The 71,799-nt window shown below is 24.7% G+C and overlaps 2 protein-coding genes, 1 long non-coding RNA gene and 3 other non-coding genes across 8 annotated transcripts; 3 read left to right on the top strand and 3 right to left on the bottom strand.

Moving 5' to 3' along the window:
• Positions 1-1,627: 1,627 nt before the first annotated feature.
• LOC122850742 lies at positions 1,628-1,734 on the bottom strand. The gene has a single exon (XR_006373650.1). It is a non-coding gene; the product is annotated as a U6 spliceosomal RNA (small nuclear RNA).
• Positions 1,735-15,089: 13,355 nt separating this feature from the next.
• On the bottom strand, positions 15,090-15,196 carry LOC122850743. Its single transcript, XR_006373651.1, has one exon. It is a non-coding gene; the product is annotated as a U6 spliceosomal RNA (small nuclear RNA).
• A 5,257-nt stretch (positions 15,197-20,453) lies between these two features.
• Positions 20,454-20,560, bottom strand: LOC122850744. Its single transcript, XR_006373652.1, has one exon. It is a non-coding gene; the product is annotated as a U6 spliceosomal RNA (small nuclear RNA).
• Positions 20,561-22,085: 1,525 nt separating this feature from the next.
• LOC122848996 lies at positions 22,086-23,116 on the top strand. Its single transcript, XR_006373492.1, has 3 exons — positions 22,086-22,173; positions 22,266-22,444; positions 22,534-23,116. It is a non-coding gene; the product is annotated as an uncharacterized LOC122848996 (long non-coding RNA).
• Positions 23,117-25,194: 2,078 nt separating this feature from the next.
• On the top strand, positions 25,195-32,895 carry LOC122848995 (putative uncharacterized protein DDB_G0282133). 2 transcript variants are annotated; one of them, XM_044147498.1, is made up of 6 exons: positions 25,195-25,655; positions 25,942-26,054; positions 26,136-26,452; positions 26,514-30,194; positions 30,594-31,295; positions 31,878-32,895. In XM_044147498.1, the coding sequence occupies exons 1-6, from the start codon at positions 25,422-25,424 to the stop codon at positions 32,096-32,098; spliced, it is 5,268 nt and encodes a 1,755-aa protein (XP_044003433.1). In that variant the 5' UTR covers positions 25,195-25,421; the 3' UTR covers positions 32,099-32,895. The 2 variants fall into 2 exon arrangements, with proteins under 2 accessions (XP_044003433.1, XP_044003434.1); XM_044147499.1 differs by having other exon boundaries at positions 30,594-31,262; positions 31,878-32,178.
• Positions 32,896-58,500: 25,605 nt separating this feature from the next.
• LOC122848997 (E3 ubiquitin-protein ligase MARCHF2-like) lies at positions 58,501-59,820 on the top strand. Of its 2 annotated transcripts, none has more exons than XM_044147500.1 (5): positions 58,501-58,749; positions 58,842-59,019; positions 59,086-59,260; positions 59,342-59,544; positions 59,612-59,815. In XM_044147500.1, the coding sequence occupies exons 1-5, from the start codon at positions 58,644-58,646 to the stop codon at positions 59,766-59,768; spliced, it is 819 nt and encodes a 272-aa protein (XP_044003435.1). In that variant the 5' UTR covers positions 58,501-58,643; the 3' UTR covers positions 59,769-59,815. The 2 variants fall into 2 exon arrangements, with proteins under 2 accessions (XP_044003435.1, XP_044003436.1); XM_044147501.1 differs by having other exon boundaries at positions 58,513-58,749; positions 59,342-59,532; positions 59,612-59,820.
• The last annotated feature ends 11,979 nt before the right edge of the window (positions 59,821-71,799 follow it).

Raw genomic sequence — 71,799 nt, forward strand, 5'->3', positions numbered from 1 at the left:
GTATTTTTTTTCCAAGAAGTAAATCATTGCCTTTGAAACATCAAATACAACAAATATCAGTTGAGGAAAATATAATTGGCGTAACTTAAGTCTTTACAATTTTCATTGATACATAAGGCTTGTAAATATCTTGTGACTCTGGCGTCAGTGCCCTACTGTGCAGTGTCTTACTGTGCAGGAATATAACAGTTCTTTTTTTTCAATATGATTCGATACGGTAAGAGGAAAAAAAAAAAAAAAAAAAAAAATATTTAAAATTTTCAGAGTCTCGCGAGACTAGCGAGACTTTCAGACGATACTCTCGGTCTCGGTCTCGGTCTCGCGTCTCGCGTCTCGCGAGACGACGCATGCGAGACCGAGACTAGTCTCGGTACCGCATGAAGCCCTAAACCTAATTTACATATCAAACCATAACTCAAATATAATAAAAATTTTAATTATTTCAGATTTAATTCATTTTTGTTTCTTTTATTTTAGTTTATGTACCATTGTATCAAAACATGTTTTTTTATAAAAGTAATTCAATGTTTGTGAATATAGGACGATATGAAAAAAGATAGGTCATGAAACAACACATACCTGGTGGAAATATTTCTCCGACTTTCTTTAACTGTTCTCCAAGTTTCTCCGTCTTTTCTCCAACTTTTTCCACCTTCTTACAAAAATAATCCATGGTTGGAGAAAAAAGGGAGAAATTTACTCCAATTTTTCTCCAACTTTTTTCCGCTAAGCCTCCGACTTTTTTCGGACCTTTTTCCAACTTTTTTCCGCCATTTCTCTAACCTTCTTCTAAAGTTTGTTGCACTATTTCCCAAATCTTCTTTTACCTAATATTTCTTCCAAAATTCTCCCGCGATTCTCCAACCCTCTCCCACCTCTCGAATAAAAATATTTCTCCTTAATTTCTCCACCATTTTCCCGGATTTCTCTTAAATCAGCCCACGCGAAAAATTAACAGAGTTTTCAAAAAATACATCACAATGCTCTCCGTTATGTAACAATTAATAATAAGTCATTTTTTTTTTTTTTGAAAATTGAAAAAGTAGGAGAAAGCGTGGCGAAAAGTTGGAAAAAGTCTGATAAAAAATACGCAAATATTATAACTATCACTTCTAATAAATTTCAATGAAAATTAATTTTATTCATTAACCTTCAAGTAATCTCAAATCATTCAGTAATCTAAAATTAATTAATGAAAACAAAACTGATAAAAATTGTTGAAAAATAATATTTTAAATCAAAGATAAACTTTGTTTCTGATAATATCAATGATTATTTGCATTATTAATTTCAATGAATCTTTCTTTGATCTTCTTTATCTTTTTTTTAAATTTAATTACCGAATTGATGAAAACCTTAGTTTCCTTATTGTTTACTAGAAAGATTATAGAAAAATCAATTCATTGGACACTATCAAATAAAATTTTGTGCAATTTATCATAGATTTATTTATTGATATTTATTTAACATGCAATATGCTCACCAAAAGAAATCATCCCACGAAACAAATCTAATTTTTTATTTGTTTTTTTTTTCATTCATTTATGAATTTGTTAATTATTGTTTGTTTGTGCAGGTGTAAACTGAATATTATTAAACCAAAAAATTTATGATAGATAATAACAAAAAAAATGTGGAACGCTTCACGATTTTGCGTGTCATCCTTGCGCAGGGGCCATGCTAATCTTCTCTGTATCGTTCCAATTTTAGTATATGTACTGCCGAAGCAAGTACGAAAGTGGACACTCTCGAATCGTATATATACAAACCAAACAATGTGTGACCACATGCGAGAAATATTAACACTTCACTTATTAATCAATATCTCAAATTGTAATTAACTAAATTTAATGATTTTTTCATCCTTTACAAAAATAATTTAACGTCGAATTATTGCATACAAAAAATTATTGCAAAAATTTCAACAATAATTTTTCATTTTCTACCAGCCCTGGTAACGCCTGATAAGAAGTGAATTAATTATTTATAATGATAATTGTTAAATAATTTATGATATTTATTTTACTTTTTTATGTTTAATTTATCGGTTTTTTTAAGTAGATTTTTTTTAAGGATAATGATGATTTAGAAAATCAACAACCATTGAATTTTCAAGGATTTATTGAACAAAATAGAATTGATTATTAAATGGAACTTGATACAATATAACAGCAATTAAAAGAACGTATTTGTAAACGTATTATTAAGTTTGATCATGAGCAACGAAAATTTCAGAATGAAGTGAGCACTATTGTTATTAAATATTGTTGTAATTTATATTATTCTTTCGTTAATTTTTTTTCTATTATTTCGTTGCATTTCAGTTGAATGTAGAAGTACGTGAGATGAGTCTACGGCACACCGTCGAGCGTGAACAAGTTGAAGAACAGAATTTATTTGTGTCAAAGAGCAAAAACTGAAGGAACCATTAAGTTCAGGACGTCAAAAAATTAAAAAAAAAAATAATTAATGATAATTTAACTTGTTGAAATTTTTGAATGGCAATTTGATATTCATTCAGCATGTAATATTCTCACGAAAAAAAATTATTCCAACAAACAAATCTTATTCTTTATTTTTATTTTTATTTTTTTCATTCATTTATGAAACTGGAGCTGGTTCATCATCGTTTAGGTGTACGGGTGTAAACTGTAAATGAGTTGTTCAGTGTATACGCAATAATAATAACATCTTGATAATACATGTTGATTAATCATTACACAAAGATTTTGATCGAAAAAGAAAATTATTCTTCTGGTTAAAGAGTAATTCAAGATAATCTTCAATCAATAATAATGAAAGACAATTTATAATGTCATTTTACTTGAAAAATATATTTTTAAAAACATTTACTGAAACAACTAATTAAATAATATAAATTATTCTAAATTAATCAGTAAATTTATCAATTTTTATATATTAATTTTTTTTTATAAAATAAAAATTTGATTGTAATATTTATAACAATAACTATGATAATTTAATGTGTAAAAAAAATAAGATTTTTTATCAGGTTTTAAAATAAGTTATTTCATTTTTTTTAAATAAATTGTGAATGTTGTGTATTATATTTTATAAATTTAAATAATCAAATTTAAAAAAAATGTATTTCTGTGAATATTAAAAATATAAATTTTAATAATAATCACCCATGTATGGGTATGTGCTATCACAGCTTTCTAAAATGATATAATGATAACGAAAATCAGTTAAAAAAAAATCGTTATCGATATTTACGTGGTAATTTTTTTTCTTTTTTTTCTTTTTTTTTAATTGGTTACTGTTTGGTCATTCACTAATCACCTATTGGAAAAACCAAGTCTTATCAATCACACATACACAATAGAATTTAAGCTAATGCATCAACCTCAACAGGTCTTTTCAATGGAAGACAGCTGAGTGAAACGACCACCTCAAACAATCCTGGACACTGGTAACTTGGAAAAAAAAAAATTTATTAATTCTTAGTTTTTAAAACTTTTCAATTTTATTTTACTGTATTCATTTATTTTTTATTTCAAAGATTGATTTTTCAAATAAGAATTTAAAAATGTATCAACCGATTCAAACAGTTGAAAAACATAAATCATGTTGGATAATTTTATCTACTATACTTGGATCAGCAGCAGTGGCATCAATAGTTACGTGGCTATTGATGAAGTATGGGCAATCATCAGTACCATTTACCACAACAGCAAATTCAACTTTTGATGCAAAAAAAGATTATATTCTGGATTTTGGATTCGTTAATAGTGACAGTAATTTATGCTCAACAATGGGACGGTAATTTTTTTTTTTAATTCTATTTTATTACTGACTATTTTTAATTTATTAAACTAAGTAAAAAAAATTAATTAATTATATATTAATTTCAGTTGGATTATAAAAAAAAATGGATCAGCTGTTGATTCAGCAATAACGACAATGATTTGTAATGGTATAATGAAGCCATCAGCAATGGGTATTGGTGGTGGATTTTTGATGACAATTTACGATCGTAAAAATAAACAGGCATATTTTTTAAATGCGAAAGATAAAGCACCACTTGATGCTGGTGAGAATTTATCTCAAATTGAATCACTTGCTATTGGAGTACCAGGTGAAGTTGCTGGCTATTGGGAGGCTCATCAAAAATATGGTAAACTTACTTGGTCGGATTTGTTTGAGCCCAATATCAAATTGTGTAAAATTCAAGTAAAAAATCATCTACAAACTCGTCCTCAACTTTGTGAAACAATAAAAATGATTGCTGAAAAAGGTGCTAATGAATTTTACAATGGTACACTTGGTGAAATGTTGATCGAAGATTTAACGAAGTTAGGAAGTTTAATGACAATTGAAGATTTGAACAATTATCGTGTTGAATGGATTGATGTGAGTTTAAAAATAAATTTAATTAATTAATTATTTTTTAATATTATCATATATTAACATTTATCATGTTTTAATATTGTTTTTTTTTTTTTTTTTTTTTTTTTTTAGTTAATGAAAAATGGAACACCAAAAAATTTTGCAAGAAATATCAAAGACAAAATAGATGATGAAATAACTTGGAATGAACCAGGTATTTATGGAAGTGCCGAAGGACTTCTAAATGATCATGCAACATCACATATATCAGTAGTAGCCCCAAATGGTGATGCTGTTTTTGTAACTAGTAGTCTTAATAGTCCGTAAGTCAATTAATTATGGATGATTTTAATATTTATTTAATTTGTATCGATGATAATTTATTATACATTATTTTTTATTTTTTTATTACAGATCCGAAAGTCATTACATAAGCTATCAAACAGGAATTATCTTGAACTGTGCTACGGATAAAGTTAGCAATGAATTTCCATCTCAAGAAAGTGATGACAATAATGAATTGAAAAAACAGCTGCCAATCGTAGCAACAATACCGCTGATGGAAATAGAATCAAATGTTACAATTAATACAATCAATGATAACAATGATAACATTGATAGTATTGATAGTAGCGAATTGAATAGAACAGCAATGTATCTAAAAGCTCGAGGTGAGTGCCAAAATTAATTTGATCCTCGTGATCTTTTGCCAGGTGCATTCTTTCGCTTGCGGGTATCTCCACTTTAAATAATCATCCCTTAATTGTTTACCTTTCTTTTTTCGACTTTTAGTTTTATGAAACTAAATCGAACTTAACCAGGCTTACAAATTGCGACGCATCATTGCCACTTGGCCTCACTGTTCATGTCAAATATTAATACATTTTATACACTTTAATTAACAATATCTCTAAATCGGGATGGGACAAGAATCTGATTTTTTTTCTAAATTATCTAATCAATATCAATTTTAACATATTAATTTTTTATCAAATTGGTATACCCGTTTTTTTTTGCTAAAACCGGAAATATAAAAAATTAAAAAGAAATCCCTATACATGCAATGTTTCAACTGCTCGAAAAATTTACCTGCTTAGAACTAATTATCTTGAAAACTATAGATTGAACATAATTATACAAAATTAGGGTCATTAGATGCAGAGGAATTTCAAGATTTATATACCTAAAAATTAGAGAATTGGTAAGAAAACTAATCGGTGGAGGTACTCCCTTAACCCCCTTAACAAATCAACCACTGATTCGATTTTATGATGTATCAATTTTTTTTTTACAATCTTTATTATTTGTCAAAAAGCTATGAAAGCTTTATTTATTTATTTTTTTTTTGTAATGGAACAATTCGGAATATGTGTTAAGTGAATAGAGTAAATTGTCCATCAAGTGTTGGTTAAATCAGTATCGTTTATGGTCTGGATAGAATGGTCCACTGCAGTTTAAATACTCATATCATATGAGTCATATATGTAATGCATGTATGCTATAGCTCAAAGTGTTCTAAATTCTCTCCAAATACATTTCTTTAATTTTTAAACTACCTTATTCATTTTATCATCATTATATTAAAGTTTCATAAATAAATTTAATATAATGAATAATTGTAATATTATAAATTATTATATTACAATTCATTATTAAATAACGAATAAAAATTATAATTTCGGAGTTAACGCGTTCTCCCACCGAAGTTTTAAAAATTTTCGATTGCAGCCGTTACTTATTTTTTTTACTATTTACATTTTTTTAATATTGTCATTCATATTTTCATAAATTAAAAATTCCTTGGACAATATTCATAAAAAAATATCATAAAGAGTTTACTTGATAATTTTGCTTTGAAAAACTTGGTTAATTTTTTTTAAAAAAGACAAAAAATTTTTTTTAATTTATTTTATTACTTAATGTCTCTTTTTTATATTGTTTATATGTTTTTTCAATTTACAAAATTATATTAGAATGGTATGAATGTCGTTTACACAATTTTCAAGTGATATAAATGTATGTTTAGTCAGCCGGTGAATTATCTGACTGTTATAGAATATTGTAGCACATTTTGCAAATAGCACACACACATAAACTGCTACGTATAATATTTTTTTTATCTTCTTCTTTGGACTGGTAGTATTAGATTCTGATTTTGCAGCAATTTTGTGGTTAATTTGAACGGAAAAGGCATGACTCACTAATGAATGATCAACATTATTGATGACTTAATTGATTGAATTTAACTGAGAAACCAATTTGCAATTAATGAAATCATAAAAATCAAATGTTATGCCAAAATATGAGTTAATTTATTTTTTTTTTTGTTGCCATTGAAGCATTATTTGAAATAAATATATGGAAATTTATATTTCAACAGATAGGTATTTTATGATAGGTATAAATTTCTCACCAACTCCACTGACCATCTATTCCGCAATTTAAAAATCGTTTTTTTTTCGGTTCCGAATCTCACCAACTCCACTGACCATCTATTCAGCAATTTAAAAATCGTGATAGGTTTTGTTAATTGCAGTTAAATAAACCAGCTTTAGGAATTTTCTGATTCTTACTTATCATAATTATATTGATCGCTTTTACATTTGAATAATTATTTACCGCGGTAATGATTCTTATGTTTATTTTTTTCTTAGACAAAAAGTCCTATTTAACAGAATTTTTTTTTCACAGTGTATATAACAATTATTTAAATGGTTATTACAATGTGATCTCTGAGGAACAGATGTTACTAAATATATCAATAAACAAAACGTAATACAATATTTTATGACAATAAAGTCAAAATAATAAATGAATTATATATTTATATAATAAATTAATTAACATCTTAAATTTTGTCATGCAATATTTTATCGATATTCTCAAGTCTTTTCTTTAAGAAAAAAACAATATATACCTTGCAATATTCTTATCATTTTTATGCATACACAAATAAATAATAGAAAAAAATAAAAACGAATTTTAATAACCTGCCTCAATGTTGTTCAACGACTTCAAAATTTTTCGTAATAATTACGAAAAATTAAAAAACATATTCTGAATCGATTTTATACTGTGTAATGTGGATACATGAGAGAAATAATTTGTATCCACATTCCACAGTATAAAATCGATTCAGAATATGTTTTTTCTTTTCCTATTATAAAAAGGACACTTGACCGCTTTTTATTCGTGATTTGATTGGTCGAAAATTTTTAGCATTTGTTTATAACTAATACTTTATTATTTTCTCTCTCATACTAACACGTTGCTACGTGTTGTTATGTGGTTGCTACGTTTGCTTATTTTTGGCAATTAATTAATTTGAGTTGTGTCGTTTCTAGATCAAAAGTCATATTACAGCTTTTTACTAATTTCTATATATTCATATTTAATAAAAATAGTATTGTTATATGAATACAACTAATTTATATTATATTAAATTAATATTCAAATAAAAAAAAAGTTAGTGTGGTTATTATACGTTACGGTTACTACGTTTATCAAGAACGTCATCATATTTATCAATATTACTTAATTGAAATAATATATAGATTTGAATATTGTATAAAATATAAATATTTATATAAATAAGTAAACATAAATAGAAAAAGTTAGCGTGCGGTTACTACGTGTGATTGCTAATTATATTTTTTTATCAAAGATAATAATACAATTGACTTTATAAAAAGCTGTAATATGACTTCAATACTTTGATTGAGCAACGATGCCACTAAAATGATTTAATGATTGTTTATAATTTGATCAAATGATATTTTTGTTCATCACAATAATTATAATATTGATTATAAACTTGAAATAAATATAGTAATTCATGGAAATGAAAAATAAGAAAAGTACTTCACGTAATTAATAAAAATTACAATTATGATAAAGAAAATAGTATTAATAATCATATACATAATATTATATACAACGACGCGCCGGAGGCGCGGGGTAACCCTTGTATTATAAAATATAAACTTGTGTCATAATTATTATTTTAATTTTTTCATTTTATGCAAAAGAAAAAATTGCATTAAGTCAATAATGAAATAATTGAATGTTGTATGTATTTTTATTATATAGAAAAAAATTTTTTATTTATTTTTTTCAATATTGCGAATCAATAAGTTATACATATTAACTGTTGAAATATATGATTTAAAATTTTAAAAAGTCAATTGATAACATGAGTGAATTTAAACTGTTCCATTTAACAGTCAAATATTTATAAGAAGCACACAAAATGTACTGTAGTCATGAGTAGGCACTTGGGGTTTTTTTTTTTTTATTGGCTAAAGTTCTTAGACCACACAAACGATATATAAATATATATCAACGAGTTTGAAAATCTCATTTCTCTCATTTTATATATTTTTTTTCATTTATATATAAAACAGTCTTTACTCAACTTTTATCTATGAGTTTAACGATTACAAGTGTGTAATTGCCCATGATATTTTACATTTAAGCTGAACATTGAGAAAAATAAAAAAAAGATAGAAAATATATATCGTCTAGAAACTTTAGTTGAATGTCCATAAAGACAATTTTACTCAAGTCTAATCGACAAAACTTTAAATAGGATTTTTTTAATTCTCATATATGTATATATTTATGGCAACGACTGATATCTATGACTACGAGTGTCGAGAATATCAAGATTACTAATTGGTATAGACCATCTGACGCTTCTTGGTAAATTTATTTCGTGCATAAGGATCCTACTCTCAAGCTACCTCGAGGTAGATATCTAAAATAATAAAATTAGTCTCAATATTAAACATGTTAATTATAATTATAATAATTAATTCAAGTTAAATTTCGAACCCCTGTTCATCAAAATAATTCCATGTTATACTTGAAGATCCGGTATTGGTACTGACACAAGTTCAGAAGACAGAAAATGTTCCTTCAGTCTCAATGCTCGATTTTCAATCTATAATTTACAAAATTAAATATTATATTTTGGTTTATTATTGGCACACATATATTTTTTAATAATATATACATATATCAAGTTTGTTTGATGAATAATAATGTGTTTTTATATATGTCTATGTTAAGTGGAATAACAAAAATACAAAAGGGTGAGATATATAGCCACTAAATCAATACTAGATAATTTTTTTTTTCCCATAAATATTGGACAGTTTGAAACTCATTTTTTTCCAGCAAAATAGAGTAGAGTCTGAAGAAAGCCTTAATAAATATGCTAATATTATATAAAATGATTTATTTTTATTCGAGATTTTGAAGAACGGAATATTGTTTAGAATTTTTAGTTCGTATATATTGTAAATTGAGTATTTCTTAGTGACGAAAAATAAGATAAAAGAAAAAATATATATTTAAAATAATCTATATATTATTATTATTATTTATGTGCCATTCAAATACGAGAATAATAATTTTTCAAAAACACATATAATTTATTTTTTCACATGATTGCAAAAAAAGAAATTTTTCATTTCAAATATTTATATATACCATTCATGATTAAAATGGTTGATAAATTTTTTTAAATCACTAGCTGCAGTGTATATATTATTTTGAATATGATTTGACTGTGAATATAAACAAATTGCCCAATTTGGTACCTGATCTACTCGATTTATTTTTTAATTTAACAAAACTTTTATGGTACTTATTTAATAATTTATATATTTCTTTACATCTATGAAATTAAAGTTTTAAAGTTAGATTAACTTTTTTATTATTTATTGATTGCAACTTATAGAATGAATAATTTGTTTTGCAAATATTTAAAGTTTTTTTTTCTAATATTGAATATTTTTTTTTAACATACAGAAATTTTAGTTTAATACAAAATAATAATTTTAAAGCGAGTGGATTTATTCTACAATGAGACATAATACTTTTAAATATACATATTTTTTAATACGAAACTGTTACTAACATTTTATTTTTATCCACATGGTAGCTGCTAAAATGAGGGCATTCATGGATGAAAATGGTACTAAGCCATGTGATAATTTCTATCAATTTGCATGTGGCGGTTTTTTAAAAAGCCAAGATTATAATCCTGTCACTTATTTGAAACTAGATAGTGACAGTTATCTAGAAAATTTACTCAAAAAAGACATTCACAATACGAATTTTAATTACATAAAGCTTGCCAATACTTTTTACAAAGATTGTGTGGCTGAGAAAGAATCCAACAATTTGATGAACTTAGGTGAAGCGTGGCCTATTATTATGAAAAAGAAACAATACCATTTTGATTTTAACCGCACAACAATAAAAATAAGCAATAACAAGGAGTGGATAAATTTATTTTTTAATATTGACGTGGACGATTCGTCTGTTATTGGAATTGCTCCGAGTGAACAAAGCAAAGATTTTAATAAATATCATGCTAAGATGATGGAAATTGCATCATCTTTTTATAAAGGTAAAAAGTTCAATAGAAAAATAAACAAAGCTATAAAAAAATGTTCAAAGTTTGGAATTGATCTTATGAATAATGAATTGATACAACAGGATTTTTTATCTCCTCTTATGTCACTTGAAATCGTGACATTCGATGAGTTAAAAAATAAATATGGTTTTTTTGATTGGGGAGAATATATTAAGCATCTTCGTGGCACTCCGCTTAAAACAACAACAAAATTTCTGATTAGGGATATCAAATACATGAAAAACTTACAATATTTGTTAGAAACAACAGATGAAAAAACTTTAGTAAATTTTTATGCGTGGATGATTCATGACAATAATAATCGAATTATCGAAAATTTGAAATCAAAACGATGCCTTGATATAGTTAAAGATAAACTGCCAATATCAGTGATGACTATGCTTTATCAAAACATAAAGGATAAGAATAAAAAAAAAGAAAATGCAATTTTACCAATAATTTTTGATGTCAAAGAACAAATACTAAAAATGATTAATGACTCAAACTTCATTAATGATCCAACAAAAGAATTACTACTTGAAAAAATTCAATCACTGCAATATATTATTAATTTCCCAAAAGAATTCCAAAATGAATTAATAATTGATCAATTTTATAAAAACTTGAAATTTTTGAAAGAAGACAATTATGTTGACAAAAACAATAGAATAACTATTTTCAATCAACAAATTGCATTGACACGAAATACTTTCTGGAGTACATTGGAAAAATATTTACTTGAATACAACGCGTGTTATAATTCTCGTAATAATTTTATAGGTAATATCACATAAGTATTAAACCATAATTCAAATATATTTAAATTATTATTGAGATTAATTTTTTTTTTTTTTTCGTCATTCTAGTTTATTCTCCAATTTTTCAAAATCTGTTTTTTGATGAAAGAAACCCTCTGTTCATAAATTATGCAACAGTAGGGAGAACAATAGGCCATGAAATAACGCATGCCTTAAAAAAAATTGATTATTCATATGATTTTTTTGGTAATGAACAAAAAATGTGGTCAAAATGGTCAGTAAAAAAATATAATCAACAGTACAGATGTCTAGTGAAACAATATGGAAATTATAGGTTACCCGGAATGGAAAAAAATGTATGATATTATTTTTTAATTATAAAATTAATTTTTAATAAATTAATTTTTGCATTAACTTTTTTTTTTTTTTTTTAGCTTGATGGAAAATTGACATTAAAGGAAAACATTGCCGATAATGGTGGCTTAAAAGCTGCCTATCGAGCATATGTTGAAAAGGTAGAATCATCAAACATATATGAGGAAATTTTTCTGGACTATACTCCGAAACAATTATTTTGGATAAGTTATGCACAATCGAAGTGTAAAAAGTTTGAAGTAGATTATGGTAAACACGCACCGAATCCATTGCGGGTCAATGGTCCGTTGTCAAATATGAAAGAATTTTCCTACGATTTTCAATGTCCACCTGGATCTAACATGAATCCGACGAAAAAATGTACTGTCTGGTAAAGAATGCACAAATATTATATTTCAATGGAAATACAGATTTTTAAAATACGTTTTAATAAACTTTAATGAAGCATTAAAGTAACTGTAATTACAATTGAAATAAATACATAAATTCAAATTTTAATCGATTACTTTTTATTAATTATTTACCGATATTTCCCATATTTTATATTTTTCATCTATCAACTGTTGGATATTGCTTTGTATTTTTTATAATTATTTTATTGCAAATTATTAAGACTGGACATGAGTAAGTTTAAATCAAACAAATTAAAATATATCATTGTTTAAAAAAAATAATACAATTATTATGTTGATTTATTATTTTAGATTAAAAGCATTGGCCATTTTTTGTATGAAAAAAATCATAAGGAAGTAAACATTATTTCAATAATTGCCAAAGCTGACACAATATCAAAAATGGAATTACAAAATTTTAAGGTAAATAATAATTAATTTATTCTATTGATATTGTTGTTTATTTATTAATAATAAATTAATTTTTATTATTTTAGAATAAAATAATATCTGAACTTGAATCAAGTGATATTAATATTTATAAATTTCCAATTGATGCAATAATATTGCTGATGTTAAAGTGGAAATAAATAAACATGTACCATTTAATGTTGTTGGCACTAATGAATAATGATTTATCGAAAATTGAAAATAAAATGGCAAGTTCACGTGAATATCAATGGGGGACGATACAAATTGAAAATGAAAAACATTGTGCGAATTAATATGCAAGATATGATTGAGAAAACAAGTCAACAACATTGTAAATCTTTATCGAGTGGAACATTTAGAAGAGGTGAATTATTTACTATTATATTAAAATATAACTAATTTATAATGATAAATATTAAACCATTTCTATTTATTTTACTATATATATATATATATATATTTGTTGTTTAATTTATCATTTTTTTGACAGATTTGTTTTGAGGATAACGATTAACTATGACTTGGAAAATCAACAGCCATTGAATTTTCAAGGATTTATTGAACAAAATAAAACGTATTATTGAGTTTGATCATGAGCAACAAAAATTTCAGAATTATTGTTATTAAATATTGTTGTAAATATTTTTTTTTTTCCTATTATTTATTTTGTGCTATTTCAGTTGAATGTAAAAGTACGTGAGATGAGTCTATGACACACTGTTTAACGTGAAAAAAATAAAGATAATAGAAAAAAATTGGATAATGAAATACAAGAATTTAATCGTGTCAAAGAGCAAAAACTGAATGGAAAGAACAATTAAGTCCAGGACGTCAAAAAATAAAAAAAAATATATATATGATAGTTTAACTTGTTTAAATTTTTAAATGGCAATTATGTCTAAAATTTTTCACTAATGAACCTTAAGCTTGTCAAAATATCAAGTAGTTAAATTTGTTTATAATAAAATAATAAAATAACAATCATTGATTCAATAATTTACAATAAATTAATATGGAAAATGGAAATTAATGGAAATAGTAAATATCTGGTCAAATATAGTAATATCTAGAGATGTAAGGTCACCTTTTATTGCAATTTCTATGGAGCCATGCAGAGCCATGGAGGTCTACATGTTAAGCTCCATGGCTGTCCATGGCAAGTTTTTTTTCAAGTTTAGTTCAGTTTCGTTCAGTTGGCACGGTTGGGGCAAAAAAAAGAAGAATGCAAAAATTGGCAGCACTTATCTCGTCTCGGAATCGGAAACGTCACCCACTACTGTCCAGTGCAGTCCAGTGTGTCCACCACGTTGTCGTTGTCTAATCATCTGAATCATCTGAATTTATCATCGACTCCAATCTCTATGAACTAACTTTGAACATTTATCTAATCATTTAACAACAAAACCAAAGTTTTTATTATCTAAAATTGTTTGTTAAATTATAAGTATGCTAATAAAATAAGATAATAAACATTTTTTTATTATGAAATAAGGTCAAATATGGTAAAAATAACGTGTTATGATTGATTTAAAAAAAAAAAAATTATTTTTTTGGGGTTGGCAGTGCATTTCTTGTAATATAAAATAGATAGGACATTCTCCCCTCCACAACACTCTAAAACCGGCGTTGGACATGCCTTAACGTGGCAGAGCTTTGTAATGAAAATGGTTTTGATTATTATACAAGGTGTTATGAGTGTGATGAATATGAAAGAAGTTTAAGGTAGTAACTAGTGAAGCTGCGATATTGTTAAATTTATATTGATAAAAAAAACTCATGTATTTCAGGTCAATATGCTTAAAATGCTGCGAAAAATCTCAAATGGAACCTTATCCACAAGGTCAATTAGAAATATGTCAGTGTAAATTTGCTAAATATCCTCATATTGTAGCATTTTTAAAATCACATGAACGGAGAAGTAAACATCCAAATTTAAGTATTATATACTCAAACATTACTGAACCTTGGTTACATCTGTTTAATAAGAATGGTCAGAGAGAGGAGAGTGGAAGCGTTGCAGATTGGGAGGTAGACCCAGACCTGATTGATGAAACCCTTAGTATTCTTATTGCTCACTAAAAAAATTATATCAAATATGTTTATGATATGTTTATATCAAATAAATAAACACCATCAAATAAATATTTATGCAATTTATTAAACTATTATTTGTTGATATATTTATTTATAACATGTAATATTCTCACTAAAAATTATTTTAACAAAAAAAATCTCATTTTTAATTATTCTTTTTACATCCACTCATGCAGCTGGTTCATCATCGTTTGGTTGTACAGGTAGTACAGGTGTGAATTGTATGTAAAAAAAAAAAAAAAAATTTATGAATAATAATAACAAAAAAATGTGGAACGCTTCACGATTTTGCGTGTCATCCTTGCGCAGGGGCCATGCTAATCTTCTCTGTATCGTTCCAATTTTAGTATATGTACTGCCGAAGCAAGTACAAAAGTAGTCACTCTCAAATCGTATATATAGAAACCAAACGCTACATGACCACATGCGAGAAATATTAACACTTCGCTTATTTATCAATATCTCGAATTCTAATTAACTAAATTCAATAATTTTTTCTCTATTTATGAAAACAATTTAACGTTGAATTATTGCATCTAAATTTATATTATAAAAATATTCTTAATAACTGCTGTGATATTTTTTTGTGACATTTTTTTAAGCATACATACGTTAGAAATAGTAAAATGGTAACGATTGTGAGTCTACAATTATTTTTTTTTTATGGAGTATAAATTATTTTTAAAAAATCAAATAAAAAATTAAATTTGTTTGTTGGAATATATTTTCTTTTTGTGAGCATATTACATGTAAAATAAATATCAATAAATAAATCTTGCATAAGTTGCAGAAAATTTTATTTTATAAGATGTTTATTAAATTGATTTTTGTATAATCATTCTAATGAACTAACTCTAAATATCTCATTGGTCATCTAAATAAATTGATAAATCTTGAATATTTAAATTTAAAAAAGTCTCAACTTTTTCAAGTTGAATAGTATATCACTAAAAAAAATAATAAATCAATTGTTACAAATGATTGCAAAAATATAAAATATTTTTTCGTATACATGTAAATCAGGAACAAAACAGTGACTATATTAAAGATTTAAAAAATTTTTTACATTAAATTTACCTGGTTAATTTTAATTGTAAATATTTTTGATGCATTTAAATTCACTTGTAAAAATATAATAGGACCGACATATAAAATTAAAACATATCACAGAATAATAATTGAGACATGGAAATATGCTTATGCTATTAGAAGTCAAATGGAAGATTGAGACATGTGAGTTTTCATACTTATTATTTGATTAATTATTATCATGTTTTAATATTGCTTTTTTTTCAGTTAATGAAAAATATAACATTGTGCAAAAAATATCATAGATAAAATAGATGATGAAAGAACTTTTAATGCATTGAGCCATAATGGAGATGCTGAGAATCTTCTGAAGGATCATGGAACATCACGTATATCAGTAATAGCACCAAATAGTAATATAGAATTAATTTTGCCAAAGAAATTAACAGGTAAACTACTTCTTTTTCTTAGCTGCCATTTATCCTTTAGCTTTTTATTTCTATAAATTAATAAAAAGCTATGGGAAAAATATTAGCTAAGGAAAGGATGTTGCCCACATGTTTATTTCTTTGGCAAAATTAAATTTCTATAAATTTACATGTGGCTACATTTTTTTACAGACATTTCTCCTATAGCTTTTTATCAATCATACGATATTTAATAAATAAATAAAAATAAAAAATATTAGTCACATTTCAAATTATAAAATAAATCAGTCGGTAGCATAGTTCCTGCCTATATTGAAGATATTATTGTCATATTATCCACATTCTCCTCTCCTTTCCCCCAAACGCAAAAATCGGTCTCTGCGCATGAGAAAAATCTTCAGTTAGGGAAAAATATAAGCCCAGAAAAAAATACACGTAGTGCTATACCCCTGCTGTGACTAGTAGTCTGGATTGTAAGTGTGCTTACTACGTTATGGTTATTTCTCAATAAAAATAGTAAATAAATAAACATAAATCAAAAAAGTTAGTGTGTAGTTGATATATCGTATACGTGTGATTGCTAATTTAATTTACTTCAATTGATATTTAAATATAATAATACATAATTGACTCAATGAAAAGCTGTAATATGAATTCCAAATATTTATCTAGCAAATACACAACTAAAATGATTCAATAATTGTATATAATTTAATCAAATTATATTTTTGTTCATTACGATAATTGATATTCATTATATGAACTTGAAATATGAAAATGAAAAATAAGAAAATAGTGATCGATAAAAATTATAATAACAAAAATGCTTATAATAAAGATACACAATAATATATATATTGGATAAAAAAAAATAAATCCCTTAAAATTAAGTAATGGAAAAAACCTATTTAAACTTTGCAAAATTGTTGATTGATTAATTTAAATTACTAATATTTTTATTCCTTTTAGTTTATCTAGGCAGTGAGAAGTCTTCTCTCTGATCTAGGTAAAATTTAGTGATCTCTAGGGATGTAAAGTAAGCTTTTATTGCAATTTCTAAAATGCAGTTCAGTTCAGTTCAGTTGGCACGGTTGGCACAAAGAAAAAAGAAGAATGCAATAAATTGGCAGCTTAAGTAGGGTTATCCGCCACTTTCCACCACGTCGTACCACGTTGTCAATTTATCATATGTAGATTGTAGACTCGCTAAAGTCTAAACTACCTGTTTTGTAAAGTGCACTTTATATGTATATAACAATTAACAAGTATAAATTATTGTTTAGCTATTTGATTTATATTTAAAATTACAATAAAAGTATTATTGTTGTTATATTATAGTGTTTGTTTGCACAAAAACAGTGTGATAAATTGTAAATATATTATAATAATGAGTAACAACGACGTCACGGAGAGTCAGTGGGACAAAACAATTGAAAAAATTTTTAGTGAAAAAGGGAATATTTTAACTAAAGATAAATCAATTTTAAGAAATAATCAAGATGCATCATTTAAATATGAAAGTACTGATTCTGATGATGAATGTTGTCATAAAAGACAAGAGGCAGATGGTGCATCAGATGCGCATGAAGTTTTCCCTGAAACACCACTGCAACCCAAGTCATTCCAGATGGTACTTTTACTTTTTTTTTATATTTAATATACATTATTATTTTTATTATTATTATTACATATATTTGTGCATCGTTGTGTGAGGTCATTAAAATTGGAGTAAATAAAATCATGGAAATAAATAAATACCTTGAGACAAATTTTAAGTTCAAGGAAATTTTGTAACTCACTTGTGAAAAAGAAAAAAAAAACAATTTAAGAAATAAAATAACCACTGAATTACTCAGTGACGTCTCAAGTGTATTTTTTTTTCAAAAAAAAAACTAAATATTTTTATTTTATTCAACAGGATTTAAGAGAGAACCCTTCAAATTTAAAGAATGGCAAAAAAAATGAAACACAAGAAACGCCATTTAAAAGCCACGAGGAGACATGTTCATGTAAAATTTGTAAAATTCAAAGGTAAAAAAATCAAAGATATATTGAATGATTTATTGTTGTTTAAATGTGTTTAATTGTTTTTTCTTATTTGAATAAATTTAGAAAACATCTACATGAAAAAATCAATGATGTATGGAAATGGCAAGAACAAGGATTGAAAATTCGAAAATATATACGTTGTGTATTCAATGCAGCAGTGGAATCATTGAGTATACCAAATTTATCAACCTATCAATGTGATCCAAATGAGTATGCTGAATTACAAAAAATAGTTGATGAATTATCACTTAAAAATCCACATTTATTATTTCTAATGCTTGTCATACAAGCACAAGAATTTGTTGTCGAATTAAAAATAAGAATAATGGAACCATTGGAAGATAATAATCTTGCTAGAATTGCTGAAGTATTTTTAACAAGTAAGTGTTAATAATAAATATACAATAGGCATAATGATAATTTAATGATTTGAATTTTCAGGACTATTAAATGGTTATGATATTTTAATATCAACAGCAGTGCGCGTATCAAAATTACTAAAACCACTTGAAGAACGTCATTTAAGTAATTTTAATTTAACATGGGAATTTTTTAATAAAAAATTATATCAAAATTATATTTATTTTTATGAGCCAACAATTAGAAATAAATTACCATCAGTTGTATGTCAATTAAGAAAACCACGTAAAGGTAAAGGTTATCAGATACTTCTTGAACGTTATCTTGGTTTCGTTGATGAAATGATGAGAATCGCTGGTTTATGGCCAGAACAAGAATTGCTAATTGATCAATATAGTGCTGAAAAAGTAGCTCAAATAATGAAATCAGATGTTATCCATACAATTAATTGGAAAATAAATACAACTGATGAAATAATATTAATGGATTTAAAAAAACAATCTCATATACCTGGTTTTGGTATTACAAAAAATATTGCTAACGAATGTTTTAAAAAACCAAAGCTACAATTTAAAATTGCTAAAAAAAGTTTGAATATACAAAATATACGTTGTATGTTAGATGTATGGGTTGAAAGAATGTATCAAATAATGGCATGTGGTACACTTGGTATTGATGGTCTTGATTCACAATCACATTTGGACTTAGATTATTTACAAAATAGTTTTTATTTTAGTTATCAAGTTGCATCATGGCTTGTATTAAGTCGTCCAACTGATAATACAAATGATTCAGATATACAATGTTCAAAGTGTACCGATTTATCATGGGTATCACATTTAGTTGTTGGTGGTAGAAATGATTTTGGTGAATGTTCACATCCAATATTATCACAAAAATCAAATTCTACAACAACAACAGTATCAACATCAACATCATCATCACCAATTATTGATGAATGTAAAAAATTAATTGAAGAAACAAATAAAAAAGATTGTCAATGTATACAATTTCATTTAAGTGAATGGCAAGGTACAACATATCGTGGTTTATTACCATTTCCACCATGTTTATGTACACTTTATGTACGATATTTACCAGCATCTGTATGCCCATGTTTACGTGAAAATCGTGATTTTATGACACTTAAAAAATCAACAGCTGAATCATTAGCAGATACTGAAAAAAATTTATGTTCTGTTGGAATTAATAAAAATGATAAAATTAAAAATATAAAAAATAATATTAATAATAAAAAAAATACAAATACAATATCATCATCTTCATCGTCTTCATCGTCTTCATGTGAATTATCTGATTCTGGTAGTTCACATGATGATTCATGCTCAACAGATAGCTCAACAGCACATGATAATTCAAGGCATTGTGATTGTTGTTATTGTGAAGTACCTGGACATGGTGTACAGCAAGCTGCACAAGTTAGTCGTAATTATCATGAAATGAGAGAAAGATTACGTCAATTATTAACATGATGATTCATGCTCAACAAGTAGCTCAACAGCACGTGATAATTCACAACATTGTGATTATTGTTATTGTAAAGTATTTGCACATGGTATACAGCCAGCTGCACAAGTTAGTCGTAATAAAAAAATTATCTGTAATGTATGAAAGATTTATTTATTCATATTTAATTAACATGCAATATGCTTACAAAAAAAATCATCATGGTTTATCATCATTTGGTTGTACGAGTGTAAACTGTATATAAAAAAAAAAAATTTATGAAAAATAATAACAAAAAAATGTGGAACGCTTCACGATTTTGCGTGTCATCCTTGCGCAGGGGCCATGCTAATCTTCTCTGTATCGTTCCAATTTTAGTATATGTACTGCCGAAGCAAGTACGGAAGCGAGTTCTCTCAAATCGTATATATAGAAACCAAACGCTACATGACCACATGCGAGAAAAATTATTCTTTCACTTATTTATCAATATCTCGAATTCTAATCAATTAAATTCAATAATTCTTTCATTATTCATCAAAACAATTTAACGTTGAATTATTGCATCTAAATTTATATTATAAAAATATTCTCAATAACTGGTGTGATGTATTTTGTAACATTTTTATCAAACATACACACGTTATAAATAGTAGAGTGGTAACGATTGTGAGTCTACAATTTTTTTTTTTTTCATGGAGTATAAATCATTTTTTTAAAATTGAATTAAAAATTAGATTTGTTTGTTGGAATAATTTTTTGTTTCGTGAGCATATTAGAGGTAAAATAAATACCAACGTAAATAAATAAAGATGGTGTTTCAATAAAATAATGAAGATGTAATGTAATTAATTTAATAAATGATTATGGAAATAGTTAATTAGATGTTGAATAATTTTATTACATCACACTCCTTTTAACATAAAAATAATGATTGATTGATTGATGAAGACCTTGATGATATGAACATGTTGATGAATGATTATTAGAAGATTTTGATGAAAAAGAAAATTATTTTTCTGGTTTTAGAGTAATCAAGAGAATCTTAAATCAATAATAATAAAAGACAATTTATCATCTTATTTAATTCAAAATATATTTCTAAAAAAATAACAACCAATCAAATAATATCATAAATTATGCAAAATTCATCAGTAACTTTATCAGTTTTTATATGTTCTTTTTTTTTTTATAAACTATAAAGAGTTTATTGTAATATTTATAATAATAATTACAGTATTTAATGTGTAAAAAAAAAAAAATAGTATTTTAAATTTAAATTTAAATTTAAAAATATTTAAATAAGTAGTTTCAAGTTATTTTATTTTTTTTCAAATGAATTTATCTTCGTGAATATTATATTTGAAAAATTTTCTCATTTTTTTCAAAACGAGTATATAGTAAAACAAGTAAATAGTTAAAGTTGAAAAATAAATAATTTCTGTGAATATTAAAAATATAAATTTTGATAAAAATTTTACATATATGGATGTATGCTATCACAGCTTTCTAAAATAATAATAACGAAAATCAAAACTTGCTACGTGGTAGTTTTTTTTTTATTTTTAGTACAATAGTCATTACTAATATTGGAATTATCAACGAGTCTTTGGAAAAACCAAGTTTTATCATTCGGACACAATAGATAAGGTGCGTTTTTTTTTTACCTGAAGTATCCCCACTTTAAACAATCCTCTCCTATTTTTTTTTCTCTTCTTCTTTCGAGTTGTTTTGAAATGCGTGAAATTGGAAGTGCAATGAAAACTTTATTCGAAAATTCGTTATTGCGCTTCTAATTTTACCCAAGTAGGAAAAGAAAGGGAAAAAAAATAGAGGAGGATCGAGGAGGATTATTTAAAGTGGGGTGAAAAAACGCACCTTATTTAAGCCAATGCATCAACCTCATTAGGTCTTTTCACCAACGCAAGTCACCACAATTAAACATGGAGGTCTACATGTATAAATCTAACATGTTACATGTAGACCTCCATGTCTTAAACATATTTTAGACACTGGTAACTTGAAAAAAAAAAAACAGTAAATTAATTTTAGTATTGTAAAATTTTTTATTTTGTTTTACTGTATTAATTCATTTTTTATTTTAAAGGTTAAGCTGTTCAATAAATAAATTAATATCAATCTATATTCAAAAGCTTGAAAAATATATACATTACGTTGGATAATTTTTTATGTAATACGTACTTGCATAAGCAGCTGCAGTGAGAACGATATAGTGACGTGGCTATTGATAAAGTATGGACAAAATTTATGCTTAAAAATCAAAAGGTAATTTTTTTTTAATTCTATTTTATTACTGACTATTTTTAATTTATAAATTAAATAAAAAAAATTAATTAATTATATACGAATTTTAGTTGAATTATAAAGAAAAATGGATCAGCTGTTGATTCCACGATAACGCCAATGATTTGGAATTGTTTAATAAGTTCAGCAACAATGGGTATTGATGGTGGATTGTTGATGACAATTCACGATCGTAAAAATAAACAGGCACATTTTTTAAATGCCAAAGATAAAGCACCACTTGAGAAAAATATGTTCAAAGTTACTGGAAAAGAATCATCTAAATGTGGATCACTTGCTATTGGAGTACCAGGTGAAATTGCTGGCTATTGAGAAGCTCATCAAACATTCGATAAACTTGCTTGGTTTTATTTATCTGAGCCTAAAAAAAATAATTACTCTACCTATTTTTTTTAAAACAATAAAAATCATTGCTGACAAAGGTGCTAATGAATTTTACAATGGTAGACTTGGTGAAATGTTGATTGAAAATTTTAACAGTTTGGGAATTACAATGACTATTGAAGATTTAAAAAATTATCGCGTTGAATAAACAAATCCAGTTGTTACTAATTCTTTAAATAGAAAAAAATTATTTATATCAAATTTACCTGGTAATGGTGAACTATTAGTCTTAACGTCAAGAGACCAAGATTTTACTGACATGACTGATGTGAGTTATTATATTTATTATTTTATCAATTATTATTACATTTTTTAATATCGTTTTTTTTTTTAGTCATTGAAAAATATAACATCAAAAGATTTTGCAAGGAATATCAAAGATAAAGTAGATGATGAAAGAACTTGGAATGAATCAAGTCATTATATATGGGCTAATAATCTTTTAAAGAACCATGGAATATCGCAAGCATCAGTAATAGCTCCAAATAGTGATGCGGTTGTTGTAACTAGTAGAGTAGTCTTAATGGTCAGTAAGTCGTTCAGTTAATAAGCCATGTGACATTTTGTATCAATTTGCTTGTGGGGTTTTTTTAGAGAGTCAAGATTATAATCCTACCACTCATTTAAAACTAGATAGTGATAATTATCTTGAAAATTTACTCAAACAAGACCTGACTATCTAGTTTAAAATAAGTGGTAGGATTATAATCTTTACTTTTTAAAAAACCTCCACAAGCAAATTGATAGAAATTGTCACAACGTAAGTACTATTATATTCAATGAAATTTTTAATATAGACTTTTCAATATAGAATCATGTGACAATTTTTATTAATCAGCTGATTAAAATCCCCAACATTTAATGAAATTGGATAAAGCTTGGCCTATTATTACAAAACCTTTCAATTTCAACCGAACAACAATAAAAATTAATGAAGACATGGAGTGGACCAATTTGTTTTTCAAAATTGACTTGAACAGTTTTCAATTATTGGAATTGCTTCAAATATACTAGAACATCAAGTTAAGATAATAAAATTAGCAACATCTTATCATGATATTTATTTACTTGATGTTCTAGTATACTTGGAGCAATTACAATAGTTGAAAAAGTGTTCAAGTCAATTTTAAAAAACTAGTTAGTCCATTCTATGTCTTCATTAATTTTTATTGTTGTCCGGTTGATATTGAAAGGTTTTTGTAATAATAGGCCGAGCTTCATCTAAGTTTATCAAATCTTGGGGATTTTCCGCAGCTAATACACTATCTTTGTAGTAAGTTTTTGTAAGTTTTGTCGTAATCCTTTTCTTTGGGTTCAGTATTATTAATTTTGTGAGAAGATAAGGATCTTTGCCATCTTTGCTGTTAAAATAACCTCCATGGCAAATAAGTAGAAATGGTCGCATTGGTTATTAACATTAGGATTTTCATTTGTGTTGATAAATATATCATACATGGTTCTATATTGAAAAATTTATATTTGAAATTTCATTGAATATAATACCGTGGTACTTACGTTGAAAATTTTAAATTATACTGACTTGATTGACCATATTTACGGATAGTAATTTATTAATAAAAAAAAAAAATATTAAAACAAATCTAATTTTTTATTTGATTATTTGATCATCAAGATGTTGTAATTGTTTTCCTGGTTTAAGAGTAATGCAAGATAATCTTTAAATAAATAAAATTTATCATTTATTTATTCATTAAGTTGTCTTTTATTATTATTATTTAAAATTTATCTTGCATTACTCTTAAACCAGTAAGCAAATTTTTTTAGAAATATATTTTAAATTGACTTTATAATTGTAATCAAACAATAACCGTCATTAAATAATATTATAAATTTTGATTTAACAATTATCATATAATATTTATTAATTTTTATATGTTAATTTTTTCTATATGTAAGTTAAAGAGTTTATTGTAATATTTATAATAATAATTACAATTCAATGTGTAGAAAAAATAATATATTTTTATCCTGTTTTAAAATATTTAAATAAGTTCGACTTATTTTATTTTATTTTTTTAAATTTACCTTATTGAATGTTAAAAATATATGTTATATTTTATAAATTTTATCATCTTTTAGAACATTTAAATAAATAAATTTTTAAATTAAACTGAGGAGTGTGGACGATCTTTATAATTCAATTTGAATTTTGGAATTTACTGGTGGCGTCCTCTTGTGATAACTCGATCAACTATACTAGCAATTTCCGTATTGCAACTATAATAATAACAATATTAACAACATAAAAAAAGAAAGAGAAAAAAAATATAAATAAAAGTGAGATAAAAAATACGATGGCAGCCATATTGAACCAATGTTGACTCTGTAAGCAGAAACAAGCAGAAACACGATGTGTATTGGTGTTTACGCGGTACTCTTATTAAAAAAAAAAAAAAACTTTTAATCAATTATATATAACAAGTATAAATTATTGTTAAGCTATTTGATTTATATTTTTAATTACAATAAAAGTATTATTGTTGTTATATTAAAGTGTTTGTTTGCACAAAAAAAGTGAGACATTGTAAAAATAATGAGTGTCAACGACGACACGGAAAGTCAGTGGGACAAGACAATTAAAAAAAATTGTATTGGAATGGGTGATATTTTAGCTAAAGAAACAATTATCAATAATCAAGATGCATCATTTAAATATGAAAGTACTGATTCTGATGATGAATATTGTCATAAAAGACAAGAGGCAGATGGTGCATCAGATGCTCATGAAGTTGTCCCTGAACCACCACCACCCAAGTCATTCCAAATGGTACTTTTACTTTTTTTTATATTTAATATACATTATTATTTTTATTATTATTATAACATATATTTGTGCATCGTTGTGTGGGGTCATTAAAATTGCAGTTAATAAAATCATGAAAATAAATAAATGCCTTGAGACAAATTTTAAGTTCAAGGAAATTTTGTAACTCACTTGTGAAAAAGAAAAAAAAATCAATTTAAGAAATAAAATAACCACTGAATTACTCAGTGACGTCTCAAGTGTATTTTTTTTCAAAAAAAAAACTAAATATTTTTATTTTATTCAACAGGATTTAAGAGAGAGTCCTTCAAATTTAAAAAATGGCAAAAAAAATGAAACACAAGAAACGCCATTTGAAAGACACGAGGAGACATGTTCATGTAAAATTTGTAAAATTCAAAGGTAAAAAAATCAAAGATATATTGAATGATTTATTGTTGTTTAAATGTGTTTAATTGTTTTTCCTTATTTGAATAAATTTAGAAAACATCTACATGAAAAAATCAATGATGTATGGAAATGGCAAGAACAAGGATTGAAAATTCGAAAATATATACGTTGTGTATTCAATACAGCAATGGAATCATTGAGTGTACCAAATTTATCAACCTATGAATGTGATCCAAATGAGTATGCTGAATTACAAAAAATAGTTGATGAATTATCACTTAAAAATCCACATTTATTATTTCTAATGCTTGTCATACAAGCACAAGAATTTGTTGTCGAATTAAAAATAAGAATAATGGATCCATTGGAAGATAATAATCTTGCTAGAATTGCTGAAGTATTTTTAACAAGTAAGTGTTAATAATAAATATACAATAGGCATAATGATAATTTAATGATTTAAATTTTCAGGACTATTAAATGGTTATGATATTTTAATATCAACAGCAGTGCACGTATCAAAATTATTAAAACCACTTGAAGAACGTCATTTAAAGCAATTTAGTTTAACATGGGAATTTTTTAATAAAAAATTATATCAAAATTATATTTATTTTTATGAGCCAACAATTAGAAATATATTACCATCAGTTGTTTGTCAATTAAGAAAACCACGTAAAGGTAAAGGTTATCAAATACTTCTTGAACGTTATCTTGGTTTTGTTGATGAAATGATGAGAATTGCGGGTTTATGGCCAGAAAAAGAAGTGCTAATTGATCAATATAGTGCTGAAAAAGTAGCTGAAATAATGAAATCAGATGTTATTCATACAATTAATTGGAAATTAAATACAACTGATGAAATAATATTAATGGATTTAAAAAAAAAATCTCATATACCTGGTTTTGGTATTACAAAAAAAAATGTTAATGAATGTTTTAAAAAACCAAAGCTACAATTTAAAATTGCTAAAAAAAGTTTAAATATACAAAATATACGTTCTATGTTGGATGTGTGGGTTAAAAGAATGTATCAAATAATGGCATGTGGTACACTTGGTATTGATGGTCTTGATTCACAATCACATTTGGATTTAGATTATTCACAAAGTACTGATGAAATTATTGAAAAACTTAAAAATAGTTTATCATGTTTTTATTTTAGTTATCAAGTTGCATCATGGCTTGTATTAAGTCGTCCAACTGATAATACAAATGATTCAGATATACAATGTTCAAAGTGTACCGAATTATCATGGGTATCCCATTTAGTTGTTGGTGGTAGAAATGATTTTGGTGAATGTTCACATCCAATATTATCACAAAAATCAAATTCTACAACAACAACAACAGTATCAACATCAACATCATCATCACCAATTATTGATGAATGTAGAAAATTAATTGAAGAAACAAATAAAAAAGATTGTCAATGTATACAATTTCATTTAGGTGAATGGCAAGGTACAACATATCGTGGTTTATTACCATTTCCACCATGTTTATGTACACTTGATGTACGATATTTACCAGCATCTGTATGTCCATGTTTACGTGAAAAACGTGATTTTATGACACGTAAAAAATCAAAAGTTGAATCATTAACAGATACTAAAAAAAATTTATGTTCTGTTGGAATTAATAAAAATGATAAAATTAAAAATATAAAAAATAATATTAATAATAAAAAAAATACAAATACAATATCATCATCTTCATCGGCTTCATCATCAGTATCATCTTCATCTTCATCATCTCCATCACCACAAGTACAGATGAAAAATTCAACAACACAAACACCAAATATAACGATTGATAATCAAAGCAATCCAAATATTATTTGTCATGGAGGCAAATGTATATCACATGGAAATAATAATACAACAATAATAAATGATAATAAACATATGAATAATCATCGTTTATATAATCATTCATGTCATAAATCAACAAGTATTGAATTATCAATTAAAAAAATTTCAACAAATGATTTATCACATAATGATAATAATAATAACTCTGGTGAATTATCTGATTCTGGTAGTTCACATGATGATTCATGCTCAACAAGTAGCTCAACAGCACGTGATAATTCAAAGCATTGTGATTGTTGTTATTGTGAAGTATTTGGACATGGTGTACAGCCAGCTGCACAAGTTAGTCGTAATTATCATGAAATGAGAGAAAGATTACGTCAATTATTAACTAAAAAGAAAGCTAAATGTAAATCAGCAACAAAAGATAATTCATCATCATTATCAATGAATTTAGACACACAATTATTAAATAAAATACAACAACAAAACTTTACTGCAACAGATTCACATGGTAGACCAATTGCACCAATTTTAAAATTAACAAATAATGGTAATTCGAAATACAATCAAAATGATAAAAGGGATTTAGATTCACTTGTTAAATTTATTGAAGGTCCAAATAATAATGATAAACATATTAAAGATATTAAAAAAATGGAAAAAAAAGCAAGACAAAAACAAAAAAAAGCTGATGAGTTATTAAAAAAAGAACAAGATGAATTAGAAAAACAAAAATTAATTGAAATGCAAAAAAAAACACCAGAAGTTACAATAACTGTTGTTGATTCATGTAAATCATTATCACAAAAAAATATAAATAATAAAAATTTACCAAAAGTATCAATAATACCAACAGTACCAGTTGAAACATCATCAACAAAATCTACAGCTGTTAGTAACAATAAAGAAATAACAAAAAATAAACAAAATGAATTAAAAAATAATAAAAATACAACAGATAATAAGGTCAATGGTAATTCTAAAAAATTAAAAAAAAAAGGTACTATTGATAATAAGATAATTGAAGAAGTTAAAGATAAAAAAAAAAGTAAGATGATAAAACAAGAAATAGAAAAATTGTCACCGACAATAGTTGAGCCACCATCACAACAAGAACCAGAGAAATCATTGCCTGAAGTACCATTAACTAAAAAAGAAAGACAAAAATTAAAACGTCAATTGAAAAAAAATGATGAAAAAGAAAATATTAAAGATGATAATATAAAACAACAAGAACAACAGCAACCACAACCACAACCACAAATAGTTACAATTAAAAGAGTTATGGAATCAAATCTTGCTGAGCCAACAGTTACAATAACACTCAAGGGACAAACACCAGCACAAGATAAAGTATTATTTACATTAATTAATGGACAAACAAAAGAACCATCTAAAAATAATGAACAGCAAACAACTGGTAAAAAGAAAAAGAAAAATAAATTTGATAATACAGATGTAACAGCAACACAAAAATTACAACAACAACAAAATACATTAAAGGTACAAAAAAATAATGATAAAAAATCAAGCCAACAACAATCATTAATTGATAAACAAAAAAATAATAATAATCAAAAAGCTAATGATAAAATAATAAAAATTGATGAAAAGAATAAGAAAACTAAAAAGGATAAAAAAAATACTGAAAACAAACAGCCTATTAATAATAATGATTTACCAAAAAATATAATAAAAGATAGCAAAAATAATAATCAACAACAAGAAGTAATAATGAAAAATAATAATAATAAAAAAGATAATAAAATTCAGCCACTTGTTGAAAGTAAAATACAACAAAATATAACAAATACTGCAACATCTAAAAAAACAAATAAAAAAAATGATAAAAATATAATTGATAATCAACAATTAATTGGTAAAATAAATAATAATTTAACTAAACAAAAAAATCCAAAACAACAAGATGATACTAAAAAAATATCAATGACAAAAAATCAAAATTTATTACAATTATCAAAACAAAAAAAAATTAATGATACAAAATTGCCAGTTGATAATTCATCATTGAATAATAATAATAATAATAATAGTGTAAACAAAACAAATGATGGTAAATCAAAGATTAACATTGAAAGTTTAAAATTACCACCAGGTATAACAATTACAAAAGTTGATACACCAGCAAAGCCATTACCAATTAAATCACAATCAATTAAAAATCAACAAGCACCACAAAAACAAACAACAATAATTGCTGCACCAATGTCTGGTGTACAATCAAATTATTCTGGTTCACAATCTGGTGGTAATGTTATTGTCGTTGATACTGGAAAATTAAAACAAGATTTGATACCTAAAAATATTGATAAAGGTGAGAATATATTCTTTATTTATAATTAAATTAAGTTTTACTTTTTTTTTTTCTTTCAATTTTAATATATTTTTTTTATGGAAAAAAAGTTGGCCAGTTTGATGAGTTGTAAATGTGTGAAGCTTGAAACTCGTTTAATCAACTTCATTTATTTTTAAAAAAGTTACATTTTATTCTTAAAGGAAATGATAAATTTTCAATACGACAAAAAATGTTTTAATCGTTGCTTCATGAAGTGAATAATTAATTTTTTTTTTTTTTTCATTTCAAATAAAATTATTGTCTCATTTGCATAAATTCACATTTAAAATAATGATACATACGTAACTTGAATATTTATAATAATGATAATTTAAACTTGTCCAATGAAAATATAATTATTTTATTTTTAAATTTCAGGAAATACAAAAGATAATAATCAGCAAGCATCAACAGCAAGTAAAAAGAAGAAGAAAAAAAAGAATAGCCCAAATCAGTTGCCACAAAAAACTACAGATAATTTTGAAAATGATGATAATGCTAAAATACTTCATAATCCAACAACAAATATGGTTACAATACGCAATCCAGCATTTGGACCTGCACCTCCTAAAATGGAACCAACACAACAGGCAGCAATAATAAAAGTTGCTGAAAATGGTATGGTTACAATACGAAGTCCAGCTTTACAACAAGCAATGAATGCTGGTTTATCACCATCACCAAAACCAGATTTTATTGTAAAAGGTGATATATCAACTTCAACAACATCACAAACATCAATAAATACAATAAATAATATTAGCAATACAAATGGCATGATAACATCAAGTCTTGCTGAATTACGTAGTCGTTTAACACCAGATTGTACTGGTATAACTGGACTTGCAAATATACAAATAAGTAAATTAGCAAATGGTCAAGCAATACCTGAAAATGGTATTAATTTGAAAGGTACAAGTGTTACATTAACTAAAGTTAAAAATCCAGATAGTTGTTTTAAAAATGATGATGTTTCAACAACTGCTATTTCAACAATACCAACAGCAACAAGTGGAAAAGGAAAAAAAAAGAAAAAACGGGGAAATGGTACGAGTAGTGGTGATGATTGGAATCTTGTTGGTGAGGAATAATGATAAATCATTTTGTAATTCTTTTTTTTTTTTCAAATCTTTTCTTTATCTATTCGCTTTTTCTATTACAAAATATTTCGAACGTTTCGAGTCATAAAAAAAAAGTCTAGCTTATTGTTAATTTTTATTATGTAAATTTTTAAAATATACTCTAATTATGTTTTAAAATTATATACTTATTAGAGAATTCTATTGACAAAAAACTGAAGAAAAAAAAAACATTACTCATGAAAATTATGATGTTTATATAATATTAATTTACAAAAAAAAAAAAAAAAAACTTTTTATTGTAAATGCTATTTTTTTTTTTTTGTGATAAACAGTAATACTTTAAATTTCAATATTAAAAATAAATAAATGAATTATTAGTTAATAAAATCAATATTTTTTTTTAAAGTCTTGATATATTTTTTTCCCGACAATTTATTTGACTGACTCCCAAAAATAATAAAGGCCATTTAAATTACGAAAAACAGGAGTAAAAAATAAAATAGAAAATTGTATCTAAAATTTAAAATAAAAATTACAAAAATTGAATTGGTTATTTATACTGAGAGATAATATTTTACAGAGAGCGTATTCACGCCAAAAGATATAGACCTCGAGGATGGTGAAATGGATGATGCTGAACGTGAATTGGAAGCCTTCAAACGTTTTTGTCTTCAATCAGTACCACCACCACGAAAAGAAAAAGTCAATTTAAACATCAAGGACATTGTACTAAAGAAAAAATCATCTTCTTCTTCATCTTCATCAACAACTTCTACTACTGCTGTTATTGCAGCAAATTAAAATTATTTTTTTATTATTATTAATAATTATTATCGTTATTATTTTACTTTTATTTTTTCGTAAAATTGCATTGCGTTAAAAAAAACAAACAACAACAACTTACTAAATGATTGAGTAAGAAAAAAAAAAAAAAACATATATTTTTTTCAATTCTTTTAAATATTTGTCTAAAATTGCTGTAAATTTTAAATAAATAATAAATAACCGTGAATAATAAAAGTATAATATAGAAAGAAAAAAAAATGTAAAAATGAAATATTTTTAATATTTCATATGTGTTTTTCGAGAGAGATGAAGACAAGCTCATTGTGCTCACCGTGATTTGTTGATCATGATGCATTTTGTACGACGAGCTTTAGCTTTTTATTAATAATTATTAAAATATAAAAAAACAATTTGTATGTATGTATGTAACTGTAGATTAATAAGAAGTTTATTTGGCTTTTTTTTAATTAAAAAAAAAAAAAGTATTGAATGTTTTTTTGTGAAAAATACGAAAAAGATTTTCATCAATTAGAATTAAACAATCAATACAAGTAAATGATAAAAGGGCTTATTGTTGTTGTCAGATAATATCTGTGAATAATTTTGCAATTTTTGTTTTGTTCATTATCATTTATCACAAATGAAAGACATTTTAATTTTTTTTTTTTAAATGAGCTGGTAATTTTTAAACAATGTGTCTCGAAATTATGATAGTATTATTTCAATAAATAACGTGATAAATATTCTGGATATTTTAATTATCATATTATACTGAATCGAATTTTTTCAAATAATAAAAAAAATACTGAAATATTGGAATTTAAAAGAGTTTATTTTATTTATGTTAATGTTTTGATTTTTATCAAAGGAGAATATTGTTTTTTGAAACAACAAAAGCTTGGTTTGGAAGATGAATCTTGGAGGTTTTTAATTTGAGAAGTTTAATCTATTTTTTTTTTTTTTTTGATATTCAAGTGCACTGGATATTATTTCCCAACTGCATTTCCGATACTTGAAAAACTTGCAAGTATTTTATATTTAAAAATATAAAAGAACCAAAAAAAAAAAAAAAAAAACTAAGCAATTGCCAATTAGATTTTATTTTAAACTTTACTTTTTTGTATTTTATTTTTTTTTTTTTAAGGATTTTAACGGAAGCTGAATGTGGGAGAAGGCTAAATGCAAAGTAAAAAGAGTTATTAAAAAATCGAAAAATATATAAATTTGACTGAAGACTTTTTTTTCTTTTGATTTTATTAATTTTCAAAAAAATATATTAACCAGGTAAATAATTATTTTGAAAAAGTGCTGATAATTTTCTTTCGAGGAAAAAAAAATCCTGTCACTAATGATAAAGAAAAATCAAAAGAAATTATAGGAAAATAAATTAGTGAAATTATTTTCTTTGCACCGTGAAAATACTGGGTAAATTAATAAAAATAAAAACAGTGGTATCTTGTCTTTCAATAATTATCCGGAAGATGAAACTTAAGAATTTTAAATGACGGTAAATCCCTTGTTGCTTTTGATCTTTCTTTGAAATATTCAAGTTGCATTTCCGACACGTTAAAATCTACTAACAAGCATTTTTAATTTCAATTAATACTACCAAAAATAAAAACGTAATTTTTTTATCAAATGATAAATAAATAAAAAATTCCAACTACAATTATAATTAGATAAATTACAAATTACTTTTTTTTTCTTTGCTTTTTTAAGGATTCAAACGGAAGCCGAGATTAAAGTCAAGATGAGTGAACATAAAATCAAGAAGAAGAAATACAAAAAAAAAAATGATTCAAGTATTGAAGATTAAGTGATATTATTTTCAAGTAGTTTTACCTGGTTGACAAGTGTCTTCATCCTTTCGATCTGAGCTAATTGACAGATTTCAGGAAAAACTTTTTTATTAAAACCCATATAAATTATATAAAAAAGATAATGATTTTAAAATATATCATGTGAAAATAATAATGATATTATAAATAAAAAATACTGAAAACAAACAGCCAATTAATAATAATGATTTACCAAAAAATATAATAAAAGATAGCAAAAATAATAATCAACAACAAGAAGTAATAATGAAAAATAATAATAATAAAAAAGATAATAAAATTCAGCCACTTGTTGAAAGTAAAATACAACAAAATATAACAAATACTGCAACATCTAAAAAAACAAATAAAAAAAATGATAAAAATATAATTGATAATCAACAATTATGTGGTAAAATAAATAATAATTTAACTAAACAAAAAAATACAAAACAACAAGATGATACTAAAAAAATATCAATGACAAAAAATCAAAATTTATTACAATTATCAAAACAAAAAAAAATTAATGATACAAACTTGCCAGTTGATAATTCATCATTGAATAATAATAATAATAATAATAATAATGTAAATAAAACAAATGATGGTAAATCAAAGATTAACATTGAAAGTTTAAAATTACCATCAGGTATAACAATTACAATAGTTGATACACCAGCAAAGCCATTACCAATTAAATCACAATCAATTAAAAATCAACAAGCACCACAAAAACAAACAACAATAATTGCTGCACCAATGTCTGGTGGACAATCAAATTATATACAATAAAAATAAAAATCAACAATATTTAATAACAAAAAAATTTTTTGTATTATAAAAATTGAATTAAATTATTTTAAATGGATCCATGTGAGTAAAAGAATATCAATTGTCCAGATGAATATCAATTGTATTTTCATAATATACACCTATTACGTTGTACAGATTTATTTTATTATCATTATTTAAGTCTTAGATACGATACTGCATCAAACTATATTATTCATTATCCATGAATTATTTATTTTCAAGTTCATTCAACTTGAATATAAGTATATAATATACAAACGAATATGTTATCTTGTTATTATTTTTATTTCTTCAATCTTGTCATCTAGTCACGAAAATTCTATCAAAATCCTCTTTGTAAAATGTACAAAACTTTAATCAATCAATTGAATTAATAAGTCTTATGTATCATCGAAAACTTGATACTAAAATGATTTATAACTTGATTTGTAATTTCTTTGGTGGAATTTTTTTTCTGGTTTTCTCTGGCATTACTCTGTTTTTAACTCATTTCCTAAAAAATTACTCCGGCATGAGATCACTACCGGAGAAATTACTCTGGCATGAGATTAATGCTGGAGTTTTTTCTCCTACAATTGGCCAAAAACGGAGAAATGACGGAGTAACGCCGGAGAAATATTTCCACCATGGTAAATGAGATTCTATCATGCTTATAAATGCTATAATGCTCAATAAATATTTATAAAATTAATTTTATAATTATCATAAAATAATAACAGTAACTCAAAAAGAAAAAAAATAAACAGTTTAAATTAAAAGCTTTTAAAATATTTAATTTTTCTCATTTCTGATCTTTCGTGCATTCATTTCAAATCATTCATATTTGTCTTTGGTTGCAACTTTTTTATTCTAAAAACAATTTTTTTACAAAATTATGCAAATGGTATAACTTTTTAGTTTCTCGAGAAAACGTATGATGATAATCCCAGTTAGAAAATAATGTCAATTTGACGTCAACTTTAGACTTCAGAGACATCAAGCTGACGTCAAATTGACATTAGTTTCTACCTGGGCATCTTTATGTGCTTTCTGAAGATATTTATTGATTTGTGATATTATTAGTGGATCTTTTAATAAACCGATTCCAGTTTTAGTCAACTCCAATTCTTCGTCAGAATAATAAAAATTAATTTTTTTAAATTAATAGTTTAAATTAAAAAGAGAGTGAAAATAAAAATAAGAATATATATTTTAAATGTCAATTAAAATAATTAGTCATATATTTTTGTTGTAAAAAAATCCATGATAAATGAATAAATATATAAAAATATTTATTTTCTATTTAAAAACAGTTGAAATACAAAAATAAATTTAGTTTTTTTTTTTTTTTGTATATTATACTCATTATATTTTGTTGAAACAGTAGATTCTTCGAAATTTTAAATGAAAGTATAGTCTCATTAGTGACGTGTTTGTCAGTCACTTAAACACCAACTGTTTTTCCTTTATTTTCACAATATTCTATTTTAAATTTAGCACATAAATAATTTTTCCAACGACAATAGTTACTTGCTAGCAATATAGTCTAGCTTTTAAAAATTATATTTACTTAATTTTAAAATGTCTTTTTTAACATTTTTTTTCCATGAGAATTGGGTTAAATAATTACATCGATTTCACATTAAAATTTAACCAGTATAATAATAAAAAATAATTGAAAAAGCTATTTGAAAATTAATTTTTTTATTATAATTTTCAAGAGGTTTATTAATTCTTTTAAATTAAATTTTAAAAAATAATTATATGCTTATAATCAGATGACCTAAAGACACAATTTTTATGAATAAAAAAATAATGTTTAATTTTTTATATCAATTTCAAGTGTATTTGAAACTAATTTATTTCATATTGACGTATAAAAAATGGTTAAAAAAGGAAAATATAAATTTTTTTTTATTCACATAACTTCAAAAGAAACCGAGATGTGTTGTTTTGGGTTTCGACTACCGTTTTACTATATAAGAAAGAGTGTCTGTTATGGCTCTGTTTATTTTTTAAACTCAATGGAAACATCGGACAGCTATATGTGCGTTAATCCAACACATGATGAGTCCATAAAAAAAAACACTTGTCTGTATTAAAAATGAGGCTTGTAATATTTTCAAACGTTATTTTATTGGCTGAATAATTTATTACATATAAATAATTATTTTAAAAATTATAAACTAAAATTTCATTAGTTTATTATTCTAAAAAAAAACCATCCCTTGAAAATTACTTTTCGAAAAATCCAGCGAAACATCACGCAAGATAAAATGCTATTTCGATTTTCGAAATTTTCCAATTTACACAGAAAAATCATATGAGTTTATCCATAGATTAATAAAGCATAAATTAACTTCGATGAACAATTGAAACAATAGCCATCGTAGAAATAAAATAAATGAAGAAATTATGATAAAAAAAAAAAAAGAAATAAAAACGGATGAAGAAGAGAAAGGTAATGAACTTAAATTTTTAATAGAAATATCACGTAACACCTGTATCCCGTGTTTCACCCTTCACATATATATATATTTATATCGCAAAATAAAAGCATCGTTATTTTGCCGGATATAACAGTTCGTGATTGAGTTTCAAGTGTACAACTCAAGTTGGCATATAGCTTTAAATTTTTATAAATATATTTAATAATAATTCAAAGTATGACTTTGAATAATTTTCAATTAATCATTATAATTTACAAGATAAATAAACAAATGAATAATAAAATTAAAAAAAAATAAACAATATCCAGCTTTAAAATATTTTTTTTTTTTTACAAATAAATATTTTTAAAATTATTAAATTTTAATTATAAATAATGATATATATATTTTTGTTATCTTGTTGATTAATTTGTTGATAATATCAGTATTAATTTGATGCAATTTGTTGGCATATATTTTTAATCTATTTTATGATAAATTTAATTAATTAAAAAACAATATTAATTGACGACACTTTGCTTGATTATTCAAGTAATTTTGTTCATATGATATTTAATTTTTTTTAAAATAACATATATAAATTATCGATTGAGATAAAAAATTAAATAAAAAAATTAAAAAATAAACTGTCTTGTTGTCACGTTGGAGATTGGATTAATGAAATGTTGCTCAACGCGTTCTTGATGTATTTTGCCATCATGAACCAACACGCAATACTCATCATTACAAGAAAAAATTAATAATAACAATAATAAAATATTGATACCTTGTTTGTCGTTAAAAGAAAAAACTTTTTGCTCAATTTTTATGATTTTTTTTAAATGTCTAAATGTGGTTTTTATGCTGTGTCATCGTCTGGCCTTGCGTTTAATGCGTTCAGTAACAAAAAATCAGGGTGTTTTAAAGGCATTTGTAAATTACAAAATGACGATACACGCACATGCCTTAACATCATCGAGTCAAGCACACGTGTCAGGTGTCATTATCTCAAGTGATGGGACATCATGGATTACAGAAATAAAAAATAATATATAAAAACCATCAAAAATAAACGTGGGAATAATATTCAACATCAAAAGTTTATCATATAAAATATTTCAAGAGTTTTTTAAGAAGAAAAAATATGTTTTTAACTTTTTTAAATTCAAGATAACACTGCATTTTGATAAAAATTAAAAAAAATTATATAATAATAAATAAAATATACAATATAAGATTAAAATTTTAGAGTAAATATTTTACCTGGTTAATGCAGTTTTGAAGATTAAAAAAAACTTGATAAATTATGTGTATATATTTACAATGATCAGGTAAAATATATATTTGAATTTGTATTTATTTCTAGATATGAAAGATAAAAAATAAAAAGACCCTTGAGAAATGAATCTTTTTTTTCTTTTGAGACCAACAGATGTTTGCTAAAAGTTTATGTATCGCATCAGGGATTTTTAAGACAAAAATATATATATATTTTTATTAAAACTCGTCGCGTCAACGTCGACGTCGAGGGGCTATACGCGTCCAACAGTCTGGTACTTTAGCAAAAATAGTATGTATATTGCAAGTTGAGGAAAAAATAGATATTTTATACTTTACTTCGCAGTCTCATACTCTCATGATTTTCAACAGACAAGAGTATATTGAATGATTTATAACTTGATTTGTAATTTCCTTGGTGGAATTTTTTTTCTGGTTTTCTTGGGCATTACTCCGTTGTTTGAAACATTTTCCGAGAAATTACTCCGGTATGAGATCGATAACGGTGGAAATACTCCGTCTTAGGATCACTACCGGAGAAATTACTCTGGCATGAGATCAATGCTGGAATTTTTTCTCCTTCATTGATCCCATGCCGGAGTAATTTCTTCTACAATGGGGAAAAAACGGAGTAATGCTGTAGTTATGCCGGAGAAATATTTCCACCAGGGTAAATGAGATTCTATCATGCTTATTATACATATATTGCTTAATAAATATTTATAAAATTAATTTTATAATTATCATAAAATAATAACAGTAACTCGAAAAGAAAAAAAATGAACAGTTGAAATTAAAAACTTATAAAATATTTAATCTTTCTCTTTTCTGATCTCTTGTGCATTCATTCTAAATCTTTTTTATTTGTACTTCGTTACAAACTGTGATTGCGTATTCTTTTTCCATCATAATTGTTCTCGTTCATCAGTCCATTATTGGCAGTTTGTTACAGTTATTTTTTTCTTTAATATTGAATATATCAGAAGATCATAAATGATCTTAAAATAACGAAAATATATGAATAATTTTTTTAATTGCCATTTAAAATATATTATATATTTATATCTATATGTAGAATATATATTAAATGTCAATTAAAAAAATTATTCATATATTTTTATTGTAAAAAATCCATGATAAATGAATAAGGGCCGATTTTTTTGTCCACCATTACAGCCAACTGAGAAAATAGATATTTTATACTTTACCTCGCAGTCTCATACTCCATTATGATTCTCATCAGACAAGTGTATATATTAAACGCGCATGTACTTTTTTGATATACCGTCCTTTATGATAATATATTGACAAGATAATATTCTTTAATGTGCATCAAAACATTTGTTTCATTACCATATTATCCTTATTATTTTTATGAATATATATCTTGATCAAAGAAATATCCCGAAATTAAACGATACATTTTAATCATCAACACAAATCATGATCATGTTATTTTATCTATTTTTAATTCATTAATGATATATCAATGACCTTGAATTAATTTTTTATATAGTATATCTATTGATCAAAAAAATATATATCTCAAAATTAAATGATACATTTTAATCATCAACACAAACTTGATCATTTTTATTTATTCATTTTTAATTCATTATAATTACATCAATGACCATAGGTTTAAATTTCTTATATACAATAAATTTAAATCAGCAATTGAAAAAAAAAAATGATTCAAGCTTCACATGATTTGATATTTTGTCAATTATTTTTACACAAATTTAACAAAATCATAGATCAATCATTACGTTTTTTTTGAGTAAATATAATAATTCTATAAAATAGATGTATATCATCAATGCGCGAATCATTATTTTACGTTTTGTAGTAAAAATATTGCATCTTTTTTTATAAAAATATTCTATATTAACTTTTTCGACTTTTTTTTCTAGAATATATGTATAACATTAAAATTCGATTGATTATTTCTAAAGCTTTATTTATTAATGTTTTATCAATAAATACATTATATAGTTAATTGAAACTAAATATGTCAAGTATATTCAATTACTATAAACATGATAGTATGTATAGTAAAATATTAAACACAATATAGCTATCTGGTTTTATGGAATATAAAATCCACAATAAGAAATAATCAACAAATTAGATTGAATTATTGATTTACACGAATTTTCAAGCTTCTGATTACAAGTGTGTATATACAAAATAATATCATTCTTACGATATTTGGTTTCCTGGTCAGCAGCGATAATTGTATTAATTGTCATATTAGTCTTCAAGAGATGAAGTTGTTCAAGATCTGGACAATTTTTTATAAATTGAATGATACCAGAATCAGCGATTTTTTCGCACCCGACCGCTTTAAAAGATGTTAAACCTTTTAATTTGATGATAAAACTGTTTTTAACACTTTCAAGATTGCTGACATCTAATTTTTCTAATGATTCCAAGCTGGTTATGGCATCCAAACCTACTTCTGTAATATATTTGCAACGAGATATATTCAAATTTTTGAGACTTTTACACTTATTAGCAATAGCAATAATACTACTATCAGTAAATTTATGTACATCTGACACATTTAAAGATTCAAGATATTTTAATTTTGATAACTCATCAAAAACGGTGACAGAAAGAACTGGTACATCATCATCATTTTCGTTTTCAGTATCATCATCATCATCATCATCAATATCAAAATTAATATAATCTGCAACAACAACAACATCATCATCATCATTATTATTATTATCATCAACATTTACAACATAAACATCAACATCATCATTTAGTATCAGAAAAATATAATACTCAACCTTCAAAAGGAATTGCCAGATGTTTAAGTTTTTTACAATTGTTTGATATTGCAAGTATTGATTCGTCACCGAAGTTACACGCAAAAACTAATTCTAAAAATTCAAGATTTTTTAATTCTGTTAATTTTTTTAAACTGGTATTTGTTATTTTACGACGAAGACATAGATATTTCAAATTATTGCAATAATTGACAATTTTGAGTGCAGATTCAAAATCAAAAACCCAAGAAACAGTGAGATGTTCCAAGTTATTTAGATTTTCCCAGTTTTTAATTAAAGCCAGAGGTTTACCAGAAGATAATGACCCCTTGAAATATCTTATACTCTTGCATGTTTCAAAAATAGCCGTCGTGACATTTGGAGAAATAATATCAGAATGATCAAAAAGATGTATATGTTCCAAATTTACAAGGTTGTCGAAAATACCAACACCCATATATAACAATCTATGAATGGAGAACGAAGAATGTTCAAGATTCAGATAAACAAGTGATATTTTTTCTGATATTTGGTGGATCATTTTGTCGAGATCGCAGCCGCTTAGTGTCAAGCTATTGAGATTTTTAAATTTTCTTAAATCCTAAAAAAAAAAAAAAAATTTAGTTTTAAGAATTTGAGATTAATATTAATTAACAATAGTACTTACAATAAACCATGGCTCTTTGAACAGGTTTTTTTTATTAAAAATTACATGAATTTCATTAATTTCTTCTGGCAGACCACTGAGTATTTGTCCACAAAACGGTTTAATAACATGTATTTTAATGAATTTTATTTTATTCAACTTTGTGAAAGCTTGAATATAATCACATTCATAGATTGGAAAATAGATTGGAAAACTCTCGTTATACACGAATTCAAGTCTTGTTAAATTTTTGCAGTGTTCACCAATGATTGGAATGATACTTGGGGTGCAAATTTTTGAAAGAATTAATTCTTGTAAATGAATACCAAAAATTGACATCAAGTTTTCAACATATGATTGTGTCAGCAACTGGTTATTATAAGCACCACCAATTGTATGGGTACATTTGTATTTTTTAATGTCATACCAAGCTAGTTTACAGACCTCTTTCCATCTGGTACAAACTACAAAAAAAAAAAAAAATTAATTAAAAACATTAATATAAATTGAAAAAGATTTAATTCCAATAATTACCTTTTTGCATATTTATTCTGTCACATATTGGCAGCAACATGAATATTTTTTCTAATGAATAATGATCCAGGGAGTTGATAAAATCTATCTTCTGGTCAACATCATCAAAAAATTGTTGCTCTTTTTGAACATCACTGATTTCTATTGCTTTTGACATTATGAAGCTTCGTTAGTTAAAACAAAAAATATCTATATTTTATTTTGTATTCTGCAGAACCTGATGACATTGATTAATATTTATTAGCTAAACGCGAATTCTAAAGCACAAATTTATTAATAGCACATGAATAAATCCATGTAATAAATTATGAAGATAAAAAATAATGTACTGAGCAATAATATATATAATTTAGATTGATTATTTTCAAAAATTATATCTAAGAAAAAAATTAAAGTTTTTACTATTAATTTTTTTTTTTATTTATGTACCACAAATTTATGAAACAAACAAATAATTTAAAGAATATATTATCAATTCGTTATACAATATATTTATAATTCTTTTTTTTCCAAATTTATTTGAAATTTAAGTTCAAAAATGAGAATGCTTTATGAAAATTTTATATATAATATAATACTCATTAAATAAATTTATTAATTGATATGAGCACTAAATACCACAATGATATTATTCTCTGAAGTCATGGAAATGCCATGTGTAGCACGGTTACAGTCCAAAACGAAACTGATTGAAATATCTTGGTGTGATGGTGTCCCCAAAAGATAAAAGAAAAATATTAATATAAAAATTCTCCAATACCTATACAAAACTACGGGATTATCTGAGTAGTAAAATCCTATTGATCCGAGAAAAATATATTGTCTACAGTTTCTGAAAAAGAAAGAAGAAAAATTTAACAAAAACCTGTTGCAAAAAATATCCCGTTGAGATTTTAAATTCATCATAAATCATTTTTTTTTTTTGACAAGAGTTGTATGGGAATTAAAGTTAAAAAAGATTAAAATTACCAAATCATACATTTTTTATTCTTTTTTATAATATTGAGATTGTTTTTTTTTCATAATCATAATACTGATACATAAAATATCAATATACATGAACTGTTATCTTGTGCTTAAGCATTAAAACAGATCATATCATTAACTTAATTAATTTATCATAATTTTGCTCTTATTCATTAAATTATTAATATTGTATATGAATTTATTCTATTAAATAATACAAGAATCTTGCAAGTTTTAATGATCACTCTTGTTGTTTAACAACAAAACAATGATTTTTATGAAAAATTATATTGATAACGAAATCACACGATAGTATACTTATTTTTTAATTTCATTCAACAAACGTTAAACATAAATTTTTTATGTTGTTTTACTTATATCTTTTTTTTTTTTAATTATTTAAATAAATAATAGTTTTTATTGTGGGCCTAATTAGATTAAGCTATAGCTTATAAGTATATACTATAATTATTTATGACAGAATTTTAAGGACATACAATTCATTGTTTTATCTATGTTGTTTTTTGATTAACAATTTTTCTAGGCAATATCTCAATTAATCCATAAATATATTTCTTATAATTTAGACACTCTAATAATACACTCTAACATTGTAGTAAAATTGTTCTATAATTTTTCGTTTTTATATCGATAAATTTTGATAACAATAAATTTATATCATAAATTGATGTGCTATTAATAGTTTGTTGAATTAATTATTGATTCATGTATTATAGGCTGGGCTTTATACATCGAATAATAATCCAATTTTTTTATTTGAAAAAAGGGGCACCGTTCCACAGTGATTTGAGATTCTCGTGATATTAATTCTTATTATATTTTTTTTACTATAATTTATCATGTGTGTTTTTGTAAAAAGAATAACATAAAAATGAACGCTCGTATTGTGTTTGTGTAAATGAATTTAATATTGTTATCCTCTTTATTTGTAATTTCTTTTTTTTTTTTAATTATTGATCTTGCTAATTATAATTCAGTTTTTTTTTAAATTGAACAATTAAAAATTTTTCTGATAAATGATGAAGAAAATATGCCATTTAATAAAATACAACAAGTTTTCGATTTTTTTATATTTATTATTCAACCTTTTTCATTTTTTTTTCTCCAACTTGTGTCTCGGTATTGTGATTACAATTATTTTCACGCATATATGCTGATTAATTTTTTTTGTTTTTATATATCTATAATACATGTACGATTAATAATAACACAAAAACTTCTAATAAATTTTTAGGCTTTATTTATTAATTTTTTATCAATGAATACATTATATGGTTAATTAAAACTAAATTTATCAAGTATATTCTGCAATTACTATATTTACATGCTCATAATATTCTATTTAGTACTAGCTGAAAAATAAAATTTTAAATTTTGCAATCAATACTGTGAAAATATCAGCAGTAAAGATTTAAACAAAATATATAGCTATCTGATTTTATTAAAAATAATTTTTATTGATGATAATTAGATGGTCGTTCATAATTAATATCATATGGGTGTGTTGTTCTGGACAATTTTTAATAAATTGAATAATACCAGAATCAGTAATTTTTTCGCACTTGTTAGCTTCAAAAGATTTTAAACCTTTTAGTTTGATGATAAAATTGTTTGTAACACTTTTAAGATTGCTGACATATAATTTTTGTAATAATTCCAAGCTGGTTATGGCATCCAGACCTGCTTCAGTAATATATTTGCAACGAGATATATTCAAATTTTTGAGACTTTTACACTTATTAGCAATAGCAATAATACTACTATCAGTAAATTTATGTACATCTGACACATTTAAAGATTCGAGATATTCTAATTTTGATAACTCATCAAAAACGGTTACATAAGAAACTGGTTCATCATTATCAACATCGTCTTCGTTTTCAGTATCATCATCACCATCATCATCATCATCACCATTATCATCAACAGGATCATTATCGTCATCGTCTTCAGTGTCATCTTCAGTCGCAGTATAATCATCATCATCATTTTCAGTATCAGTTTCATCATCATCATCATCATTACCAGTAACAATATCATCACCATCATCGTCATCAGTGTCATCTTCAGTATCAGTATCAGATTCATCATCATCATTATCATCATCTTCTGTATTAAAAGAATATGATCTAAAGTTATGAGGAATTTCCAGATGTTTAAGTTTTTCACAATTGTCTGATATTACACGTATTGAGTTATCACTGAGGCTACGTACAAAAAATTCTAAACGTTCAAGATTTTTTAATTCCGTTAATTTTAACAAAGCGATTTCTGTTATTCTTTTATTGAACGATAAGCATTTCAAATTCTTGCAATATTTGACAATTTTAGCTGCTAACTCATACGTGAGAACCCAAGTAATAGTGAGATATTCTAGGTTCTTATGGTTTTCCCAGTTCTGAATTGAAGCCAGAGGTTCAACAAAAGATGACGGTGACATCTTGAAATATCTTATACTCTTGCATGCATGAAAAATATCCCTCGCGACGTTTGAAGAAATATTATCGGAACCCTTAAATAAATGTATATGTTCCAAATTTACAAGCTTGTTGAAAATACCAGCATTCTGACGAGATAAAATCTGACGGGAGAACGAAGAATTATCAAGATTTAGATAAACAAGTGTTATTTTTTTTGATATTTGTTGGATAATTTCGTCGAGATTGCAGCCACTTAATGTCAAGCTATGAAGATTTTTAAACTTTTCTAAATCCTAAAAAAAAAAAAATAAAATTTAGTTTTAATAATTTGAGATTAATGTTATTTGCATTTAGATAGAATTCATAATCAACAAGTACTTACAATAAACAATGGATTTTCAAGCCAGTTTTCTTTTTTAAAAATTACATGAATTTCATTAATTTTTTTTGGCAGACTACTGAGTATTTCAGATTTCAACTTTGTTGTCTGTCCAAATATCGGGTGAATAACATGTATTTTAATGAATTTTATTTTATTCAACTTTGTGAAAGCTTGAATATAGTCATCTTTATTGACTGGCAATTTGTCGTCAAACACAAATTCAAGTTTCGTTAAATTTTTGCAGTGTTTACCAACGATTGGCATGATACTTGAGGTGCAAACTTTTGAAAGAATTAATTCTTGTAAATAAATACCAAAAATTAACATCAAGTTTTTAACATATGATTGTGTCAGCAACTGGTCATTATAAGCACCACCAATTGTATGGCTACATTTATATTTTTTAATGTCATACCAAGCTAGTTTACAGACCTGTTTCCATCTGGTACAAACTAAAAACCAAAAAAAAAAATAAATTAAAAACATTAATATAAATTGAAAAAGATTTAATTCCAATAATTACCTTTTTGCATATTTATTCTGTCACATATTGGCAGCAACATGAATATTTTTTCTAATGAATAATGATCTAAGGAGTTGATTAAGTCTACCTTCTGGTCATCAACACCAAGAAATTGTTGTTGCTCCTCAACATGACGGATTTTTTTTGTTTTTAACATCATGAAGCTCTGTTAATAAATAAAAAAATAATCTGTATATATTAACAGTATATGATAAATTTAAATGATTCATAGGCGATTTTGTATTTTGCAAAAAATGGTGATATTTATCAGCTGAATTTGAATAGCAAAAATTCATTAAGGTTGAAAGTAAATCGCATCGGTGGACAAAGTTTGGGCCTGAAAGGGTGCGCATCTACATATGGTTATAAAAAATATTTTCAGTGCCCCTCTGTACAAAATATTTTCACTATACTGGCAGGTTCTTGGTAGTATGTGTGTATGCAGTCTATCTGGATAGACACACACATACTACCATAGCCAAGAAACATGAGACAGCACGACGAATAAAAGAAAGAGAATGACCGCTAATGATAGAAAATTTTGATTCTAATAATTGAATATCTTTTAAAACCCACGGTAGAAAATTATCATTAAGGGCTTAAAAAATCCGTATTGTATAGAAGTACAAACTAATAGTAAATTAAGCAAAATCGTATAGAAACTTTTTCAACTACAGAAGAAAATATGTGTTCAGTCCCCATATATACCTACGTGTTAAAGTTGTCAACTTTGACATTAATTATTTAAAAAAAACCACGGTACAAAATTCTGAAAAAAAAATCAACGAAATAGATAATTATTCTGGCTTTTTTATGGGACCAAAAATTCGAAAATCGTATAGTTGGAAATTCTATTTACTTTCAACCTTAATAGTATATGAACAAATTTATGTAACAATTTTCGATGACGGAAAATAATGTCCCGAGAAAAAATTTACACGATCTCCAACGATAATTATTTTTACCATATCACCGAAGATCTATGGCGATCTCAGACAATCTCCGAAGATCGTCCGCGAAGAGATCGTCTAAGATTTTTTTTTTCTAAAGTTTGAGTTTATAAATAATATAATAAAGAACAAATGAAAAAAAACAAATTTCAGAAAGAATTCATTGGTCACTAGATTTTTTTTTTTTTCTTTCAAGCACCACACAAATTTATAAAAAAACAATTCATACGCATTGTTGTTTACTGTCCGTACACAGCTATACTTAAAATTTTATTTTTTTGACAAATAACATTACAAAATTCCTGCTTTATAATAGTAATAATAATTTATTAGTTATCAAATTGAATAAAATTTAAATAAAAGATTCAAATTCGAGGGGGAAGTCACTCCAAAATTTAGTGTACACCAGATTACAGATTACCAGTAATCATGTAATCTTTCCAATGATTACACAAGATTACTTTTTTTGTAATCACGAAGAATCCCAGTAATTTTTTATGATTACGCTTAAAATTCAAAGATTTCAGAAAGATTACACGAGATTATTGAAGATTATTGAAGATTACACCAGTTTACAGATTACCTGTAATCATGCAATATTTCTAATGATTACACAAGATTACTTTTTTTTTTGGTAATCACAAAGATTCCCTGTAATTTTTTATGATTACACTTAAAATTCAAAGAATAAACGAAAAAATAATGAAAAACTAATAAAAAAAAAAAATTAGCATACTATACGTGTGCATGTATGCACGCGCATGCGCGATTTGAAGACGAGGAGGGAAGATTACTGAGATTTTCTGTAATCATGTCAAGATTACAAGAAGTTTTCGCAGATTACAGATATACGACGTAAGATTACTGGTGATTACATAAAATTTTTGAAGATTATTGATGATTATAAAAGATTACAAGAGTACCTTAGATTACATCGATGACACGATTTTTTCGTAATCATTTCTGTAAGATTACAAGAGATTATTGAAGATTCTTCTCTCGATGTACACCAGATTACACAAGTGACTTCCCCCTCGTTCAAATTGTTTATTAATTTTTTCATAAATTGTTTTTTTTTTTTTTTTATTTCCAGAATTTATAATTAAAGTAACCATTATTACTATCATATTCTAGTAATATATTTATGATATAATAAAATGATAATTTTGATTTGTATTTAGAAATTCATGGAATTCAAAAGAAATTGCAATAAATATAATAATTAACGCAATGAATATTTTTATAGTTTTTGTATTTAAAATTAATTTAAGAGGTACATTTATACGTAAATAAAAAAAAAATCATAATACTGATTCATTAACTGTTAATATACATGAATTGTTATCTCGTGCCTTGAACAAAATATATTATCAACTTAATTATTTTATCATAATTTTAATTTTTTAATTAATTATTATTAGTGTATATGAATTTAGTCGATGAAATACTACAGAAATATTCAAGCAAGGGTTTATGAATGAAGAATACTTCTCACTAAAGAATTATTTCAAAGGTGGTTTATTGATTCATTTATTATACAATATTATTTCATTACCCCGGTGGTAATTTTTTTTCGAATTTTCTTCAACTTATTTCTGCCATGTCTCCATATTTTTACAAAACTGACCCTTTAATTTTAAATTGTAAAAAAATATATTTATTTTTGTTTCATATTGATAAACACGTATTATTTAATATTTGTCAATTATTTTTATAAACAACTAAACAAATAAAGTTATTGACCTATTTAACAAAAAAATAGAATAAATATTACGTTCTTTTGAATAAATATAATAATTATTTATGAAGTATATAGATAAATATCATCAACGCGCAAATCATATTTTCACGTTTTATAGTAAAAATATTACATCTATTTTTATAAAAATATTATGTTTATCAATAATTATTTTTTCTATTTTTTCTTCCAAAGTATACTATTAGAATGTAGATCGTGAAATTATTTTTTAGGTTTTATTTATTAATTTCATATTAATAAATGCATTAGATGGTCGATTAAAACTATAATATTGCCAAGTATACTTTGAATATATATATTCAGCTATACTTCAATTACTATATACATGGTAAAAATATTTTATTTACTACTTGTTGAAAATAAAATTTTTAATTTCGAAATCTTATACTAATGCAAAAACATCAGTAGTAAAATTTTAAACTCAATATATAGCTATCTAGTTTTATTAAAAATGGTTTTTCATTTACGATAATATATAACCAACCATTTAGATTTAATTATTGGCCTGCAAGATTTTTTTATCCTGCAACGACAAGAGTGTATATACAAAATAATATTATTCTTACGATATTTGGTTTCGTGGTCAGCAGCGATAATTGTCTTAACTGTCATATACGTTTCATAGAGACGAAGTTGTTCAAGATCTGGACAATTTTTTATGAATTGAATGATACCAGAATCAGTAATTTTTTCGCACCAGGTCGCTTCTAAAGATTTTAAACCATTTAGTTTGATGATAAAACTGTTTGTTACACTTTTAACATTGCTGACATTTAATTTTTGTAATGATTCCATGCTAGTTATGGCATTAAGACCTGCTCCAGTAATATGTATGCAATCAGATATATTCAAATTTTTAAGACTTTTACATTCATCTGCAATAGCAATAAGACTACTATCAGTAAATTTATGTGCACCTGACACATTCAAAGATTCAAGATAATGTAATTTTGATAACTCATTATAAACGGTTACTTGAAGAACTGGTTCATCATTATCATTATTAGTATTATCATTTTCAGTATCATTTTCAGTATAAGTATCGGCATCATCATCATCATCATCATCATCATCGTCTTCAATATCATAAGAATATAATCTATATTCATAAGGAATTTCCAGATGTTTGAGTTTTTTACAATTGTTTGATATTGCAAGTACAGATTCGTCATTGAGGTTACGGAAAAAATATAAGTCCAAACATTCAAGATTTTTTAATTCTGTTAATTTTTGCAGAGTGCTATTCAATATCCATATCTTGAGCGATAAACATTTCAAATTATGGCAATATTTGACAATTTTGAGTGCTGAGTCATAATTAAGGAACCAAAAAATAGTGAGATATTCCAAGTTTTTCCAGTTTTCGTTTAAAGTCGGAGGTTTAATAATAAATGGTGTTGACGCCTTAAAATATCTTATATTTTTGCATCTATTGAAAATAGCCGTCGCAAATATTGGAAAGTTGAAAATCTCAATACTCTCAAAAAGATGGACATGTTCCAAATTTACAAGCTTATCGAAAATACCAGTATTCAAAAATTGAGGGGATAACGAAGAACGTTCAAGATTCAGATAAACGAGTGTTACTTTTTCTGATATTTGTCGGATAACTTTGTCAAGATTGCAGCCGTTTAATGTCAAGCTATGAAGATTTTGAAATTTTCTTAAATCCTAAAAAAAAGATAAAAAGCAGTTTTAATTATTTGAAATAAATGTTAATTGCATTTAGTTAATTTATAGAATTTTATATCAACAAGTACTTACAATAATCCATGGATCTTCGAACCACTTGCTTTTTTTATAAATTACATGAAGTTCATTAATTCCTTTTGGTAGACTTCTGAGTATTTCTGATTTCAACTTTGTATCCTGTTTCAATAACAGATGAATAAAATGTATTTTAACGGATTTCATTTTAGTTAACTTTGTGAAAGCTTGAATATAGTCAAATGTGTTGAATGGCAATTTGTCGTCAAAAACAAGTTCAAGTCTTGTTAAATTATTGCAGTGTTCACCAATGATTGGCATGATACTTGAGGTGCAAATTTTTGAAAGAGTTAGATCTTGTAAATAAGTACCACAATTTAATATCAAGTTTTCAACATATGATTGTGTCAGCAACTGGTCATTATATGCACGACCAATTGTATGGCTACATTTGTATTTTTTAATGTCATACCAAGCTAGCTTACAGACTTCTTTCCATCTGTTACAAACTGAAAGAAAAAAAAAATTAATAAAAAACATTAATATAAATTGAACGAATTTTCAATCGCAAAATTACCTTTTTTCATATTTATCCTTTCACATATTGGCAGCAACATAAATATTTTTTCTAAAGAATAATGATCCAGGGAGTTGATAAAATCTATCTTTTCGTCAACATCATCAGAAAATTGTTGTTCTTCTTGAGCATGACGGATTTTTTTTGTACTTGACATTATTAAGCTCTGTTCTTAAAGAAAAAAGAAATACCTGTAGATATATTTTAACAGTATAATAATAACTTTACACTAATGATTAAATTATGAAGAATAATGTATTTCAATAATTATAGATATCATTTAGATATCTATTTTCAAAATTATAGCCGAGAAAAAAATTAGAATTTTTCTCAATGATTTTTTTTTAAGCAGCACAAATTTATAAAAAAAATAAAAACAAAATCAGAATCTAATTCATTAATTTATATTATATATTTATAATTACCTTTTTTTTTAAATTTATTCAAAGTTTAAGTTAAAAAATGTGAATGCAGTATTAAAATTTTTACTAATAATTAAATAAATACACTTATTGATATTGGCACAGAATAACACAACGATATATTAATTCTAAAATAATACCACGTTGACGATTGACCTATCACTGCAAGTGTCTGCTGAAAACTGGTCTCTGAAATGCAGTGCTGCTAGTGCCAGGTAGAAAAGTCATGTGAGGAAGGGATAGAGTCCAGCTTGAATCTGATTGGGTCATCTTGGTGTGATGGTCTTCCCAAAAAATAAAGAAAGGTTTTTATTATAAAAAATATTTTACGACCCACAAATTTGACGGATCATTTGAGCATAGTAAAATGTTATCGATCCGAGAAAAATATGTTGTTTACAGGTTCGGAAAAAGACGAAATAATTAAAAAAAAACATGTTGAGAAAAATATCCGGTTAGAATTACCGAATTTTTTATTCATTTATTTTCATTTCCTTCCATAACTTGGAAATTTTTTTTTTTAGCACATGTCATTGGAGTACATTTATCAATTGTTTGAATTAAGTCAATTCAATTTGTAATGAATCATTTGTCAGCAAATATTTCACAATTTTTTTAGCATTTTTGAATAATTTTGTTTAAAAAAATATACAAATATGATTATTTAAATTTATAGTTTTTTCGTTTTCATAAAATAAAATAAATTTAATTGACAAAAACTGAATTGTTACCTAATTGGAATGTTAAGCTCAGTTAATTCAACACGTAAAGTCTCATACTCTCATCAATCTCATTAGACGATTTTTTTTTATTTTGAATTTAAAATATTATTATTCAATTTATGATAAAACTAATTTTTTTTTCATCAATTTTTTTAAATGGTCAACGTTAATTTATACATAAACAGTCGAACGAAGATAAAATAAAAAAAATTACAAATTAATAAAAACTAAACTGCATATTAAACATTTTAAAAAAATTGTCATTCTAATAAAACTATTAAATCTCTCATCAATTGATATTTTACATTTATGATTTCCATTTAATACAAGACAAAAATTATAATTTATTATTAATCAGAAGAATATTGCTTTAAGATTGCATAGAAGTTAATTTTCAATATATAAATTTATGAAATTAACTATTTATGCATCCTTGAAGTATTATTCTTCTTACTTTTTGCACACCTCACTTATCAGTTCATTTGAATTCATTGACTATTGTAGCATTTTTAAGAATAGTCTATAATATAAGTTTATAATTTCATATTGTAAAATACCAATTGTCTAAACATGTTTTTTAGGAGTTAATTATGTGTTTATTTCTTGATGTACTTCTCTTATGATAACTTTTTATATAGATCAACTCGCTTCGTTAACCGTGATTGATGTCAGTAATCGAATCATCAATGGGATTATAAGTAATAAAGAAAAAAATAAAGTAATGAATGTTTGATATGATATCACTATTAGAGCACCTTGAATTTTTCGTTTTTTGTGTTTTTCAAAAAACATTCAATATTTTATTTGTTTCTTTATTACTTATAATTTTCATCGCTATTTTAAATAGTCAATAAGTCTACAGAAAGTGTAAAGGAAAGTGTTAAGGGAGGGAGTACTCAAAACTAAAATAGGGGAAATTGCGATAGGAACGAACTCAGCTGCAATAGTACCGCCTCTATAGGAACGAAGTCAGATTTTTTGTTTTTGGCCTTAATTCGGCGTAGGAACGAACTTAGTAGCAGTCGTATTATATCTCTATCTGTGTTTGGATTTGAATTAACAATATCATATTGTTCTATTATATGATGAATCATCTTGTGGAAATATTTCTCCGACTTTTCTCCGCTTTTTACGATAATAAGACATGGAGAAATGGTGGAGAAATTTACCCCAACTTTTCTCCACTACATCTCCGACTTTTCTTGATCTTTTTTCCGCCATTTCTCCGACCTGCAATTTACTTCAATTTCTTTGCATCGAATCACTAACTTTTTACTAACTTTCTTCTGCCATTTCTCCAACCTGTAATTTACTTCTACTTTTATCCACCATTTCTCCAACCTTCTTTTACCTATTGTTTATTCCTACTTTCTCCCGCAATTTTTCCAACTCTCTCCCACCTCCCTGGTTAAAATATTTTTTCAAAATTTCTCCGTCATTTTCCCGCATAGCTATATTGTTATTTGAGCGTTTTTATTATTGTGATGGGATTATTTTTAGCTGGAAATCAAAAAATAATTTCATCTCTTTCTAAGATAAACGATATTATAACCCCGGTGAAAATAATCTGGCGGAATCTGGCAGTTGTTCTGAAAACCGGTCTAATTTGCCAGATTCTGCCAGATTATTTTCACTAGGTAGGGATGGGTGATATATTTTCCGATGAATCGGAACATCAATTTTTTTGAACAACAGATGTGTTTGCTACTTTGCTAAAAGTTTTTGTACTGAATCAGAAATTTTAAAGACAAATATATATATTTTTATTAAAACTCGTCACGACTCGCGAGTCAACGTCAACGTCGAGGGACTATACGCGTCCAACAGTCTGGTACTTTAGCAAAAATAGTATGTATATATATTGCAAGTTGAGGAAAAAATAGATATTTTATACTTTATTACCTCGCAGTCTCATACTCTTATGATTCTCATCAGACAAAGTGTATTAAATGCGCATGTATATTTTTGATACCATCATTTATTATAATAAATAAACAAGATAATATTTTTCAATGTCCATCAAAACATTTGTTTCATTACCATATTATCCTCGTTATTTTTATGAATATATATCTTGATCAAAAAAATATCCCGAAATTAAACGATACATTTTAATCATCAACACGTATCATGATCATGTTATTTTATTTATTTTTAATTCATTAATGATATATCAATGACCTTGAATTAATTTTTTTTTAATTTCTGATTTATATGTTTTTTATATAAAAAATTCAATTAATAATTAAAAAAATTATTACTAATTAATTTATTTAATTGAATATTCGTTAGTTTGATAAATTCAATTGTTTGTTTGTTTGTTTATTTAAATATCTAACTATTTATTTATTCAAATTTGAAACTGTTTATAATTATTGATATGCAAGCTGGGTGGCATTAAATGTTAGAAAATGAAAAAAATAAAGAAATCATAAATAAAAAAATAAATACAGTTAACAAGTGTATTGCACATGGTGTGTAAATAAATAATAATTGTTTAGTAAACAATATAGGATTGTTGGGCATGCTCGACAAATTTTTCTAGATATGTGGCGAGTCACGTATATAACTATTTCCGCTTTTCCATATATATACTTGTGTTTTTTTTTTAATTTTATATTTTCACTTATAATTTTTTTTATAAAACCAACAGCACTGACTATTTTCATATTTAAATATATCAAATTTGTAATGGAATATAAATTTAATTGGTAAAAATAATTGACTTGAAATATTATTGTAAAAAATGTTTTTTCAATTTTCTGGAAAATTTCAAAGAAAATTACTTTGCTAAAAAACTATTTATAAAAATTTTAGCATATTATTTTTTGGTCTTCTTTTGGTAATAAAAAAATTATAAAATTTACTGTCTGAATAATTTTTTTTTAATTTTTTTTTACCATAAAAAATGAACAGTAGATAAAGTTTATTTTAAGTTTTAAATGCTGGCATTGAATTCTTGTGGTATAATGAATATTGTGCAAACTCTATAGTCTTACTAAGTATAGACTGAGACTGTTTACAACATTTCGAAGGCCCGAGGGTGTCACCAGAATTTAATTATGCGACAAAAAGGAAAAAGTTTAAAAAAAAAAAAAAAACAGAATATGCACATATATATATAGACTTTCATAAATAAAATTAGAGAAAAAAATAAACAAAAGAAAAAATACAAATGCAACTGCTGAATTTATTTTAGTCAACTTGGTGTTTGCAAAATGAGAGAGAAATTTTTATTCTTTCACAGTTAACATAACACAATATATATTATATATGATAGGCTTGACAGGTGCCATGAATATACTCTTACAAATTCAACATTCAATCACTATAAATTTACTAATAATTTTTATAAACTAAAATATAAATTCTTTTTTATTTTTAACAAAAAATTTTTCATCTTTTTGTTTTTATTTTTTTCAAATTAAATCAATAGTTAAAAAAAATTTAAATAAATATTTAACGTTGATAAATAAATAATTGTTTAAATAATTTTTACAATTTTCTACTAAAATTATTGAAAAAAAATTTCATATATTAAAATTGTAAAACATGATTTATTATTTTTATTTTCATTTAAAAATATATTTTTTTTGGTTCGTTATTAAATTACAGTGTCGTATAAATTTAATGGACATTTTTATCAAATTTTGAATTAAAGATAAATGACCTTTTAGATTCATTCAAGTTGAGAATTATACTACGAGCCTGTCTTGAAATTTTCTCAGGTTGTCATAAATTTTTTGATGATGAGAGTCCAGCTGGAGTTGTAGTATGGTGAATCTCTTTTACAAAATTTTCAATTCATGAAAATTAGTAGTACCAAGAAAATCAGAGAGATTAAGTGAGGAATTTACTAAAATTTAAATGAAATAGTGGGGAATTGAAAGAGCAACTATTTTCAGTCTGTTTTTAATTAATCTTGAAGCAAAAATGTCGAGTAAATTTGTACGCCACCTGGTATAAAATACTTTTAAACTCTGGGAAAGCCCATCAGATATATTTCAAAAATAATAAAATTAAAAAATAAATAAAACATATTACTTGGCACCTGGTTTGGATCGTATTGCAACTTTAACTTTATTCATTTCGAGGTCTCAATGAGAAAAAATAAATACAGAATGAAAATAAAAAAAAAAAAAAACTATCAATTGGAATAAATAAAATTCAAGGAAAACATCTCTTGGTGTTGAACAAAAAAAAAAAAAAAATGAAAAAGTTACTGACATAAAATTAATTTCCCATTACCTAAAACAAGAAGCAAAAAGTAGTTTTATAAATATTTTTTCATTATGTTTATTCAACAAGCTGTTTAAATTCTTAACCAAGTATTTGTAAATAAAATTTTTGCAAATAAAAATAAATAATTGATGATGTTATATCAGCATGAGTTTATATTTTTATATTTATTTATTAATTATTATGTATCAATGATAACATGCTATCATCGAAAAAATAATTTTAATTTTTGTAGAAAAATATACAACAATTAAAATATAATTATAAAAAAAAATTAATTTAAAAAAAATTATAAATATCATAATTTAATACAATTTTAATTATAAAAAAATATTTTAAATATTTTATTACAATAATTTTGACAGTTTAATAATATTTAAATATTTAAATTTTTTTATTACAAAAATTGTAGAAATTTCTATAGTTATTATTAATAAATAATTAATTTATAAAAAAATTATAAAATTAATAGTTTTATGTAGTATAATCGTGGAAATATTTTAAAAATATTATAAATATTTTATTGAAGCAATTTTAATAATAATTGCATGAAAGTTTAAATATCCACGAATAAAAAATGATTTTAAAAATGTTTTATAATATTAAAAAAAATATTTTAAAAATATTTTACCACAAAAGTTGTAATAATAATTATTATCCAAGTATTAATTTAAATATTTTACTTCAATTAATAGGTACTGGTCATAAACAAAGAGTGCTTATCATGGAAGTCTAACTGATAAACACATTAGTGCACTTTTCGAAACATAAAAAAAGTTGTGATTAGTATAAAATTATTGACAATGGAAAATATCAAATAAAAAAAAAAAAAATTAAAGAACATTTAACTTTTATAAATGATTTTGACACAGATGTAAATTTTTCTATTACACATGACATATGACATATGACAACAGCATGATGACTGTCACATAAATTAAATCTCAACCTAAAATTCATTTAAAAATTAATCATGTTGCTATACTTCAATATTTCATAAATCATAATAATTATAATTAAAATCAATTGGTCGTAGAATAATTAAAAATGACTTGTCTTAAATATTATTAATTTAATATGCATTTACATTCAATAAACCATGACGAAAAACGTCCGGTTTACCATCATGATTAATTCTAAAAACTAAAAATAATTTTATAATTTCATTTTATTTAATTTTACCGAAAAAAAAAACAATAAAAAAATTTTATAAATTAACAAATTATTGCTAAACCGGAAATATTACATATTACGGAAGTAACCACAACAAGTATGTATATATTTTAACAAATTTTTCATCTAAAAAAAAAATCATAAAATTCAACCCACGATATTTACAAGACTCTGCCAAGTGTCCAAGATTTTCCGACATTTCCTGGATTCATTGCTTCCGCTTAAAAAATAAAACAAATTTCATTCGTCTTTTATTTTATTATAAATAAAAAAAAAAAAAAAAAAAAACAAACAACAAACTTGATGTCAAATGTTTAGAATAAAATTGGAAATTTATTTTGGTAATTAGCAAAATTTTTAGTATTTATTTGAAATAATTTTATGTTGAAAATATGACATGGGAGTTTTTTGGAGGTATTGATGTCTGAATTGCTGGAGAAAAACGTTGATACTAGTTTGGAGGAAGACTCACGACATGATGATGATAAAAATCAAGTGGAAAAAAAATCTGTATCAATTGAAAAAGGTTATATAAAAAAAAATAATTTAAGTAATTCAATTAATTGATAAATATATGTAAAAATAAAATGACAATGATGTTTTTCTTTTTTTTGAAAGATGATTCAAATTTATCGACAACTGACATTTGTAGAATATGTCACATGGGTAATTTTCCAGTGGTAACAGTACCAACTTCATTATGGGAATGGCCAAAACAAAATGTTCAAAGAAATAATAGTCAAACATCAACACTTTCATCATATGCCTATCTTGGACCACTCGTTTCAGTTTGCAAGTTTGTATATAACCATATTTAAAACTTGATTAATAAAATAATAAATAAATAAATAAATTATACAAGGTGTCGAGGGACTGTTGCACTTGTACATAGTGAATGTCTTGAACGTTGGTTAACTGAATCTGGTAATACAAGATGTGAGCTTTGTGGTTACAAGTACCTCACCAAAAGAGTACCAAGACATGGTCTTTTTAGGAGTGTCTGGATATGGTTCAATACTGTTGTTGCAACAAGACGAGTATATTTATATTTTTTTAATTTATTCATTATATTTTTTTTTATTAACTTATTGTAATTAACTTTTTTTTTTTTTTAACAGATGATGTTTGATATAATGTATCTTGTTGTAACAACACCAATAGCATTATTTGCAATTTATGTATGTTCACTTACAATGAGAATGATATTAAATACTGGCTTTAATGAAATACCCTGGATGATTGTTGTTTTATTACCAACATGTTCATTAACACTTGCAGCATATTGGTGTTGGCTTGTTACACTTGGCAGGTATATTAACAGGTATTTTTAATTATTTTATTTTTATTAATTTTTGTGTTTTTTGTTTTCATATAAATTATATTTTAAGACTTCATGGTAGACAATGGCGAAGATTTTGGAGAAATAATTTTGTGGTACGTTTACTTCCTGATAATCCAAGTTCAACAAATAATGAAGAAATTAATAACCATGATAATTCACAATTTGTTGATGATTTTGAAGATATTTTTCAAATTCATTTTTAATTATTATTGTTTGTGTTTTTATTTAATAAATTTTTGTTGTTGAAAAATTAAATTTTATGTTATTTAATAAGGTGTCCGATGGCTTTGTGGTATTGAGTATTTTTTTTTTTTATCTTTATGGTGTATGATGATTATTTACGTATGATAAAAACCACATTCTCCAACATTGTAAAATGCACTTGGGTATACACCGAGCTTCTCTCTTGGCCGTATAATGATTTTTTATTCAACGTTTATTTATCACTGGGTGGTCAGATAAATAACAGCAAAAATTTTCCAAAATAAAATTAAATAACATAAAGCTAAAAAAGATGAAAAATAATTATAATTTCATGCTGGAGAATTTTTTAAAGTTTACAATAATTATTATAAAAAAAATTTACTTTTTATAATGAAAAATTGAAAATATTTTTAAGAAATAGAAAAATTATTCAAAATTTATTTAAAGATTTTTTTTTCTTCACGAAAATTCTTCCTCTTTTTAAAAAAATTATTGAGAAAATTTATCTAACTTTTTTTTTTGAACGAGTGAGACTTTTTTTTGAGAACGTCGCATAAAATTTAGATAAATATTTTGACTAGAATTGATTTTTTGATGAAAATATTTAATCAATTTTATTTCTCAATTCAAATTCTGTTTTTCTGTTTTAGTATAAAGTGTATTTTATATTTTTAATCAAAGGTTGATCGTAAAATACTGCCAATTACCACAACCACTCTATCTTTGATTAAAAAAAAAAAAAAAAAATTAACTAAAGAATGATAAAGTAATCTGGCTTTTTCTATAAATAAACTGTTGACTTTTTTTTTTCCATGGTTAACTAACGAGCCTTGAGTTACAATAAATTTCGTTTTGTTGAATTTAAAATATAATTATTTTTTAATTTTGTTATCGTCTTTACATTGGTATGTCGTTGAGAACAAGTGCTGGTTGCAGTACCAAGTACTTGTTGTAATAATGGCTTGCATTTAGTTTCACTGTACGATAAGATAAGTGATGGTGATTGTTTGTTGTTTCTTGTTAATATTGTGACATGTCACGTACTTGTATTTTATTATATTAAATTTATTTATTTTTTTATTTTTTTAATGACTTATTCTTGTGTTGGAGTGCATAAATTGTGATCAGAATAATTTTTTACAATTTAATCAACTAGGATTTAATTTATTATACGTTTTATTCTTTGAAAAAATAATTTACAATTATATTTATTATCGGTTAGAGTATATTTATTTAAACAATATTGTTTTGTTAAAATTAAATTTTCTTTTTCAGGCTAGCCATGGAAATTATTGTTGTTAATTATTCTTTAAGATTTATTTTTAAAATACGCATCGTAAAAATTTCTGCGTGTTTTCTCTCTGACCCAGTATAAAAAAGTCTATTTGTAAATATTTTTTTTTTTTTAACATAATCATAATTTATTTGGTTTTTTAAATTTCAACGTGAATATACTTGTCAATCAGTGGCTTTCGCAAGACAAGTGTTCTTCATAATTTGTTGGAATGAAAAATAATGTCAAGATTTAAAAAAAAAAAAAATAAAAATAAGAGTTATTTATTATGAAGAATATTTTCATCTGCAAATTCATGGACTGTCTCGGCCATTGAACCATCAGCAATGGAAAAATGTTTTTCACACTTGCGTGTTTGAATATTTACAAAATCTACATGTATTTTTTTTTTTACAGGTATTTTTAGACTTGATGTTAAATTTGAAAATCATCAAACTACCTCAAAATTAATTGAGGTCATTTTAAAAATATTATTTAACGCATTTTAATAATTGAAAAATTATTTTCTCGAAATTTTTATATTAAATTTTCATATGTTAATAATTGAAAGTGTTAAATTACAATTTAAAATGTCAAATAATTTTTTGAAACATGTGACGAGATAATTACCATGCTTCACATTACAATTTTTACATTTGAGGATATCTTTTTACAGTTAAAACTTATTCAAAATTTCAAAAGAAACAAAATTTATTTTTGGATACTGAATGAGACCCATCATCACACGGCAGATCCATCCAACTTATGGCACGTGTCACAAATACAGAAATGATATTCGGATATGTTAAAAAAAAAAATAATAAAAAAAACCAAGAAAATTATGTTCAGAAAAAAAAAAAGGAAATGAAATAAAGATTGAAGTGTCACCAAAATTATTTAATTTAATTTTAAAAATAGATAATAAATATATTTAATATGTTTAATAAAAATTCAATTTGTTTTGACATTTCCGGAGTATATAATTTGAAAAAATTCATATAATATTTTAATAAAAACAGATGTAAAAAAAATATATTTATTGATAAATTATGATAACATTTTAATTTATAATTTGAATTTATATATAAAGGAAATACATATATAAAAAATAAATAAATAAAATAAAAAAATATTGATCTTTGTTTTTGGTAAAAACAATAAACAAAAAAATATTTAAGATGCACTGAATTTTTTTCTTTTTATACTTTATGTGTTCCATGATGTTTCTAAAAATATACAACCCCGAAGTAAGAAGGAATAAGAAACCAGAAGTATAACGCCAAAGGGCATCTGGTTTTACCACAGGGAAATAATAACACCACGTGTACAAAGAGAGAAATAATTTTAAAAAATGAATTAAAATAATTTTAAATAAATTGTAAATAACTTTGTATTATTTTTTTTTTTCTAATTTGATCAGTATCGAGGTGAGTCAGTACAAGATTAAAAATCTCAAATCGTGGTGGTAAAAAAATTGACAAATTTAAAAATTGATCATAAGATCCTACGTTTATAAATGAATATTTTTGACTAATTTTTTTTGCACTGAGTCTCTGTGAATACGGACTTGATTTCGTAAGAAATTTTGAAAGTCAATCTTGAAAAATAACAATAAATAATTGAAAATTAAAATAAAAATTTTTTGTCGATATAAGTGTAGAAGAAAATGAGTTTTTTTATTTTAATTGGTAATTTTTTGTTGTTATTTTTCGAAATTAATTATTAAAATTAATCAAATAATAAAGTTAGTTGTTAGAAGAATTCAATGCAAAAAAAATTAAATGAATTAGTTTTATTTTAAACGTAGGAGACAATTATTAGCTTGTAATTTTTTATTTTTCTGCCATCACGGTCTCTGATAATCGCTACAACGCGCTGACTTAAAAATCTAAATTACATCCCACCTTTACAACAAAACTTTTTCGACTGATTTTTTTTGCATTGAATTCTTTGCAATACTAACTTTATTGTTTAACTATATTTGATAATTGTTTATGAAAAATAAGAACGAAATATTAACCATCAAATTAAAAAAAATTTTATTCTTCTTTACTTCTAAAAAAAACAAAACCACCTGTCACTTTAAATAAAAAAAAAACCAAAAAATTATTATTATTATTACTCCAATTTTTTTTATTAAATAATTAAACAGATTTTTATTTGTAAATAAAAAATTAAATTATTAATTATTACTTGTAAATTATTTCGAATAAAATTGAAAGAAAAAAAAAAAAAGAAAAATAATATTTTTATTTATGCCCGCATAATTTAGCGATAATTTAATAAACTATAATTAATTTGTCAATATTTTATTGACCTCTGTGTTATTATTTATATAAAAATATAATATTAAATTGAAAAATTCAGTATAAAAATTGTTACGAGGCCAGCGACCTCGACGAAAACAACATGCGTGAATTTACGAGAGACAGCTAAGTGACAAGACACATTATTGTTTTATTGATAAATGACAATTACAGTAAATACAGTCATTATTTTATGGACATCTTCTTCATGCAACAATAAAACCTTATTGTTTTTTTTTCTTCAATTTTTTTTTATCTTAACAGTATTCTCCTATTATAAAAACGAGAAATGAAGCTTCCCTTCGATTCATTTGATTGGTTCTGGCTTTAAGCAATGAATAATAATAATATTTCATTTGTTTTTGTTTAATTAATTAGATAATTTATTTTGTTCACCCGTTGCTTGGTGACAATTTTCGTAATATTCTTATCATACGTATGATTGTATGATACAACAAAAATCGTCAAATTACCTATCACTGCATCTGCAAGTAACAAGCCAAGCGATATATTCAGCTCTTGAGTAAATCGGTGCATTTATTGAATTGTGTTTTTTATTTTCTGTAGCAGAAAACGTACTAAGCAAAAAAAAATATCAAGTCATTAGTGATTGTGACTGTTTTTATCTCTTCAATGACAACAAAGAACGTATATAAGAAAAACTATCCTCAGTAAAACCAAAGAATGTATTTGTTAACATTTATTATTATTCAGTACTACCCTGGAGAAAATATTTTTTCGGCATTACTCCGTTTTAGGCCCATTTCCTGAGAAATTACTCCAGCATAAGATTAATGACGGAGAAATTATTCTGGCATTAATCTCATGCCGGAGTGATTTCTCCTACAATGGGGCAAAAATGGAGCAATGCCGCAGTAATGTCGGAGAAATATTTCCACCAGGGATAAATGAGATTCTATCATGCTTTTTATATAATATGCTCAATAAATATTCATAAAATAAATTTTATAATTATCATAAAATAATAATAGTAACTCGAAAAGAAAAAAAAAAATAGTTTAAATTAAAAAGAGAATAGAAATGGAAATTGCACATTTAACATTTAATCGCGCATATTTAATCTTTCTCATTTTTGATCCATTATGCATTCATTCCAAATATTTTCTATTTGTAGTTTATTACATTTTCTATTGCAAGTTTTATTTTTATTCTTTAGTTTTGGTAGCTCGTTTTAATATTTATATGTTTCAGTATACATATAGATATCTAAATCGATATTGTTTCACATATTCAAACAATTAATAAAATTATATCAACAAATTCAAAGCATTAATGCATTAATGCTTTGATTTTGTTGATATAATTTTATCACTTCAAGACATATTTTAATTTTTGACAATCAATCACATGAATCAGTTCTTATCTCATAAAAAGTAGTCCTATCAATCGTTGGTTATGAGTTGTTCGTGTTAAATTGTGAAATTTCTGATAAGTTTTTCGAACAAAAATTTAATAATATTTAGTTCAATTAAAATTAAAGAAAAGTCTTAATTTATCTTCTAATATATGTTAGTCCATAAACAATTCGAGGCAATAAGAATATTAAAAAATTTGTTCTGCTTCGCAAAAAAAAAAAATTCTAACGAAATTTGGAATGATTTATTGACTAATTTCCTCGGCGAAATTTCAAGAAGTTTTTATTGATCAAGTACATTTTATAAATGAAAAAAAAATCTAATTTTACGGGCATATTAAATTTGAAATAATAATATACAAACAAACCTACCACTTCAACATAAATATTACAAATTATTTATTTCATATAGATGAACATTGTAGAACAAAAAAAAAGACTGCAACAAATTTATAAATCAAATGAAAAATAAAAATGCATTAACTAATAAATATTCATCAATTAAATATATATAAAACTCTTTAATATTATACAAGTAATAAACAATAATTTGTATGCGATCAGTAGCAGCCCAAGGCAATAATAACATCCTCTAATTATCAACACCCATAATTATGATTTAACTCAGCGGTTATAAAGTTAATGAAATTAATTTTGAAAAAGAAATACTTCAAGAAAAAAAAAAATAAATTAATAAGTAAAATAGGGAATGAATAAAAAAATATATATTTATATCAAAGGAAAATGTAAAATATAAATATAATTGTGAATTATGTTAGCATGAATAATTTAAAATGAAAATTATAATAAAAATTATTTTAAGTTTGCCAATAAGATGTTTGATTTATTAATAATTTGGAAGGCAAACTGACGTGTTGCTGTATGATATAGCATGTTACAAGCTACAAAGGTAGATAATATATTTTAATATTATTATTTATTTATACAGTGAGCAATGTGGTAGGTATAAGTATATATTAAAAATTTCTTGCAAGTTTCTTTGATAAAAAAACTGGTGAGCATGCGTGCGAGCATTTGTAAATCGTATACAGTCATCATAAACACGAAGCCACTTCCGGTAATGACATTTATCAAAATTAAAAAATAAATAAATCAAAGAATAACATATATATAAATTAATATAAATATTTGAGTTAATAAATTATTTTATTATAAATAAGGTTATTATTTGTTTTATTTGACAAAAATATGGAAAATTGTTTTTTTTTTTTCTCAAATAAATATTGATTGAATTTGAAGGGAAATAATTTGAATCTTGAATTGATAATTTTAATTTGATTTTTCTTTTTGTTAACTATTGGACAGAGTGGTAATTTATTGAACAAAAAATTAAATTGATTTATTCGTTTTTAAAATAAATTATAATTTATTAAATACAAATAAATAAATTGAAATTGTTATTGGCACCGATACGGGAAAATTTACGGGAAATACGGGGACGTTCACGGGTTCAATATGCACAATGCAGTTAATCCTACGGTGGCTATGTTTACCGTGTTTTCCCGTAATCTGTTTAAATGCAGTCTCCGTAAATTTCCCCGTATTTGGTGCCGATAGCGTTAGCGTAAATGAATTGACATGAAAATTACAAAGTTATCTGTTTTTTTTGACGAAAATATGAAAAATCATTCTTTTTTAATCAAATATTCATTTGAATTGTGTTTAATAACTTTTATTTCAAATGATATGGAAAAAATTTCAAAAATTTATATACTTGATCGAGTATAAAATAAATGTATAAATGTATAGAAAATGTATAAATCATATTCATTTTGAAATCATTAAACGATTAATTAGAAATAATACTTAAACCACTATGTTATAACTAATAATAAATAATTACTAATAGATCTATTACTTTATTAAATTTCTCATTTGCCCAGGTAGAAAATAATGTCAATTTGAGGTCATTTTTTTACTTCAAACATCAAATTGTTAATTGACGTCAAATTGAGCATTCTTTCTACCTGGGATGATGTGATAATAATTACAAATGATCATTGATTTGCTTCAAATATTTAATTCATTTAATATAGAAATAAATATTTATTTCGTTCGAAACAAAAAAAAAATAATTCAATGATTTATTTATTCCAAATATATTTTTCATTCGATTCAAGTATACTTGAATATATACTAAATATATTTAATTTATATTTTTTAAAAATTAATATTTATCTCGTTATAAAAACTATACAAATAAAAAATTTATTTATTTCAAATATTTGATTATATGTAAACACAAAATTTATTTAATTCAAATGAGCTTTATTTAAATGCAATAAATTCATTTCTCTGAGTGTTATGTGCAAGATATAATATATACTTACGAAGAGATTAATGGGAAAAATATACGGTCAATTGAATGTCACCACTCAACGCACGTTAATTACACATCATCAGTCATTCGATTTTAAATTGGATGCTGATCACCAGATTGACCATTTGCTAATTATGGTGATGATGATCTCCATGGATTGAGGGTATATATTCTTTTGACTGACCATCATTTTGTATCATGATGCATTGCTGATATGATCCTCAGGCTTTATTTCTTCATGCATATTATATATACGTTCCACTATTTATATGAAGCTTCGTATATATTTTGTGTTTGCCCTTGAGAAATCGCGTGCAAACGTGCTTCTAATATTTTCAACCGTAAAAATAATAATGTTAATTTAAATTTAAACCTCAGAGGCTATAATGAGTGACTAAATAATTAATTTTTACAAGACTCAATATTTAACAACTTATTTTTATATTTTTTTTTATTAAAAATTTCCAATTTAAAGGACACAAATGACTGTGAAATTATCTCAAACAATCGATTCATATATCCAGAAGAAAAACCAACCAAATGACCTGAAAATTTTTCTACAAAATACTTAAAATGTTTCAAAAAAGTTTACTGAGCTGAAAATCAGAATAAGTCAAATAAAAAAAATTCCTAATCTTCTATTGCTTCCCCTTAAACATTGCTAGTATTTTAAATTTTAGAATCAAAAATACTACTAAGAATCAAAACGTAATTCGAATTTAAAACTAAATAAAATAAAGATAATTTATAATAAAAATATACAACTATTTTATTAAATTAAAAACAATAATTTAATTACTATATTTATTATAAAAAAATATTATATATATATAAATAAATTTATAAAACAAAGAAACAATTTATCTAAAATTGATATGGTAAAACAAGAAGTCTGTGTTGAACAAGTTGTATCACAAGTTAATCTATATAACTTGAGTGAATACATAATTTTATTTTACCTCCCACTCAATATAATATACACATAAATAATAAGTATAATAAGTATGTTTATAAACAGTTGCTAGTTTGTTTGAGCCAACAGCAAATTCACTAGCCCGAATCCTTTTTTTTTTTTTTTTATAGCATTGTACCTTAACATGATGCTTGCATGTTGTACCTTGATTTTATTATGTCTTGTACTATATATTTTATAATAGTTAATTTTTTTCTTCTTTACTCCATATATGTACTATTATACCAATTTTAAAAATCAGTCTTCCATTGAATTTATAAACCGTACTAGAACTTATGTTATTTTGTTATTATATTCATAAAATTATTTAAAATATTATTTTTTTCTGCCATTTTTAACCTCCAGCATTCAACAAAATTGATGATAAACAGTAGATAATACATTGCTAAAGGCTTAAAAATTATTAAAATGTCTATTGAATTTTTTTTTTTCATGGAAAAGTTAATGTTCATGAACTTGAAGATATTTTCTTGTAAAATTGTTGAGAATTTCTTGGTTTTGTTTTGAATATAGCTCGGCAATAGACATCTTCTTGAGATAAAATTTAATCCCTTTCAACAAAAAATCTTTGAGAGATGAATTGACAATATAATAAGTCAATTTTCAATCATTAATTTTTACTGGGGGCATCTTCAAAGCTCCCCCCAACACTCAATCAATTTTCGAATTTTTTTCGAAATAATAATTTCGATGCTAATCTAATTTTCGATTAATTAATGTAGATTTATATTTAAATTTTTATGCAAAATATTAACATACGATGATCAGTAAGCATAAGACCTTGATAATTAATTAATTTAATATTTCAATGAATGATTAAATATATACATTACAAACATATGAATAATAATTAACATAAAATTTCTTTTATTTTTTTTTTTCTTGCGTTTGTATCATCTTGTTTGAATTATTTTATAAATTTTTTATTTATATATATTTATCATTAAACTTATTGGAATTATATACAATATTCCAACATAGGATTTCCCGTGTGTTTACGGTGATTCGTGTGATGATCAATCAATTTGATTTCTGGATAAAATGATAGTCAGTTGTCGGTGACCTCGAGAATTCTCCGAGTTTACCTTCAGGGTACCACCTTCAATATTGCACTTACTTATGCAGTCTGTGTGCAAGTTATAACACCGACAGAGACTATAACTTTTTTTTTTATATCCCTTCTTTTTATCTTTTTTTTTTTTACCAACATCGTTCCTCATCACATTAATTTCTTCCAGATGCTTTATATTTATATGCCAACAAATTTATTTTTCAACTAAACGAATCATCTTTAATTATTAAAATTATATTATTTTACATCAATTAAATAATTAATAGTTTTTTTTTTTTACAGTAAACAGTAGAGGAAATATAAAAATTATGCATTCAATGAGTAGACAAAATAAATTTTCTTTTATTGTAATTTTTTATGGTTTTTTTTTTTTTTGGATTTTTTATGATTTTTCTTGTAAAAATATAGGATGTTTTGATTGTTAATCAACTATTAATGTCCGAGATGATATGTACTATTTCCTGCGGATATTCTTGACCCATCAAATACCGGATGAATTTGTTCACAATTGCTATGGCAAATGCAACACGTTACAATTCATTTCCTGTTAAATAAATTTGTCATAAACATATTTAGTATTTTTCAAAAATTTATACAGTGTTTTATTGTTTATTTGAAAAATTTATATAATTTTATCTTGTATTTTTTGCCAATTTAAATATAATGATGATATATTGATTTGATTTAATTTTTTTTAGATTTTTTTTTTTTAGTTTTTGCTTATCTATTTGGAATAATCAGACCTTTGGCTAATAATGGGTATAGAAATTTTGGTCAGTAGCTATCTCATCTACCTTTTGTTTAAAATGAAAAAAAAAAATAAAAGAAAGAAAGAGGTTTCTATCCCAAGATGTTTCATTAATGTGCGCATAATTCAAATTAACGACCTACAAGTCCATTTATTTTTCCAATGAGGCTTGTTACGAATTCAATTATTATTGAAAAAAAAAAATACAAATGATAAAATAAATAAAAATAAATTAAAATAAAATAACGTCGGCATGTCTCTGTGATATTGTCGGCAAAAAAAAAATTAAAAAAACATTCAACAAGGCCTTAAACGATATTTCTTGGTAAACGATAAATCGGCCACAATCACACGATCGCTTAAACTCACACAATACTTTGTGTTGGCTATTTTATAGATTTATTTATTTCTCTTTGACACTAATATTCAAAAAATATTATTTGCAATTTTTTTCATGCATTTTATAGATTATTTTAAATAAAGATATCATCAAAAGTATTTTTCCATCTTTATTATCGATTATTGTTTTTATAATCTTTGATTGATCAATTTTAATTTGATTTAATTCAGATAATTTTTTTTTTTTCTGTTAACTATTGCACAGAGTGGTAATTTATTAAACAAAAATTAAATTGATTTATTTGTTTTTGAAATAAGTTATAATTTATTCAGTACAAATAAATAAATTGAAATTGTTATTAGCATCGATACAGGAAAATTTACGGGAAATACGGGGACATTTATGGGTTTTATACACAATGCAATTAGTTCTACGGTGGCTATGTTTACCGTGAGTTTTCCCGTAAACTGTTTAAATGCAGTCTCCGTAAATTCCTCCGTATTTAGTGCCAATAGCGTTGCTATGAATAAATTGATATAAAAATTACAAGGTTATCGGTTTTATTTAAAGAAAAATATGGGAAATCATTTTTTTGTCAATCTAATGTTTATTTAATTTGTGATTGATAACTTTTATTCCAAATGATAAGAAAAAATTTCAAAAAATTTCTCTATACTTGATATCAAGTTGATAAATCTACTCGATCGATCGAGTATAAAATAAATTTATAAAAAGTATGACAGGTATGAAAAATGGAAATGTCATCATAGTTTTAACTTTTAAATTGACTTTTTTTTGTCTTCTTCTAAATAGGGTCCATGTTTTTATTTGACCCTGCACTTTGTCTATATTTCCCAGGTAGAAAATAATGTCAATTTGAGGTCATTTTTTGGCTACAGACATCAAATTGACGTCAAATTGAGAATTTTTTCTACCTGGGTGATGAAATAATTATTACAAGTAATCATTCATTTGCTTCAATTATTCAATTTATTGAATCCAAACAAATCTTTTTTTTTTTAAAAAAAAGAAAAAAACAAACCATTTAAATATAAATGATTTATAAATTTATTTCAAATATATTTTTCATTTGATTCAAATATTTAATTTATATATATTTTATATAAATTAATATTTATTTCGTTATAAAAATTAAAAAATATACAAACAACAAATTTATTTATTTAAAATATTTGATTATATGTCTTTTTTCATGAATCTTTTGAGAAATTTTGTATCCAGCATATATAAATATACAAATATAACATATATACCATTAAAAATAATATAATACAATTTCAATTAAACGTTTACTTAAAAATTACAACAATTTAAAATACCTTCTGTATTTATACATATAAAAATGCGTATATTTATACGTTTAAATATATATCGTAATATAAATTGAATTTATAATCGTCAATTAAAAAATTATCCAATCACATTGGAATTTTTCAATCGTGTAATTAAACTTTACTACCAGAAACAATCCACGATGATTACAGTGACTTTAATTATTTATTTAAAATATTTCAAATTTCATTAATTATTTATCATTTAAAGTTAAAAAAAAATACATTTCTATATTTAAATGTTTTCAAC

The sequence above is a fragment of the Aphidius gifuensis genome, linkage group LG2 (assembly GCF_014905175.1).
Source record: "Aphidius gifuensis isolate YNYX2018 linkage group LG2, ASM1490517v1, whole genome shotgun sequence".
Taxonomy (NCBI): domain Eukaryota; kingdom Metazoa; phylum Arthropoda; class Insecta; order Hymenoptera; family Braconidae; genus Aphidius; species Aphidius gifuensis.

Bases quoted from the DNA above. Each gene is read 5' to 3' on its own strand.
- LOC122848997 (XM_044147500.1), top strand. From the start codon at position 58,644: ATGTCTGAATTGCTGGAGAAAAACGTTGATACTAGTTTGGAGGAAGAC. The intron at 59,020-59,085 runs GTTTGTATATAA...AAATTATACAAG, and splicing joins CCACTCGTTTCAGTTTGCAA to GTGTCGAGGGACTGTTGCAC. The intron at 59,261-59,341 runs GTATATTTATAT...TTTTTTTAACAG, and splicing joins CTGTTGTTGCAACAAGACGA to ATGATGTTTGATATAATGTA.
- LOC122848995 (XM_044147498.1), top strand. From the start codon at position 25,422: ATGAGTGTCAACGACGACACGGAAAGTCAGTGGGACAAGACAATTAAA. The intron at 26,055-26,135 runs GTAAAAAAATCA...GAATAAATTTAG, and splicing joins AAAATTTGTAAAATTCAAAG to AAAACATCTACATGAAAAAA. The intron at 31,296-31,877 runs GTGAGGAATAAT...AATATTTTACAG, and splicing joins TGATGATTGGAATCTTGTTG to AGAGCGTATTCACGCCAAAA.